A 72,089-nucleotide genomic window follows, 5' to 3' on the forward strand; every position below is an offset into this window, starting at 1 on the left:
ATCCTTCAAAACTTAAGACCTTGCCTTACTTTTATGTCCATCTTATACAATTTAAAAATCTAAATTGAAGAAAATGGTAATTTTCTTATCTGTCCATCTCTAGAATAAATTCTACCAAGGAAAAAAGATGACAGGGGAATAATAAAACGGCCCATACACCAAGCTACAAGCAAGCAGGGGCCAATTTATATATAAATTTTGGGCCACGTGAACCCATGGTCTCTCCGTAAAACTAGATATTTTATGTACTCCCTCCGTCCTAATTTATGTGTCATAGTTTAACTAGGTACGGAGTTTAAGAAAGAAAGGAAGACTTTTGAAACTAGCAATCTAAAACAATCCATAGATATTTGTGTGGCTTTAAATCATTTCACTAAAGATAAAAGGGAAGTTTTAAGTTAAATTATTTCTAGATATAGAAATGTATCATTCTTTATGGGATAGACTAAAAAGGAAAGTGTATCACATAAAATGGGACAGAGGGAGTATATATTTTCTATAATTGGTATAATACTACCTGCGATTGAATGTTTAGTTATTTACGTAGAGAAAGAGAACTAGGGATCAATTCCCACTTAATATAGTTTTTCCTTAGCCATGTTCTAGAAATCGTAGATTCGCCTATAAGCAAATTACAACCCACTCAATCATCACTTATATCCAAGTTACATAAAATCTGCTCAGTAAATAACTCTCCTTAAATGAACAATGCTGCAGTTATTTAAAAGATTTAAAATTAAAAAAAAGGTACAAATGACAATCTTCCAAATTCTCCAACAATTAAATTAACTAATAAAATCCAGAAAAATTTGACACAATCATCTAAATTATTTGACAAAACAATCATCCTCACAATAAATAAGAAAATGCACACAAATTCTCACATAATAGCACCGTTAAATACAAGGATATTTTGGTAAAAATGAAAAATGAATCCGAAGACAAGAGTAGTGAATTTAGGGCATTCAAAAACATATGAAGAGAAATAGAAGCAGATCGAAAAAGAACAAACATGATTTGGCGAGTTTAAAGCAATTGCCAGCTTTATCAAAGAGATCAGCAGCATCTTCGTATTTGGAACCAAAAAGGCCCCAACCAGTGAGTTTTTTCTCAGCCTTCTTCTCGAAATCTTCACCTCTTGCTATGTGATCCCCCATTTTTTATCTGATCGATAGCTCTTCTTTCAAGTAATATCTGAAAAATAATAAAGAAAATGAGAAGAATATGCGGTGGCGATGTCGAGAAAAGTAAAAGAGAGCCCGGTTTGAGGTATTGATGGGCTTTGATTTTTCTAGGCCTGTCACTTCATTTTTTTGCGCGGGTTGCCCTTCTTTTTTGGCGTAGCCTTTAAATTTTGCCCCTTATATTTATGGTCTTTAAATTATGTCTTTTATATTACTAGTCTTTAATTTTTACCCTTCGCATTACAACTCTGAGCATTTACACATAAATCATGAGGTTCTGAGTTCGAACTCTCGCTCAAGCATAAATTAAAAAAAAAATTGCAAGACAAGATTTGAATCGCGTGTACGCCGGATCTGGCATACTCATGCCTTATGGGCAGACTTGGCATAAGTATGCCAGATCCGGCATAACTTTGGTAATTCCTGAATAAGTTTATGCCGGAGGGAGCAAACTTTTAATGGGCAAACTTTATGCCGGACCAGCATAAACTTGTGAAGGAATTACCAAAGTTATGTCGGCCAAGATCTTACGCTAAGTCGCCCATAAGCATAAGTATGTCGGGTCCGGATAACTTTGGTAATTCCTTCACAAGTGTGCGGTGGGGGCATAAGCGAAATTTAAACTACGTTTTTGCGAATTTTTTTTTAAAATCTTGTTGTGGGGGTTCGAACCTGAACCGTGGGTTTTAGCCAAAGGGCAAAATTTAAAGATTTCAAATATGAGGGGCAAAATTCAAAGACCACCCTAAAAGAAGGGCAATTCGCAATGTACTATTCACCGTCCAGACCCACCCAGTATACTTTACGTGGCCCCACCACATTTCAGTTGGGCCTGATGCGCTGGTCCACGAAATCAGACATTCTGTGTTCGTCTCCAAGGAGAATAAAAAAAAACAATTTCGTAAGGCAAAGTTTTAAAATTATACCTATTCGGGCAAAGTTACATAGAAAACGATGCCTTGTCCGACACCGTAGAAATGTAGTTATGTCGAATACCTTAATTTCTATAGAATTATGCCGAACAAGGCATAGTTTCTATGTAACTTTATCCGAACAAGCATAGTTTCTATGAAAACTTGTTTTGCGAAATTAGGTCATAGATTCGAATTTCTTTTTTTGTTTTTTCGATGTCAGAGATATTTTCAGCCGCTTGCCGCTTTTTTATTACTTAAACTGCCGAAGGACAAAAATTAAAGACATGCGATTTGAGGGACAAAAATTAAAGACCACCCCAAGATGGGGCATTCATGTGAATTATCCATTGCTCTTCAAATGTAGAGGTCTTTAATATTTGTCCCTCAGATTTGTGGTTTTTAATTTTTTTCCCTCTTTGCTTATTTAATGAAAATATCTAGATCAACTTTGCCCAGCATAAATTCTGTAACATTTTTACCATCGGAAAATGAACTTTTGTCTGGCATGACATAAGTTTTGTAAGAATTAAGTTATGTTGCATAAGTTGTTCTAGTATTTTTTAGATTATGTTGAATGTTGAAAGTTTCGTCTTGTCAAACATAATTCGTGGGAAGTTATGATACATATATCGAGCGAAATCTAAACTTATGTTTTTTTTTTTCAAATTATGTTGAGTGTTGAAATTTTGCTATGTCCAGCTTAACTTGCGGGATGTTATGATACATAGGACAGAGCTAAATATAATCTTCGCCGTGCAAAATCTAACTTATATTGCGCCAAAAGGGCTGAAGGATAAAAATTAAAGACCACAAATTTGAGAGGCAAAATTAAAGACTACTCTGTAATAGAGGCATTTGTGCGAATGAACCCGTCACTTTTGACATATATATGGAGTATCCATTTTAATATGCAAATATTATTTTAAGTAAGGATTAAGGAATGAAGAAATTTGATTCTAAAAAGTAGTAGTCCGTATTACATAAACTAGATGGCCTATGCCCGTGCTGCGCACGGGCCCAACACTTTAGATTATAGTGTATCTATGTATATGTAATTGTGTTTGGATAGTGATAATATATACATATATATATATATATATATATATACACACACACACACACACACGAAGCATGGGTTTTGTGCTCTGTATCTAAAACTTTATTATATTCGTATTTGCTATGAAAATTTATTAATACTTTTTAAAAGAGAAGACTTGTTTAAAAGAAAACTATTTTCCTCTCTTTGAGATAAAACAATAGCAATATTTAAGCATCAATTGATACTTTCAATTTTAATTCGATTAATTTAAAGGTGTAAAATACTTATTATTTTTTATCAAATTTTGATTTGAATAATTCTAATTCAAATTATTAAATTAATTTTACATGTTTAAAACGAAACAAAGCAGAAATTGATTTTCTATTTAAACGAAGAAATGCTATTTTTTAATTTTTGGTAAATATTCTCGGTTTAGTTCATTTTACTTGTCATGTTGTCTTTTGCATGGTTTTTTTAAGGAAACGTGAATTAGAATTATAATTTGACTAATTTACCTTATTCATTATTTGATCTCCATTTGATATTAATCTCTTTTCACATTTATTAGAGTAAGAATAAAAATGAAAAAGCAATTAAATTCTATCTTATTTTAAAATATAAATATTTTAAGTATATTTATTTTAGTAATCATAACAAATAAATGACATGGCGGAATAGCAAATACAACAATTAAATATCTAGATTAGATCTCAGGCTAATATAAGAAAAGAAAGGAAATTGTATGTATTTGCCTACTAAACCTTTTGAAGAAAAACAATAATATGGGGTCCATATTTTTTGCTGTACAATAATTTCATTTGCTCCCACTAATGGGTTAATACGCATGTAACAATGAATCCACTATTATTGACTTGATGGGGATACTTTGAGAATTACATGAATATTGTTTGATTTTTAATATATGGGGTGACTTTTTTTCTTCTTTTTTTTTACATTGCTTTTTTTTTTTTTAATATGGGATCCACTTTTTTTTTCATGAGTTTGGAGAGGGTGGAGTCCACCTTTTTTTTATGAGTTTGGAGAGGTGGGGTCCACTTTTTTTCCTTTTTTTTTTTTTTTAAGAGTGACGACGACGCACGCGTAAACCGATCTTCTATATAGTAGAAAAATAGAAATATAATAAAGTATTTCTATCTACTTTTAAAAGAGTTGGTAATTTAAAGTATAAAATGTCATTTTTTTGCCCTTAAATAAAAAAGTGGGGACCAAAGGACGGACGATGGTGCTTCGTTTTTATAAACCGGCTCTTCTATGTAGTAGTAAAGTAATATATATATTGTTCAAAACTCGATTAATATAACATTGTAGTTTTGTCTCCGTATCCAAAACTTTATTATATTAGTGTTTGCTACGAATACAAAGTTGGCAAAAATTTATTAATAGACTTATTTAAAAGAAACCATTTTCTCTCTTTGAGATAAAACAACAAGAATATTTAAGCATCAGTTGATACTTTGAATTTTAATTCGATTAATTTAAAGGTGTAAAATATTCTATTGTTAATGTATGTAGATTGGGCCTAAACAATACCTATTATTGTTTATCAAATTTTGATTTGGATAATTCTAATTCAAAATATTATATAAATTTTACATGTTTAAAATGAAACAAAGTAGAAATTTGATTTTCTATTTAAATGAAGAACTACTATTTTTTAATTTTTGGTTTAACTCATTTTACTTGTCATGTTTTCATTTGCACGGTTTTTTAAGGAAACATCAATTAGAATTAGAATTTCACTAATTTACCTTATTAATTATTTGATCTCCATTTAATATTATTTTTTCTTTTATGACATTAATCTCTTTTCACATTTATTAGAGTAAGGAAAAAAATGAAAAAGTAATTAAATTCTATCTTATTTTAAAATATAAGTATTTTAAGTATGTTCTTTGTACAATAATTTCATTTGCTCCCCACTAATGGATTGATACGCATGTGGCAATGAATCCATCATTATTGATTTAATGAGATACTTTGGAAATTACATAAATATTTTTTGATTTTTTAATATGGGATACACTTTTTTTTTTTACATTGTTTGTTTTTTTAATATGGGATTTTTTTTTTATATTACTTGATTTTGTTAATATGGGGTCCACTTTTTTTTCCCGTGAGTTTGGAGATGGTGGGTGGGTTCCACTTTTTAATTTTTTTTAATTTTTTATGGGATTCATTTTTTTGTATATTGCCTGATTTTGTTAATATGGGGTCCACTTTTTTTTTCCGTGAGTTTAGAGATGGTGGGTTCCACTTTTTTTTTTTAATATTGGTTGGTGTTTAGTTGGGGCCCACACATTTTTTTTTAAATATTGGTTGATGTTTAGTTGGGGCCTATTTTTTTTTTTTTTTTTTTTTTTTTTTTTTTTTTTTAGTGGAAAACGGACGACGAAGCATGGGTGCAAACCCATGCTTCTGTATAGTTTAAATATGGTGGTTGACAATTAAAAAGGAAACCTAGAATATGTTTTTCTTCATAAATTTAACCGGTTAATGGATAGGTATTCTTTTTTATAATAATACTAGATGGCGTATGCCCGTGCTACGTTTGGGCCCAACACTTTGGATTATAGTGTATCTATGTGTATGTAGTTGTGTTTTTATAGTGATAATATATATATATTTTATATTGCTAATAAACATACATAAGTTTGCATTATTTTTATGCATATATATATACACACACACTATGTTCAAAACTCGATTAATATAATATTGTAGTTTGTGCTTCGTATCCAAAACTTTATTATATTAGTGTTTGCTACGAACACAAAGTTTGTAAAAATTTATTAATACTTTTTAAAAGAGAAGACTTGTTTAAAAGGAAACTATTTTCCTCTCTTTGAGACAAAACAATAGCAATATTTAAGCATCAGTTGATACATTGAATTTTAATTCGATTAATTTAAAGGTGTAAAATATTCTATTGTTAATGTATGTAGATTGGACCTAAACAATACTTATTATTTTTGAATAATTCTAATTCAAATTATTAAATTAATTTTACATATTTAAAATGAAATAAAGTAGGAATTTGATTTTCTATTTAAACGAAGATAGAATTTTTTAAGCAAGCAAATGATTGAACAACTCTTTTGCCGTTGTACCAAAAGTAATAGAATTACAAGTAATAAAGCTTATGAATTTAATCTTCCTAAGCAATTAAATGATTGAATTAATCTCTTTTACATTGTACCAAAATTAATAAAAATAAAAAAGAAAATTGCAAAGGTAATTTGGTCATTTTCTTAAAAATTTAATTATATTTATTTTAAAGCACGTGTCCTTGTAGCCCCCGACCTACCGCCTCTTTCTTTTCTAATAATTTTGCCATGATATGACGAAAAGAAAATTGTCAAACCCACATTTCTATTTAAACGAAGAACTACTATTTTTTAATTTTTGGTGAATATTCTTGGTTTAGCTCATTTTACTTGTCGTGTTGTCTTTTGCATGTTTTTTTTAAGGAAACGTCAATTATAATTATAATTTGACTAATTTACCTTATTTATTATTTGATCTCCATTTAATATTATTTTTTTTTTTACGACATTAGATCTCTTTTCACATTTATTAGAGTAAGAATGAAAATGAAAAAGTAATTAAATTCTATCTTATTTTAAAATATAAATATATATATATATATATATATATATATATATATATATATATATATATATATATATATATATATATATATTTTTTTTAAATATCTAGATTAGATCTCTTCTAATATAAGAAAAAAAGTAAATTTTATATTGCTTGGTGTTTTTAGAAGAAAAACAATAATATGAGGTCCTTATTTTTTATTTTTTTTATTTTTTTATTTATTTAAGGTGGTTGATACGCTTCTATATAGTAGTAAAAGTTCAATCACAATGAACATAGATGGGGACGTATTCTTTGATAAAATTATGCAGTGAAAATATTTTTATTTTTTAATAGGGGGTCCATGTTTTTTTTTTTTTTTATGTATTGCTTGTTTTTTTAATATGTAGTCCACTTTTTTTTTTTTTTTTTTGGAGGTGGTGGGGTCTACTTTTTTTTATTAATTTTTTTGGTACATGAGTTGGAGGACGGACGTGATCATATCTCCAAACTCATGTTTTAAATAGTATAAAAGTGTCCATTTATATATTTTAGGATTAGGAAACGGAAAATTTGGTGGGAAGTAATTAAATTAGGCTCCAGAATTAGATTTCTCTCCTATTCTTCTCAGTGTAATAATATAGCATAATCTATGAAAAGGGCTTCATTTTATTTGCCGAAGAGATTATGCTCGAGCTCTCTGTAAGGAAAAGGACTGCCATGCTTTTAGTGAAAACAACACAAAATACTCATAAAATCTAAATTAATTCGGAGTTCTAATTAAAACTTTACACCAATTATCGGGTTTTTAATTAATAATTTTACATATTTGATAAAACTTTTAATACAAATATATTTTTAGTCTTTATCCTTTAGCTTTTAATCTTTTGTCATTTTTCTTATTTTATCTCTGTCCCTTTTTTTGTTTTTTCTAATATTCTTTAAATGAATAAATATATATTATTTTTATACTAAGAATATATATAAATTAAATAATGTGTTAAAAAATGCAATTAAGAAAAATACTATGGTCACTGGCCTCTCCGCCGCCCCTAAAACTCTAACCATTTTATATTTTTTTGGCCACCTAGCTTTATATAACGTGATTTCATATTATTTTCTATTTGTTTATGGATTACGGGTTCCCTATAATATTGATGCTAGTGACAATATCCACAGTAGTGATGCATTGTTTATTTTGTTGGTTGAGAAGAGTTCTAATTATTCAAGGTTGACTCTCGAAGGATTTTGTGATCGATTTCCTTGTATACTCGTTTATGTGGATAGCCCAGTTGTTTTTTAGGAAGATCCACAAGGATCTCAATTTGCCCGTTTTTGCTTTGGTGGATAGTGATCCACAAGGGTTTAAGTTATTAAAGTTTTTTTCAACATATGGATGTGGTGGATTATAATAATTTAACTTGGCATCGATAGAGTTTTGGAATCGGGGATTTTTAGTTTTTGGATAAGTTGGGCTACCAAAGCTGTGTAGGTTGCCTTTGACTAAACGAGATACCAAGATTCTTCACAAGCTGCTCAAGAATGATTTTGCGAAGAAGAATCCGGAGTGGGCTAACGAGTTGACTTTGATGTTGAAGACTAAGCAAAAGGTTGAGGTTGGGGCGTTGTATCATAGAGGATTGAGTATTTCTTTACAACTTATTTGCCATTCAAGTTGCAATGAGCTATATATACGGCCATGTGGGTCATCCTAGAAGCTTATAATGGTAGATGTAATGTTCCAATTTTTTGTTTAAAAACTTATTATTTATTTTTCTGCATTATTAATACACCTCAGACCCCACTTATGGATTACACTGGGTTTGTCGTTGTGTTTGTTTGTTTTTTTTTTTTGTTTTTTTTTAAATTAAGCCCGTTTGGGCATTTTATTAATCATGAATCAAAATGCCTGAGCCCAAAAGTGACCCAGCCCAAAATCAACAATAAACGTCCAAATAAAAAACAAAGACACAATTAGGAAAGCATTGTCCAAAGTGCATCGATTTGCCCTATCTGCTTTTTGTTGTCCAATTATTCCACTGCTGCCATAGCTGCTCCTTGAGCTGCTCCTCTTCACCGACGTGGATGATGAAGGTTTCATGGGGTTTGGACCCCCATTAGCCTCTGAATCGTCTCCTCTGCCTTACACTTCAACCAGGTATTTTCCTTGTTTCTTGAATCTTGTACGCATCTGTCGAATTTAACCATTATAGCTGCTAACATTCCAATTGTTTTCATGTATATCTTTGGAATCATGAATTTGACTTCTGAGAAAGTTGATCTCCCTTTGAATCTGCAACTCGACCCTTGAAACTTTCAAACTCAGGTATGTCTCCAAGATTTCAAGCCTGCTATTTCGTTCCTCATAAGCTGTGTATTTCATTTCTATTACTTGATCTGCACTCTTAAGTATGGAACTTGGGATTTATCGCTGTTTAGAATCTTTCTTAGCTCCACTTCCATCTCATTGAAATGTTCATATACTGTTGTTCCTTTGTCTAAAGCTCTGTTAGCTAATGCATCAACTAATTGATTTCCTTCTCTTAAAATGTGAGTATATGTTACCTGCTTCCCCTCTCCCATACGTTTAATTTCGTCAACCCAATTTGCTAAACTCCAGGGTGGTTTCCAGCCCTCCTTTAGAATCCTTTGAACAAATTGTGAGTCTATTTGTATAATGATTCTATTGAACTGATTGTTGTTGCACCACCTGATAGCTTCCAAGATTGCCACTGTTTCTGCTTCATTATTAGTAACATGTCCTATCTCTGCTGCTCTGGCAAAAATTAAATTGCCCTCCTCATTCCTTACACAAAAACCAAAAGATCCTCTCCCAGGGTTACCTCTTGATGCACCATCAGTGTTGCACATAATCCAACCCCTAGGAGGGGGTTTCCAAATCACTTTCTTGTATTTCACCTGTGTTCTGTATCCTTCCAAAAACTGTAACATGTCCTTCCAACTGTGAGGAATTTGTTGTATTGAAGGATTTCTGAATCTGACCAAGTTCTGAATTGTAACATAGATCTGATATATGCATCTTCCAACTGATCTCCTCTCTCCATGTTTATATGCATTTCTTCTCTTCCATAGCTCCCACAGAACTATAGCAAGCATAGCATAAAACAATGGTTTCAACCTATTATTAACAGGTTGTTGCCACCATTTAACTATGATCTGTTGTAGTTGAAGTCCTTCAATATTAATACCTGCAAGAGAAGAAAAAAAGGACCAAGTCCTGTTAGCAGAAAAAGACCTAGCAAAAAGATGTTGAATTGTCTCCTCCTTAGGACTTGAACAACACCAACATCTAGATGCTAGGTTAATATTCATCCTTTTCAACACATCATCCAATGGAACCTTAAATTTCCAGCATCTCCACATGAAAAAGGAGATCTTAAATGGTAGTCCTTTTATCCACATGTATTTATAAATCTCATTCTCCTGTCCTCTCAATCTCAAATAGTCCCAGGCTGATTTAACTGTAAAATCCCCTTTGCTATCTAGAAGCCACCACTGTATATCCTTCTCCTCAGTCATTACAGGTGGTTTAATAGTATCCCTTATGTGTTGTACGACATCTCCTGGTAGTATTAGTTCCAATCTTGCCACATCCCAGTTCCCATCAATCACCATATCTGAAACATTTTGAATTCTGTCATCATATGTGTCCTCTGTTGTGACATAGTATAAAGCCCTAATCCAGTCCAATTATCATACCAAAACAAAGCATTGCCCATTTTGGTTTGCCACCAAATGTGTTGTTCTATCAAGTCCCTAGCTTGAAGCATCTTCTTCCAATTTTGTGACCCATACTTCCATTGTACCACAACTGCATTTTCTTTTTTACAGTATTTATTGCTGAGATAAACACTCCACAAGGATGGTGAAGTTCTAAACTTCCACCATATTTTGCAATATAAAGCCATGGATACATCATGAAGTGATCTAAACCCCAGTCCCCCTTCCTTTTCTGGTATACACAACTTATGCCATGCTGACCAATGTCTACTTTTACCTCCACTTGTGTTATTCCAGAAAAACTGTGCAAAAAGCTTGTGCATTTGTGTAATTACACAATCTGGGGGGTTCAAAGCAGATAAAAGATGAATGGGCATACCTTGTAACACATGCTTTATTAAAACAGCTCTTCCTCCAAAGGATAACATTTTCCCTTTCCAAGATTGCAACCTGTGCATTATTTTTACCAGAATAGAATTATAGTAATCCTTTTTCCTCCTACTATAGAAAATAGGGCAGCCCAGATATGTGAATGGGAAATCCTTTCTTTCAATTCCTGTTATCACCTCAACAATTGCTTTTATATCACCTGTGACACTATGATGCATGTACATAGAGCTTTTATCCCTGTTTACCTTCTGGCCTGATGTTTCTTCATATCTTTTCAAAACTTCCATGATTTTCTGTAAGGATATGATATCAGCAGAGGCAAAAATGATCATGTCATCTACATATGCCAGATGATTGATCTTAGGACACCATTTAGGAAGCCCATATCCTTTGAAATGTGGTATGTGGTGCAACTGATTTAGGTTTCTTGAAAGAACTTCTGCAGCCAAAATAAACAGAGTGGGGGATAAGGGGTCCCCTTGTTTAACCCCCCTAGATGATTGAAAGAAACCATGTTGTTGTCCATTTATTAAGATAGAATACCAGTTATTACTGACTATTCTGAAAATCATGTCCACAACCATGTGTGAGTATCCTAACTGTCTCATGACTTTTGTCAAAAATAACCAAGAGACCCTATCATATGCCTTAGCCATGTCCAATTTAAGTACCACATTTGCAGTTTTGGTCCTCAACCTTATATCTGACACAATTTCCTGTGTTAGCAACACATTTTCCACTATACTCCTCCCTTTAACAAAACCAGCCTGATTTAGAGAAATCATTCCTTGAAGCCCATCTGCCAACCTTTCATGGATTAATCTAGAAAAGATTTTGTTACTAAAGTTACTCAAACTTATAGGTCTCATATCAGAGAAAGTATTCACCAAATCCTTTTTTGGTAAGAGAACCAAGTTTGTGTGAGTCACAAATCTTGGTAATTCTGTAGCACAAAAGAAACTTTTCACCATATTAGTTACATCCTCCCCAATTATATCCCAACAGAATTGATAGAATAATCCTGTAAAACCATCTGGACCAAGAAATATATATATATATATATTATACCATTAAACACTATCTCCTTAACTCTCTCTTCTCCCGATTTGGTCTCTCTCTCTGATTCTGTCATTCTGCTCCTCTGTAACCATTCTGGGTACATGGTCTAGAATGCCAAAGTTAGAAGGATCTGGTTCCTTTGCAAACTGATCTTGGAAAAATCTAATGGCTTCATTTGCAACTTCTTCTCTTTCTTCTAACCATACCCCATTCTGCCCCTGTATTCTCCTTATCTGTAATCTTTTCCTTCTACCTTGCATATAAGTATGAAAGAACTTGGTATTCCTGTCCCCATCCTCAAACCATTGCATCCCTGCTTTCTGTTTCCAGAAAGCCTCCTCAAGGTGTAAATATCTATTTAGTTCAGCCTGTACCTTGTGTAAATTCTCCCTATTCTGAGGGGAGGGGTTCAACTCAAACTGGACTTCTTGTGTCTTTATAATATCCTCCAGAGACTCTATCTGTTGAAATATGTTCCCAAAAGTGTTTTTGCTCCAAGTCACCAAAGCAGCTTTAACCTTCTTTAACTTAAAATAGAATAGTGAAAAAGGGTTAGCCATGAAATCTGCAGCCCAGTTCTCTTTCACTATATCCAAAAAAGAATGATGCTTCACCCAAAAATTTAGAAACTTAAAAGGTTTTCTAATAGGATCAGCATTTCCAGCATAAGAAATAAGCATGGGAGCATGGTCTGACCCTGATCTAACCAGATGTTGGATATCTATATTAGGGAAAACAGTTTGTAAAAACTGATTTCCTAAACATCTATCCAATCTTTTAAAAATACAATCACTCCCACTCTGGCCATTCCACCAAGTAAATTTGCTCCCTTTAAATCCTAGATCATACATCCCACAATTATTAATACAAGAATTAAAATCTTGTATCTCCTGCAAACTGACAGAAAGTCCTCCATATTTTTCCTCCTCTGAAGTAATTACATTGAAATCCCCTCCTATCATCCAGGGACTGTTACAATTTTCTGCAATGCCTTCTAAGCTTTCCCACAAAACCCTCCTCTCCACTTGGGTACATTTTGCATAAACCACAGTGATGAGTAAAGCTTCCTGCATTCGTTGAGCTTTGATCTTTATAGTAATGTGCTGCATGTGATCATGAATTATTTCCATCTCAAACATCTCATCCACAAAGATCCAGATCTTGCCAGATATATTTGCAGCAGCAGTATGCATATTCAGTCTTCTTTTATAATCTTCCATTTTATCAGGATCTTGAAAAGGCTCCAAAATCCCTATGAAACCAAAATGATACTTAAGGTTCATTTTTGTTAGCCTTGGAAAAGCTTCCATAGTATTCACTGACCTAATGTTCCATATCATTGCATTCATCATTCAAACATTAGTCTTACTTAGTGCCCTTCTAGTTTGAATACCAGTTCCAGGTGGAACACTAGTGTCTCTTTGTTGCTTCTTTTTGCCTCTTCCTCCCCCTTTGAGACACTTTGGTGAGATATCCCTTGTGTTAATGCTAACTGATAGTGCTGCTCAAGTGATTGGCCATCCATATCATTTCTACCATCACTGCATTGTATCATATTACCCTGACTGACTACATGTTTATTTAAGTTGCTATCCCCATCCTCCGTATTTTGCTGTGACTTCTTACCACTGCTGGCTGGGCTTGTATATTGTACAGGTGCATGTATATCCTCCTTGCTCTGTCCAGTGTCCTCTATATTATCTGGTGGATCCCCAGTAAAACTATTGGTATCTCTTTTTTCTTTATTAAAATCTGTACTTTGTAGCCTGTCTTTATTGGCAACATGTGATGATTCACTCATTATTGTTGCTGCTTGCAGGTTTTCATCTTCTGGTGCTTTCTCTCTTATGATAGAGCTTTTGTTTTCCCTAATATCTACTTGCTGGTCAGGTAATGTATCTATATCTTTTGCTTCTTCTATAATCTTTTGGCTGCTACTATCATCCTCTTTATGGCTTTCATCTCCCCCCTCTTCTAGCTTCTTAAGGGATGAACTTATTGGATGCCTTTTATCAGAATGAAAAACATTCTCAATCCATTCCTTTGTGTTTGCTGGAAAACTTTCATCACTTTTGCTTTCCTCCCTTTCTTTTGTATTAGCTATGTCTTCCTGATGCTTCTCTTCTAAAACTGCAAATGTATTGCTTGTTTTCATTCCTTCTACTGCCTGTTGTTCCTTTCCCACTTCTGCAATAATAACCCCTGACTTATCCTTGATGTATTTATTGTTCCTCCTTTGCATCCATTCCTTCTTACCGTGATAATTCCACCCTTCTTTATTGTTCTCCCTTTTCTGTTGTACTGCTGTGGACTCCTCTGCTTGAGAAGCTTTCATCTCTTCTCTATGTTTCCTTTGCAATTCTGGATTCAAAATTCTACATTCAGTTTCTCCATGCCCTTGTAATTTGCAATGTTTGCAATATTTTGGCAAATAGTCATAATTTATCTTGATCCATTTTGATTTGTTTTTTCCAGTTCTTTCATCTACTTCTGCAATATTGATTCTATTAGGATGAGTTGCTACTAAATCAATTTGCACCTTCACTTTTGCACAACTAGGCCTGGTCCTATTCGCCGTAGCCAAATCCACTGTCAAAGGCTTCCCTACTGCAGTTGCCATGGAGAAAATGGCTTCTCTTGCAAAAAAATTTGGAGGTAAGTCCGGAAAGCTAATCCAAGCTACTGCCACTGATGTTTCTTCTTCTGGTTTGAACCATGGGTCCCAAATTAATGGTCTCATCTGACAATATCTCTCATGTACTTTAAGGTAATATGCTGGAGTGGATAACATCTTCACATAGTCTTCAAAGAGAAACAATCTAATCAGAATGTATCTTTCATCAATAAGGCCAATGGTGGAATTCCCTTTGATTTCACATTGTACTGGAATTACTTCTCTTAATTTCTTTATGTCTATGATATCATAAGAGAATTTACCCAAAATTGCATATTGTAACTCTTCTTTGATTATCATCTGGTGTATTTCATTAGAATTCCAGGTTATGTAGGGTTCACCATCTACAAAATTAACAGTCTTGGATGGGATATTAATCTGCTGTGTATTCTGAACTGCTGTTGGAGGCTTCAAAAGATTTGCATAATTCTGTTCTTTATCTTTTCCGCTGGGCAAATCTATAGGGACATTTAGGGGGTGTGCACTACTGGTTGCTTGGGTTGTTGATTTTGAAAGAATTGAGGCAGTCATGGTATTGTGGATAGGTTTAAGGGATGGGAAAGTGGAAAGGTACTGTGAAGGTGAAATTATGAGAGATTGGTTAGGTGGAACATGCTCCGGTGGAGGCTGTCCACCGGCCGAAGAGGCCATAGCGGCCGACGGTGGCTGTGGTAATTGGTTGAAAAATAGGGTTTTTTTTCCAGACGTGATTTGTTCAGTCTCCGCAAATTACCCTTTCTTTTGTAGTGATTTTTCCTTTTACGGGTTTGTCGTTGTGTTGTTGTTGTTATTGTTGATTAACTCTAAAGTTTAATTAAGAGAAGACATTATTTCTCCCCCTGAAATTGGCACGAAAACTCACTTTAACAACTAAACTTAACTTCTAATTATATACCCCCTAAAGACCATATGTTTCAATTATTTTTCACCCTGAAAAAATAATACCACTCTCACAATGTGAGGTGTATTACAATCGCGCCACGTCATTGCCACATCATTGCCACGTCGTTGCCACATCCTTGCCATGTAAAAAATTACCAACCCTTCATTTTTTGTTTTTCTTTTATTATTTTTCTCTTTCTTCTTCTTTCTCCCTTTTCTCTTTCTTCTTCTTTCTCCTCATCCTCACCACACTTGTAGCAACCACCACTTCCGCCGCCACCACCACCACCATAACCACCGGCTCCTTCAATCAACCCAACTAAAAAATCCCATCTTTGTCAAAGATTTTCTTTTATTAATCATATTTTCACATTAATTAATTCCTAATCAATTATTAAAATTCCTAAATCATATTTTTTCCAACATTAACTCCCACCAAACTGCCTCCACCCACCAACCTTTCTTCATTTTCAACCCCCTCCCCACACACCAATCCATTTGAAGGGCAGTTCGTGCAATTTGTTCATTGTTGTTAGATTCCATTTGAAGGGCAGTTCGTGCAATTTCTTCATTGTTTAACAATAATGAAGAAAATTTGATTTATTCAGTCCATTTAAAGGGCAGTGCGTGTTGTGTCAAACTGGAAATTATGGAAATTATTTCCAGCCGACACCATTTCATGGAAATTATGGAATAGATATGGGTTGGATTTTCTCAATGCCATGATTGAACATAGCCCAGAAAAGAAGCAACCAATCATCACAACCCCTTTACAACATCAGCAGCAGCAACAGCACAAAAAAGAAGAAATTGCACAGTTTGTCCTTCAAATGGGATGGTCTTTAATTTTGAGGACAAGCAAGAAGCGTATAGGGGTGTCAATGGCAATGGCAATGGAGTAGACCAGCAACAGCATAAAAATGAAGAAATGCACAGTTTGTCCTTCAAATGGCAATTTCTTCAAATGGTTGGGGGAAGAGGAGGGGGGGGGGGGGTGGGGGCAAGAAGAACAACATAAAACTGAAGAAAGTGCACGGTTTGTCCTTCAAATGGCAATTTCTTCAAATGGGTGTCAATAGCAATTTCTTCAAATGGGTGGGGGAAGAGGAGCGGGTGGGGTGGGGGGAGGTGCATTTTTATTTTTTAATTGTATATTATTTTTATTTTATTTTTTAATTTTATAATATATATATATATATATATATATATCAGCGGGTCCACCTTTTTGTGTTTTTTACTCTCTTAATTTTTTATTTTTTTCGCCAAGTCAGCATTTAGGGTTGTATTTAATTAAGATGAAAGTTGTTTAGGGGAGTATATAATTAGAAGTTAAGTTTAGTTACTAAAGTGAGTTTTCGTGCCAAGTTTTTTTTTTTTTTGGGGGGGGGGGGGGGGGGGGTGGATGATGTCTTTTCTCTTTAATTAAATTAGAACTTTAACTTTTAGAAGGCGTTTGGCCATAAGAATTATTCATTTTATTCCGAAATTTTTTTTCACTTTTCAGCGTTTGGCCATAAGAATTTCGAATACAACTTGAAGTTGTATTCCGGAATACCAAAAATTCAAAAAATTTGTTTTTAAAATTTTTTCACTTTTTTACAACTACATTTCACCAAAAACTACAATTTCAAAAACTATGGCCAAACACAACTCCAACTCCAACTCTAAAATTCCAAAAAAAGTGATTTTTTTTTTGTTTCTATGGACAAACGGGGTCTTATTAACCTGGAACTCGAAACTCATTTTTATCTAAAATTGGTGTTTTCGTATATTTGTTGTGTTAATTCACAATTATAGTTAGACGTATCTTGCGCTTTTTGTATTTTCTCCGTTGTCAAAGAGCAGTCAATTAGTATAATTTTTTTTTTTTGCTTGGTGCAATTCTACTCTTTTAAACATCCAACCTTTTCTCACATATTACTTTACTTATATATAAGCGGCTAACGAGAGGAGCTTAGGGTCAGGAGGATATTTTCAGAATTTATCATTAGGACTCTGTGAATTTCTACTCCTCCCAGCTCGACAATGACCGCTTCGATTCTCTTATTGCCACTCTACCACTTTGATAATATCCACTGTCTCAAAAACTCCTCTACTTCGCTCTTCTTCTTCCGTCTTCTTGGTGGATTTTCCGTCGATCATTATTTTCTGCTGGTCATTCGGACTCATCATTGTTATCGCGTCATCAGTCATAAGGTCAGTTCTGTTTTGCCTGCTTTCCCTTTTGCAATCTCTTTTAAGGAGTAAAGTGAATTCTGCTATGCTGGGCTCTTTCTCTGTACTCTGTATACACTTAATTGATTTCATTAAGTTTTTTTGCTTCTTTCATGAGCTTTTTTATAATATAATATATGTATGAAAATTAAGCAAAAAGCTTTGAAGGTTAGCCATTAATCCTCATGTTCCACATCTGCTAAAAGCGACTTCTTTGGCCATTAGGTAAACGAAACTTCAACTGGATGATCAAGGACTTAAACTGATATCAAATTGTAGACTAAGCATTATTGAAAAAATTTATATCCTTAGGCTTCAAAAGCTTGGACCTGCTTGCGTTTCATAGGCTTAGGTTTTTTACTTCTCGCTATGGCAACTACATCTTTTAACCTTCCACTTCTTTAGCTATATGTGTAATTGGTGACTGCGTTTTGATTTTGCAATTCTGCGCGCCTTTAATTTGGTTTCTTGATTTCTTTTGACTGTTGTTTTCCTGCTATTCTGCTTCATTTGGTTTGTTGCTGGCGTTTGCTTCGTTCTGTTGGGATTTTGGCCTTACTTAGGATTTTCGAAGTTGGTTGAATAAAATTTGGGACTCCTTTGGATCTTGCAAGTTGCGTGAAACGTGAACTACAGTCTAACGTATAGCACAAATTGGAAAAGCAGGAACCGAATATTCCCGACCCTCTTCTCTTTTGGAAAAGAAAATTTGCTGTCATTCTTTCGGAGAGCTAAATTGTTTCGGTTTTTTGCTGACCAGAAAAAGGAATATTTAGTCATTTATTAAAAATTTAAAGACATTTTCCCTACATAGCAAAATTGAAATTAAAGAAGAAAACAATGAATGGTTTTTCCTGGAGAGAGATGTAATATTCTGCTATGGCGATAACAAAATTAAGATGTAATATTCTGCTATGGCGATAACAAAATTATCCTCCATTTTCTCCGTACACACCAAATGACCAAATCTAACATAAAGTATTAGCATAATCTCAGTTAATACAGTAGACCATGGTGTAGTATATGACACAACTGAGCCTTGCCAATAATGCAAAATGCACCAGAGAACTGTTTCACAGGCATGTTTCGCCCCTTCTCCTACATGTTTTGAAGTAGCTAATACTATTTTCCCCTTGCAAATGTTTTCCGTAGATTTATCCTATGATAGATGTTGATTTGTCCCCTCTTTCAGTCCACTAATTACTGTTGTTGTTGTGCTAGTGTTTTGTGCATGTACTTAAGCTTATTTATGTTGGAAAATAATTTATTCTTTAGGTACCATAAACTTCTTGTCACGCTCCGAACCTGGGCGTGGACGTGAACGGCACCCGAAACCTGATTACATGTGACCGAGCGAACCAACTGGCTAACTGAATCAACATGTGGTATCATAACATACTGAATGCGAAAAATAAACTAACACATGCTGATATACTGAAAAAGTCTGAATGACATAAATCAAAATGCGAAAACACTAATATATGCTTGAAACATATCTGTAGCCAACATTGCTTAACATGAAAAGCCTATGATTCTGTCTAGCTGTTACTCTAGTCTATGAAGCTTCTAATGAAGTACTGAAAACAATGACTGTCTGTAAATACTGAAAGACTGTAAAGTAATGTTGATTACATGTGAACTTCTTGTCACGCTCCGAACCTGGGCGTGGACGTGAACGGCACCCGAAACCTGATTACATGTGACCGAGCGAACCAACTGGCTAACTGAATCAACATGTGGTATCATAACATACTGAATGCGAAAAAATAAACTAACACATGCCGATATCTTGAAAAAAAGTCTCGAACGACATAAATCAAAATGCGAAAACACTAATATATGCTTGAAACATATCTGTAGCCAACATTGCTTAACATGAAAAGCCTATGATTCTGTCTAACTGTTACTCTAGTCTATGAAGCCTCTAATGAAGTACTGAAAACAATGACTGTCTGTAAATACTGAAAGACTGTAAAGTAATGATAATACCCTGAAAGAACTAAGGCTCACCAAATAGCTGGTACGAGAATCCTAGCGCTCTAAATCGTCAACCTGTAAATCGTTACATGTATCATGAGATGCAGGCCCCGGTGAAAGGGACGTCAGTACATTTGAATTGCACTGGTATGTAAAGCAACTGAAAGAAAGAACTGTAAATATTGAAACTGAACTGAGCAAAGAAGTAAAGATATGAATACTCCCTATTCTGAATGAGAAAATACTCCCTATTCTGAATGAGAAACCACCTGTCGATCTGTGTAAATAAGCTACAGCCTCAGGCCCAATATATAAGGGGAAATTTACTTGGATAGAGAACATATAAGTGTTATTTACTTTTAGTAACTACACTTTACTTTAATTACATCTAGTAGCTAAATATTATATCTCAATTACACAAGTTAACTAATATAATAACTCCTCCCCCTTCTTCTCTCTTCACTGCTCTCTTCCCTCTTTCTCTCTTCTCTCTCTCTCGCCCATCTCTTTTCTCCCTGAACTTTCTCTCCTTTTTCCCCTCTTCTCCCTTCTTCACCATTGGAGAAGGGCAGTTGAAGTAATTACTGTTCTTCCACTCACTCATATAACCCCCAACTGGTTGCTAAGTGATACAAATAAGGCAAGTAGAATGATGATGGAAATTTCCGGCTCCATCCGCCAACCACGGCGGCACATAAGGGTTGTTGTTGTTGTTTTGAAATTTCCAGCAGATCTGGCTGGAAATCGTCTCCAGATCTGGCCGGAACTAGTGATTGTATTCACATTTTTGAGTTTTTTTGTTAAATTTTTAGATTGTATTCATTTTTTTAGTGGTGTATTTGTTAATATTTGGTGTATATTTGTTTTTATGTATTTAGTTTTACCTGTTGTATTCATTAATACAACGAGCTCGTTTATGAATACAGATACTCATTTCAGGAATACAGTGAAAAAAATCGTTGTATTCATGAATACAGCGAAAACAAAAATTGAATACAGCAAAAAAAAAATGAATACAGCAAACATAAAAATAGCTACGAGCTGTAAATAAGCAAAATGTAGCTATGCCAGATTTTTAACCCTCAAAATGTAGTCATTTATGAAATTTTCCCATATATAAGTGCACAAGCTACCGCCTCGGGCCCAAGTATACGTATACATAACTATAACCTCAGGCCCAAGATGCATAAAGCATAAACTACGGCCTCATGCCCAAATACAGGTTTTCAACATTCAGGAATTTAAAATCAGGAACTGAGAATCATACTATAATACATGATGCTAAATTACTGAATCATACTAAGTTACATGATACTGGAATACTGAATAGACCTATACTGAAACATGTATTCATGAACTGATTATGAGAACTGAAGCTTCAAGTTTTTATGACATGCTGAGTAATCTAGACTGAGACTTATGGCAAACACAATTCTATATTGATTACGCACTGACCTCACAACATTCAGAATGAAAGTCATGAACGAATTACGAAACTAGAAATTTTGGAGTTGACTCCCGGCATGTTCAATAGTGATCTTTTGGCCATTGAAAGGGCACCCAACGGTAAACCATGGTTTACTGACATCAGGGAATATATTGAAGACCAAACGTATCCCAAACATGCAACGGAAAATGATAAGAAGACAATCAGGAGGTTGGCAATGCAATTCGTTGCGCGGGGATGCGATTCGCCAATAAAAGTTCTGCAACTATTCAAGGAATTACACTTAACTATATGTCTGAGGCAATTCGTAACGTTGTAAAAGAAACATAGCGTAGGGAGAATCATTAACATTCCCAACGCAGAGAGTTAACCTCACATACCTTAATTCCGGCCTTTGAGAATAATACAACGTTCGTCAACCCTTTCAACCTTAATCTATAAATGGATTCCATATTAGCAATAATATTCATGCTTTGGTCATCTAAGCATTTTATCAAACACTTGGTGGACATAAAGCTCCACAACCTTCATTAATGATGTTTTCTTCACCAAATTCGCATTCCATTACTTCTAGGTGATTCTACAATCTCAATTAGATAGCATTAACACCATTATTCATCACTCATATGATTATAACAATCCTAAGTCACAATCCAAAGATATGATTCTCTTTATCAAACCCATTTACTTATCTCCCAAGAACTCGTTAATTCAAATCTCATGAACTTATAGTCTATAATCACCAATACAAGGTTAAAATCAATTGAAGTAGGAAAGTCTTACCTTTAGACGTTCAAGTCTCTCGAATTCGAATTCTAGGGTTCTTTTGTCCAAGACAAAGATTCAATCGATAATCTATGGAATAGATGAGGATTCTAGCGTTAGTCTTTGTTAGATTGATGTAATAATCAATGGGGTTTGAGTAGAAACTCACCTTGGATGCTTTGTGGAAGCTCTAAGGGTGTTTTCTCTCCAAAAAGGCAATTTAGAATGAACTGGAAAAAGTTTTACGCAGTTAGGCTTTTATAAAATTCAGGAAAAATCGCTTCAGGCATAAAATGGCCTGGTGCGGCGCATGGGGTGCAACGGGCTGCATCCAGCATGGTGTATTTTTCGACGGTTTCAACATTTTGAGTTTTTTCTGGAATTTTGGCCTGGAGCTTCCGGGGGCCGGCGCGGGGGGGGGGGGGGCGCTAGGCCTCCGGGCAAAGATTCGGTAAAAGGGGCATAACTCCTAGCACGGAACTCCGTTTTGGATCCATAATATATTGTTGGAAAGATATTTCAAAGGGCTACAACTTCCATATTTTAAATTTTCTCAAATTCCTACTGGATTTTCACAAAATCTGGATAGAAGGCAGACCCGCCGTAAACTTAGCCGATTCTATCGAATCTTAAGCACCTTACTGTTCGTCTTGATTCCAAAACAACTATTTGCTCCTCGATTTTATTTCACTTATTTTGACTTCCCTTCCTACGTGCAGATTTCATAGGAACAAAAATAGGAACAAAAGATTATATACAGCAAAGTCAATGATATTATAGCAGGCGTTCTATATGATACTACTGGTTTGGATGAACAATATCAAAGACTACATTCCTCTGATCTGTACATGGTTGGGTAGAATATGACATTGCCATGGCTGCTCTTTACCTTGGTGTACATATGCTCTCTATGCACGTAAAAAAGTTGTGTCTTAGTCCTTGTGGGTCATTTTCATGTGATTCTAGCTGGAATTTTCAGATTGTACAGATCTTCATTTTATTCTTTTTCTGTAAATCGTGACTTTTGGTCGTTTTACGTATTATCACTATAAATGAGTATGTAATGTATAATAAATGGATAAGGCACTGTTACCCCTTGAACTTTGGCTAAAGTTGCTCCGACACACTTTACCTTTTCAGGGGTCCTATTATCCCCCTGAACTTTTTTAAAAACGGAATAATTACTACCCTAAGCGCAGAAGTGGCAAGGAAAGTATATTTCACTTTCTTTGGGAGAGTGAGAAGCATAAAATTCTGACACGTGTCATTTTTTCATTGGGTACTTCACATTTAATTACACCTATATTTAAAGCTTAAAGTTTTTTTCTAAACTGATTTTCTTAAAAAAAAAAAAAAAGTGGAAAACTAATTATTTTTTTCTATGTATGAAAAAAATCTAGTTTTTCCAAATTTAATTTAAAAAATGAGTTTTACACATTTAAAAATAATTATTAGTTATTTTTTCACATTTTAACAAGAAAAAAAAACTTTTCCAGATTTTATTTGAAAAACAAAAGTGTCCTAAAAAAATGAAATCATGAAAATCTAGATTTTTTTAAGACATTTAAAAAAAAAAAAATCCATTTTTCCATATTTAAAAAAAAAATCCATGTTTTCAGATTTATTTATTTTTTTGTTGAAAAAAATCAACTTTTCATATTTTTTTAATATCCATTTTATTAAAGAAAATTCAGTTTTTCAATTTTTTTTTAAAATTGCCACGTAAGCGAAAAGAATTAAAAAAATAGAAAATAAATAAATATATATGTGGCAAAGAGAGTGTATGTCACTCTTCCATAAGAGAGTAGATATTCAGTTTTAGGGTGGTAATTATTCTATTTTAAAAAAGTTAAGAAGGGTAATAGGACCCCTGAAAAAGTAAGGTGTGTCGTAACACCTGCGGTCAAAGTTCAGGAGAGTAATAGTGCCTTATCCTAGTAACAAAACAATGCAACTTTATTCATGTGTAAGGTGTGTCGTAACACCTGCGGTCAAAGTTCAGGAGAGTAATAGTGCCTTATCCTAATAATAAAACAATGCAACTTTATTCATGTTGGGCCTATCCTTACTAGTAATATAATGTGACAGTGAAAAGAGATAAACGTTATTGAGTTCATCCAGTGTACTGGAAATAAGTCTCTTAAGGAAAACTTGTAAATGCTCTACATATGGTTTAGAAAATAAATAAACTAATTTGAATTATTATCAAATGCTACACTACTTTGAATGTCGCATAATCAAGAAAAAAGTAAGGCACTGTGAATACTGCTTTGACAAGTAGAAACTGTTCGGCTGCAATTTGAGATGTCTGACTTATTGTCATTTTAGACTAGGGGTGCTTATCGGTTAGTTCGGTTCGGTTTTGTGAATTACCGGTTCGGTTTATCGATTTTCGGTTTGTAAAAATGCTAAACCAAAACCAAACCAATAAGATATTCGTTATCGGTTTATCAGTTTTTAGTCTTTAACGGTTCAGTTTTCGGTTTAACCAATAAAAAAATGCTCCGCTATATTTTTATTTTTTGTTGCCTTCTCTTGGTTCATATATATCGATTCACAAATTCGACAAAAACTATTGAAAGCAATCTTTCAAAAACAAAAAATGCTCATAGACCATAAACAAAACCAATAAGATATCGCAAGTCCTTGTTGAGACTTTGAGAGAATGAGCGTGCTTGCGGTATTACGGTCATTTAATATGTGAATCCCATTTTCTTTTTCCACTTATTTCAGTTCCTCCCCGTTTCTTCTGGAACTTACTTAATTCTTCGGTTCTTTCATGTCTCTGCTCCGAGCTCTCCCTATCAAACAACGATGGTCTCTCGCTGGTGGGTTCTTCTTCATCTCTCCTTTCTTTTTATTCAATTTTTGTGTTTTAAATCTATTGATTTCTTTTTATGTTTATCTATTTATCTCTCTTTCGGGTGAGTTGTAGTCCAGTTCCTCTTTTCTTTTTGCTTAGTTTTTTTTTTTTTTTTTTTTTTTTTTTTTTTTTTTTTTGTGTTTGTTTGAACGGGAGTGTTGATCTGTATGCGCTTGGGCGTGTGAGTATAGTGTACTGCATGTGTTTTTGAGACTAATTTTTTAAGAGTTTGTCCCTTTTTTGTCTGAGTGTACAGGGCATGTGTTTTTTTTTTTGAGTCTTTACTCTGTTAGTTGTTTTGTGCAATTTTTATTTGTTATTTATAATTGTGTGTATATGTTTGCTCCGTACTCTTTTTGAATAATGTCTTGCCATAAATTTTATGCGCCTGTTAGTTATTGTCCGGATATGCAGTATGTCTTTTTGATGATTTTTCCTTTCTTACTAACAATTAATTAGAAGTGGACTATGCACCCAAGGGGCTTGATGATATGTCTGCAAAAGGTGAATCTGAACTTATATATTCTGTTAGGCTTTTAGTCACGACTCTCTACTGGTTTTGCGATGACATTATTAACCTGTGAAGTAATCCATGTTGGACAGAAGAACCCATAAAGATATGCATGTTCATTATCACTTTGAATCAAGAAATTAGAAGGTTGTCAACATAGTTACCTTAAGTCTCATGGATGAAGAAAATTATATTGCATTTGGTTTAGGTACTCGCATTCGTTAATATTCCGCGTTCATACATACCTTAAAATGATGTTACTATAGTTGGAAAGCTATTAAGGAAAATGTAAACTTTGGTTTAATACAAGAAGCTATCTACATGATAAACATACACAGTTGACGATTTGCTCTTTTCATGCCATGATATATCTATATTTTAATAGTCAAAATTTTACAAATTAAAACTGGTGGCGTATGATAGTTCGATGGCTACATGCACATCTCATGACAGGAAAGAAGATTAATATATACTATGTCGTAAATTAAATGATGAGATCCTTGTGAATGTTAAATAGTTATAGTTTTGTGTATCAACATTTGATTGAATTTAGGAATACAAGGGTGGATAACTCATTGTAGGAATTGGTGTTTTCGGTACCTAACGCTGCAATTTCTCTGTGCAGCAGAACGTCATATAGCAAAGCATCAAGTTCAATTATTCAGCCAATGATAAAGTCAGGAATAGGAGGATGGGTGGCTTGTTGAAGCTCAAATTCAAGAGCTGTGTATGTACTTTTATGGCATTAAGACTAAAAACACAGTGCAAAACTTATATCGGGCCCTGTAATTTGAAATGTTATGTGTCTCTTTTACCAATTTACGTGATTGAAAACTTTCTCTCTCAACAGCTCAGGGTATGTACTTTTATGGCATTTATAACTAAAAGCACGATGTAATATAAGTTGGTCAACTCTAGGGGCTCTTTAGTTTATTCGCTCTACTTGATAGCTCTGATGTATACTTTTTTCTTGTAGATAAATTTGAAATGGAATGTAACTGCGAGATATGTTCCTTTGTTGGATTTGACGGTGAGCCAACCTTCTGTTCATTATGTTTTTCGCTCTAGAATATAACTCTTTTTCTTACTTCGATTGGGTGTTTGGAAATATATGTACTTCTTGTGGTTGTTGAAAAAGTTACCAGCATATCACTTTATAGAATTTTTCCACATTTGATTATCGAATTCTCTGAATTATATCTGACTTTGCATGGATCTTGAGATTACCGATCTTGCAGATCACAATACAGTGGTTCGGGCTGTAGTATAGTCGTCTCAATTTGTTGACACTTCTACCCCTTCGATACTGTTCAACAAAATTCCCCAGTATAAGGAAAACATATATATGTCATAAAGAGAAATGGGCATCAAGAATCAAGTCATTTTAAAAAATATCATTCCTAGGTTGAAGAAGCTGAGTTATTGGCTCAAACACCGATCATTTCACCTGGTGGTTGTGTCTCAAAAGAATTCTGGTGGTATTATCAAGGGTGTTGCCACCGGTCTGCTTAATGAATTGGCCGTTGAGACTTCTGCTTGCATAACTTCTTATTATCTTGATGATGCATGCGTAGATCCTAATTCACTATACTATTCTTGATAATGTGTGTTTCTGAATTTATTGTCTTAGGGCACGGGCACCAGTATTCTGTTTAGAAGTTTAGTTTTCAGTCATAGTTTGTCAAATTAAATATTTAATTCGAGGACAAGATATAATAATAAGTACTGTTTTTCGGTAGGAGGATTTTTATGCATGGCACGATCCTATTACAATTTACAATACATATGCTAAGATGAATGAATTATTTTAGGTTGTGCAAGTTTATTTTAAAGGTGGAATACTTAGACGTTTTAGCTGCACATGTAAGAAATCAAGATATCTTTTGCCTGCACAGTTTTCTCGATGAAATTTAGGCTTTCTTTTGAGTCACATAAAATTTTAAAAATGACTGACGTGAGATCTAATTTCCCTGACTCTTTATATGCTGGCAATTTACCTATATAAGTCTTATTAGTCACCATGTAATGTATGCACTGATAAAGGCCTTTTCGGGAGGCACGTTCAGTTATGACGATGCAAGAAAAGCTTCATATATAGTTTAGCCATCTGTACGCCAGTCTCAGTGAAGCAGCTAGCAACGTCGTTTGCCCGAGAATATCCTCTTATATCACACTGTCTAGGAGAATCTCCTGAGGTTGACCTAATATAGTTGACCAGAGTACCTTATTGACTACTTTCTTATTGTAGTATATTCACATTTGTTTCTGCATCAGAATTTTTCAAAATGAGCAACTGGAGGAAGGCGATGTGTAATTGACACAAAGACGTGAAGGATCCTTAAATATAACATTTCGAGGAAATTACAACTGAAGGAACCATAAGCTTGCTTCTCGACTTTCAGGTTGAGCAGAAGGATGTAGATTGTGCCAATATCACCCTTCAGTTTACGGTAATAGACAAGTCATCTTGTTTACATTTACCTCATCTCAAATAGGATGATAGAATCACCAAAGCTAAGTAGGGAGAAGTAAATCACTGTTCGTACACTCCCTCGGATCAAAGTGTAACTTTGCTGGTAGATGAATAAATGCAGGGATTTTTTATTTATTTATATTTTTTTTTAACAAAAGAAGTTCTGGTAATAGATATTTGACCATCGTTGAAGCTTGGATTGATCAATGAAGTAATCAAACATTGAGATTGCAATATTTTAGTATCAAATTATGATTATCCTCGAGTACACCTGTTATTTTATTAATTGAGTGTTTGCAGGAAATCCTATAATTGTTTATAGAAGTATAGAACAAAATTGCATTCTGAGGCAATGATTGGTTATCTTATCCAACATATCTTGTATGTTCCATTTTTAGGTATACTCATTCAAGGCATCAAATGCTATTTGTCGCTAATATTTGTGAGTTCTGTAAATAATGGAGGAGTTTGAAGGCAGAAGTGGGACGCTATCAAATCACAATCAGGGGGCGAGATAAGGTTTGCTTTGCAATATATTGTACAGTGTCATTGCCTATGCATCTTTTAAGTCAATAATATAGTATATCTATGCATTTTTTCTATTTCTTTCTTGTTGTGTAGTAAAGGTAGTATTCGGCATGGCCTATGTTGACTATGACTGGCACCAAGAATTACTCAAACCATATTTTTTGTGGACCTTAATCTTAGTGGTAATCTTAATCTTAATCTTAATCTATCACTCTGACCACCTCATAAAGCAAGCTCGGGAATGTAAATGTGCAACTTTGTTCCACAGATGAATGTACGTAATATGAAACATATTATGATAATATTTTGTCAGCTTTATAGTATTGCTTCCTTCCTTTTTTTATTAGGTAATCCTATTAAACAGTTAAAACAGGTATGAAATGTTATATCCCGCATTTTTGTGTAATTGGATAATTTGAGACGATCGCGGGAGGACGACAAGGTGCCACATCTTTACTTTGTTAAGTATATGAATGGCTTATGAAGAATTTGGGAGCGAAATTATTAAGAAAGGTCAAGGGCATAAAGGGAAATTCGCGATATGCCTCGTGGAATTATGGAGGAAGACGAAGGGTAAAATGGTAATTTCACAAGTGTTCAAGAAAAATTCTTGGAAAAATTCCAAGTTGGCCGTATGGCATGTGTGGCACATGCCCACATTTTGATTAATTAAGTGGGGGCTAAATTACAAATTATGAGGAAATGGGGACCAATCTTACAAAGGAAGACATGTAGTCTTCTTTATTCATTTTAAGAAAAATCCAAGAAAATGGAAGACTTTTCTAGAGAAATAAAGAGAGGGATTATGTGGTCATACTTTGATTTTGAGGGACCTATTTATAAAAAATGAAATTTGGTGGAAGACTTGTGGATATATATATGTAGGAAGTCTTCATAATTCATAAAATTCTCTAGAAATTTCATGAAATAAGAAGAAGAGAAAAAGAAGGAGAAAATCAATAGGCCATTCGGCCATAGTAGAATTTCCAAGGAAAAATTGATAAAAATTCTTCAAAAATCATTTCCTACTAAGTAAAGGGTGCACAACAAGGTGGAGTTGTTGTTGGAACAAGAAAGGTTCAAAATCATACAAGTTGCCAAGAGTTAGGCAAGTGAGAAGTTGAAGAAGAAAGGTAAATTCTAATCTTGCTTTATGTGTTATACATGGTTTATATGTGTCGTAGTATGCTAAAATGAATGAAATTCATGAAGGGGAGAAATATGGTGCATGGCCGTGCATATATGTTCATGTGTAGGAATCATGCTTCAATTATTTTGTTTAGTGCTTGGTTGTTATTGTTGTGGATGATATGTGAAGAAAATGGAAGTTGAATGAATTTTGAGAAGTTGTAGTATGTATGTTGGTGTTGGCCGTGAGGTTATGGGAAGGATGGAAGAGAATGAGTCAATTTTATTTAGTATTTTGCTTGTTGTTATGTTGTAGATTCAATGTTGCTAATAAATGTCTAATGGCCTTAGTGAAGTTATTGTAGTAGAGACTTGTTTAGAAATTATATGAATGGAAAGCAATGTTTCTTTGCATGCATAAAAGACAATATGATTAGTATGATGTCGATGGAATATATACTATAAGGTTCCTATGGTGTTCGTCGAAGTTGGAAGGCTTTGAAGAAAGTAGTACATTGAGGTTATGCATCTTGAATGGAATAAGTAAATTATAGTGTGGTTGTTGAATTATGTTAATAGTTTGGCCGGGTTTGAATTCCCGGATTGTGATTGATGAGGATTTGGCTATGTCATATGTTGGGGATGGTATATTTACGGGAAATCTTCCGAAATTTCGGTAGCCAAGGGTTTCCTTAAGATTTTAACTCTAAGTATACTAATGAGAGTTTTGGTAAACATGACCAATTCGCAGATTTTGACGAGATTGCAACGTGAATTTGACGTAGCAAAAGGAGTGAAAAGAGGTATGTAAGGCTTTACCTTCCTTTCTTGGCATGTCCTAGACGTAGTAGGGTTGGCCACGGGCCTCGGGGGCCCTTCCTTTCCTCGAAATCCAAGATTGAAATTGGCCACTATTCATTCAGTGAAATTGAATTAGAAATTGCGCAAATGGTTGGAGGAAATTCCTAGACATCTAGAACTTGTACAAACAAGACCCGATTACTCTAGGATCCTCATAAGTGACGTTATAAATGGTAATATGCGTTAACTTGATGCGCCGCCTCAATTGGCCGAGGTGGGCCCCTTTGTTCCCGGATTTTCTTTATTGTTCTATGCGACGTATTGCGAAGTAGAGTCTAAAGGAAATCTTTAGGTGATTGTTCTAATTACAAAATAATAGTTGTTTTAACTAGTTCATCAATTTTAAGACTTGTTTTTCCTTTCTAAAAATTTGTAAATGTTTTCTAAAATATTTATTCTTCTCCAAATCAAAGTTTACAATTCCTGGAAACCTTTATGATTAAAACGACGACTACGATTCTATGATAGAAATGATATGATGTGATATGATATATGCATAAGTACATAAAATAGGTACGTGTAAATAGGATAAGTAAGTGTATACACGACGTGTATATGTGTACAAGCTATGGATATGAATACAAAAATATGCGTATGTATATAAAATGTGAAAATGTATATAAATACATATATGCAAGCTATGTGTTTGAACCTGGGTTGGGGGGAAGGGATACATGGGGGAAAGGGAAGGGAAATATGTTTCACTGCCACCTGATCAGCCGGCTTATCATCCCGGACGCGGGGTGCCCGGACGCGGGATATATGGGTGAGCCGGTGTATATCGGCGCTATGTGGGTGAGCCGACATTGTCGGCGCTATGATATGACCTACCATGTCATGACCAGACATGCTATGATAAGATACGCTACGGTAAGCAATACTATGACATGATATGCTATGATCCGCCACGACAGGACATGATATGACAAGCTATGCTATGCTATGATTCGCTATGATATGCTATGCTATGGTAAGACACGCTATGACACGCTATGACATGCTATACTATGATATGAGGTATTATGTTATAATATACTATAGCCGAACACACTATGACGCAATATACTATGACAAGGCAAGATAAGATATAATACGATATGATACGAGATGATAATACATGACAGGGTATAAGTTCTATCTTCTCCATACCTTATGGCTCCACGACATTATTAATTCCGCATTATGTTATTGCTAGTGTTATCTTCCATGCCTTACATACTCGGTACACTATTTGTACCGACGTCCCTTCTTGTGGACGCCGCGTTTCATGCCGCGCGAGTCGGCGGACGGTGGACTTGATCCTAGGAGCTCTAATCGGTATCCGGTTGTTCCGGAGCCTTACTTCCTTGGTACTATTTTGTGTATATGTATTCTCGGGCACGACAGTACTCGGCCCTGTCTATGTATATATGTACTATGTCTAGAGGCTCGTAGACGGATGTGTACAGTTAAATGTTTGTATTTTGAGGTTGTTCGTGTCGTTGTATAACGTGATGGAAAAGTTTACTATGTTATGTTTATAACACCGCTACTAATGCTAGTGTTAAAAAGGAAAAAAAAAGAGAGAGCACAGCTACTAAGGCCCGCTAGGTAACAAGAATATGATACGAGTTAAGGGGGTGCTCGGTACAAGTATCGGGTACTCGTCACGGCCCGAGTTGGGTCGTGACATGAAATATCTTTCTTATGGTTGAACATCTTTTCTATTGAACAACGATGTTAGGCGTGAGCCCGTGCTCAGCACGGCCACGGGTTTCCCTCTCTATGTAGACCTCACTATACTATTTTCCATCAATTTGATACCAAAAGCAGCGACACTCTTTTTCTTTTTCTCCTCAAGGTTCCACCCTCATAACAAAAACAAAAAAATTATCTTTCACCTTCCGCTTCCAAGACTCTTGCTAGCATTGTGAATTCTGTAAGTTTTGCTCTTTGCTTGATTTGGGAATAAATACTCATTTTATAGTACTTTTTTTTTTTTGGGGTAATAGTATATTAGCTCTTAGTTGGTTGTTTTTTTGGTAAATTGTTTTTTTGGATTTTCGCTGTTAGTTGTGCTAGGTGAATGATTGCTAATATTTGTCCTCACAAGTTTTTTCTTTGCATGTTTTGGGTTACAGTAGATTTTCTTTCAGTTGGGCTTGTTGTGAGAAGCTTTTTCTTCTTCAATTATGTTTGATTTTATTTATTTATTTATTAAGTGTACCTTTCTTGCATCGAGTGAATCTGTATGCTTAATTTCGTATTTCTAAATCTTTTTTTTTTTTTTTAAACTTTTGAGGTAGAGTATATCGGCCATTCAGCTGGGCGCATTACATATGTACATGCATGTGCTGTTAGAGACTAGATTTAAAAAGAAATTGACTTATTTTTGTAAGCATAAAACAATTATCGCAGAACTCTGTGGTATTTTGATAGTCACTCTTTCAAATGCAGATTTCAAAGTCTTCTTCGTAAAAGGCTTCTTACCTGTGCTTGTGTTTCTTAGTTGAAAAGTGAAAACACTGATTTTTGCATTAACATTGATATTGAATGAAGGAAATTAATGACCTTTTCTTTACCTTTTTGAAGTAAAACACAAACCTTCGATGCACTATATACAAGGTACTAATTCAACCCTGTTACTTGTCTGTGCTTCTTGTGTAAGGTTGAGAAGTGAATAAGCAACTGAAAGGAAGAAGATAATTCTTGGGTACATTTTGCATGACGGCTATAATATCTTTCCCCATAGTTCAAATGGTACTTTTCCCTGATTCACATATTTTGTCTAGGCTGTTGACATCGAATCGCTTTGGTGCTAACACTTACCCCTATAAACCGCAAAATGCAGTTCAAAGTGAGCTTATTGTCCTTTTTACATGCTGTAGCATTTTCTGAACGAGATTAATCTCGGTTTAATAAACAAGTCTATCATTTCGCCACTATTCCCATCCACTTAGGATAGGAGTAATTCATATCAATGAGATGCCGTTCTAAGGTTGATTTTGATTATGATACTTTTGTTCAAGTTGAGTAGAGTTCCGCTCTACAATTAAGGTATTGAATGTTCATAAATTTAGGTATTGAATGTTCATGCCTCTTTTTACTTTTTTTCTTCTTTCATGTTACCATATGCTTTAGAGTTGAGCGGTTGAGCAAAAGTCAATGCCTATCATTCTAAAGAGAACTCTTATCCTAATCTTGGATAAAATTCAACACTTCTATAGCCTGTTGATCACCTATCACATGTTTATTGATGATCAATTCATAAGATCTGACAAATCATTTGATTATTTGTCAGGAGAATCAATCCAAGATTTTGTTGTGAATGCAGACTTTAAATATAGTAATAGTAAATCATGATGGTAGAATTTAGTAAAAGATTTTAGTAGATGTTTATCGTTCTTCGTTTCTGGGAAATCATGGTGTTTCATCATCAGAGTGATGTGTTTTTTTAGTAGTTTAATGTAATTATACTATTTAGAACATGGTTTTAACTTTTTAAATCCCATAAAGCAGACTATACGAAGACGTACAGTGAGCGATCTCAAGCCTCCTGAGCATGCCTGCACTCTGCTCTAAAGAGCCGCAAAGAGCCTATGCAGAAAGTCCCAAACTTGCAATGTATGTTGCTGGAGAATTATGCAGAGCTAATTCTGATTTTGTTGTTAATACCGTTTTAACTAAATTTTGTTAATTTCAGAATTTGGAGTATAATTTAGTTTCATCAGTCTTTGTTTCTTGCTGCTTCATCTTTCTTCTCTTACAATGGTTTCTTCTTATGCATGTCCCCCCCTCCCCCTTCCATTTTTTGCAATGGATTAATATTTGCTGATATGTAAGTTCCCCTTCTCTTTTTTCTAACCCTTTGTAGTGAATTTTCTAGCAGAAGCATGATAGGGATTGGTTCAAGGATTAGATTAGAGTCAAGTGGTTGTTCTTGATAGTCCATATGGGTAAGAGGATGCTATGCATATAGCAGATAGGCATTCCTCCAGTCATTACATGGAGCTTTCTAAAGGAATTAAAATTTGAATTTTCTTGCATACACCAGCAGGAAGAGGATCATGAGATAAAAACAATAGGTACGAGCATATGTTTGCCATTTCTGTTGTCCTTGTATATATGATTTAACCATGTGCTTTTGAATTTACTTGTTCATTGCATGTTGATATTCTTCAACTTGGACTGAGGTCCTCCTCAACGTCTTTGGACCCCTGAATTGGCTTTTGTATTAGTTGGAACGCCAGAACATGAACAATCTAACTACTCTTCTGTCTTTATGGTACTACTGGAAGCATGTTCAAGACTAAATTGTACAACTTTGTTATGCAAATGAGTGTATATGCTATGAACCAAAATATTTAGTCAGTTTGATGATGCTTCCTTCTTTGGGATAATCTTATTCACAATTAAAACAACTTTGAACCTTTTGGTAAACCGATGTCTGGCACATGGGGTTTCGAGGGTTATAACGGGCGAGACACAAAACAAGGTAACATTAGATTGTGTTTTCTTTTGGGTTTCGAAGGGTCGACACAGTTTGATTTTTCAGAGAAAGTCTTATGAATTCAAGAAGTTCTTTCCTCAAAAGGTTCATTCTGCAATTTGTGGGTGTAATTGTTTAAATTTAATGTCTTTTATTTCATTTAGTCGGAATATAATGGCCGCTCAATTTTCATTGACAGATTTTGAAGAAAGTCCACCACTTTAACTGTGAAGAGGTAATTTATGTGTTCTGTTCACGCTGTTGAACCATGAATAGCTCATGCTGTGTGTTTCTCCGAATAGTCATATGCCCTACTGATAGTTTTGTACCTTTGAAAGTATCACCATTTCGTTCCTATCATTGTTGAACTCTTTTTTTGTGCTGATGTTATATGCTCCGCTATGATGCTAAATAGTTGTAATTGATATTTCATGCTATATCGTATCAGATCTGTGTGGTGTAGGAATAAAAGTTTAAACTTACAATTAAACTTTAATAAATTTTGTGAAACACTTGGAAACTGATGTCTAACAATAAAAGAAAGGTGGATATCAACACTAGAATTGGAATGCAGAGAAGCTTTTGGGGGACTTATAATACAGATTCTATTGAAATCAGCTATTTCTAGAGAGTCTATACGACTGTAAAAAACAGATTCTGAGTACCAAAACAGACCATTTTGGTACTCATGACTGTTTATTTAGTTATTGTTTATGATATCCAGGCCTCTTCACTGGACAAGTGATACCATTTTGTCCCGGTAAGCACAATGTAGTGTGTCTTTGTTCCTGGTATCATATACCTCTATAATTTTGATCTATTTGTCTGTTGTTATGTAGTATGAGGATGGTGTACAGCTTGAATGCTTGCAAAATTGCCGAGGATTCTGTTTGGGGGGCAAGAATGGTTCATGCCAAAGGAAACTCTCCTGTTAACAAGGAGTCAATCCACAAGAAATTTTAGACAAGCCAAACTCACAGCTTTAGCAACTCAATTTATTTTGTTATTCCATCTTTTACGAGGGATCCAATGCTCACTCATTGCATGCTTACTTCGAAAATGAGAGGAAACAAGGTACCAATTTTTTTGCGTTTCAATGGTCTTTGCGCAAGCAACATTATTTCATTTCTACATCTGTGGGGTGTTATAGTAGTTGCTTTGCAATCCAAATAGAGTTGAGACAGTTAGATATTGCCAATATCATGCAAATGATATGTGAAAAATGGTTAGACCTGCTATTATTTTGGCATGTATTAGCTGTTCCGTATGCGTCCTTGGTATTTGTATCTGCCTGATGAGAAAGAATGATCATTGAGGTTGTAAAGTGATCGCAGTACTGACACTTGCAAAAGTGAAGTTTCCTTGTCAGTGGATCGTCGGCAATTAAGAAAACAACCTCGCATAATGACAGGAGCTTCTTTTAAGAATGCCAAAAGTTTCTCATTTTATTTTTCTCCTGGTTTTTGCTGTGTTTTACCCTCCTTTTAGTACTTACGATGTCACCTGACCATATGCTTTTCATTCTTATCTTTCTGCCCTTGGTGCCTCACTTAATTCATTCTTTAAGAATTTTGATGGCCTGGGAGATTCATTCTGCTGATTTCTATTGTGTTTTTGCTTGAAGTCTTTTAAACCAATTTTATTTTTTTATTCTGCAGGTTGTCTATCAGTACTAGAAAAGACACGTTAAAGGCACTTGATGCGGTGGAAAATATTGTAGCAGATTTTGTTGTAAGCCTTTTTCACTTATATTCCCGTCATATGTATTCTAAGGATATCAATTGAATCAAAGAGCCTTCAAATATTGTGAAATTTTTTGTAACTAAATCATTCCCTTTATGCACTAATCCTCTTCAATATTTCTTTTCAGGTCATGAAAGAGTTTCATCCGGCAACAACTTACTTTTGTTATCAACCACAACTGCTGAATTTGTTATCAGTTACAACTACCAAAATTCAAATTCCATGCCACTGTAACCTATCTCATACATATGTTGGTCCACCTATAATTCATTTTTTTGCGCAGAGTGCCCTTCTTTTGGGGTGGTCTTTAAATTTTGCCCCTCATATTTGTGGTCTTTAAATTATGCCCCTCATATTGCTGGTCTTTAATTTTTGCCCTTCGCATTGCAACTTTGAGCTTTCGCGCCGAAATAATGAGGTTCTGAGTTCGAACCCCCGCTCAAGCATAAATTAAAAAAAAAATCGCAAGACAAGGTTTGGGTCGCGTGTATGCCGGACCCGGCATACTTTTGTTAAGGAATTACACATTTTATGCCGATACCGGCATACTCATGCCTTATGGGCGGACTTGGCATAAGTATCCAGGTTAAAACATAACTTTGATAATTCCTTCACAAAGTTATGCGGTGGGGGTATACTTTTAATGGGCAAACTTTTATGCCGGACCGGCATAACTTTGTGAAGGAATTATCAAAGTTATGCGGATCCGTATACTTATGCCAAGTCGCCCATAAGGCATAAGTATGCGGATCGGCATAAGTATGCGGATCGGCATAACTTTGGTAATTCCTTCACAAAGTTATGCGGTGGGGGCATACTTTTAATGGGCAAACTTTTATGCGGATCCGGCATAAACTTTTGAATGAATTATCAAAGTTATCTGGGACCGGCATACTTATGCCAAGTCCGCCCATAAGGCATAAGTATGCCGGGTCCGGCATAACTTTGGTAATTCCTTCACAAGTGTATGCCGTTGGGGGCATAGCGAAATTTAAACTTGCCTTGCGAATTTTTTTTAAAATTTTGACTGCGCGTGGGTTCGAACCTGGAACCTATGGGTTTTAGCCGAAGGGCAAAATTTAAAGATTCAAATATGAGGGGCAAAATTTAAAGACCACCCCAAACGAAGGGCAATTCTGCGAATTGCCCCCTATAATTCACTATTTCTGTCTTTCTAGCAAGCTCACTGTATAACTTTGTTCCCCAAACGAATATAATATACTACGAAGCATAATATATTAATATTTAGTTTAATCATGTTTTCTTATTTCCATCTCATTAGTGTAACGCAAAATGCCCGTGCCTTGCACGGGCACGGGCTATCTAGTCTACAAATAAGGAAAGCTAATAATGTACAATAAGAGGGAGATATGACTATACACCAAGTAAGGAAATAACATTAAAGAGGAGGATTTGCAGAATAGGAATATGGAATATTCCTAATACTCGGTTTGTAAAAATATTTGGTGAGATATCGCAATTAATAAGTAAAACCAAATATCAATAAAAGACCCTTGTTGCCAAAAATGAAGAGAAATTATACTTGTTGGAGCGTTTGAAACACCGTATTTGTTAGTAGTAGCTTCGACGTTAACATAGTTGTGTTTAATATTGATTTGCTGAATGTTTTACCTGCAGTGGATTGTAAGTGACTAATATTGTATAACTTGTTTATAGCAATATATAAAATTTAAACTAAAACTGAATAGATTTGTACTCTCTATTAAACTTAATTATCTTTATTCTTTAACTGATACGTTTTGTCAAGTTTTCTATAAACAATAGGTTCTTTAATTACGATTAGATATAAGAGTGGAATCTCTTTCTGAGTGGGGGTATACAGTAAATGGCATTGCATAAAGTGTCCAGAAAATCACGCATGAAAAGTAGATTATGATAACGTGACCTTGACATCAAATGGTAAACCGTAGATGAAGAGGAAAAATTGCATCACAAGCCTTTTAAATCTTCTGCTTGATTCAAGTTTCAAGAATAAAAGAATCAGAAGAAAACACAACTAAAAAAGAAAAACTGTTGAAAAATAATTTTTAATTTTACATTCCTAGCTAGAATGAAAGCAAAAATCTTAGAAGTTCCAGAAGCAGAAAACCTTGTCTATAATCAATAAACTGAGGGTGTAAGTTTATGAGCTTTAGACGTATATTACATCTAATTAACATGATGAAGAAGAGCAATAAAATGCATTAATGGTTGAATTGATGGTCTTTAAAATCACCCTAAAACTTTTCGGAAGTTAAATCTGATCATGAGTTGAATAGTTTAAATGAATTGATTCAGAAATATACATATATTCATTGCAACTTTTCAATTTCTCACATTTTTAAGCAACAAGAGGCGTTTAAAGAAAATAATTTAATCTTCTTTTGTATATATTTATCATTTATGAAAGCTAAGTTTACTTTTTGTGTACAAAATTATTAATAAGAGAAGCGTTTAAGTGAAGGGTAAAATGGTTGTTCAGTAATTAATGGACAATTTTGTAATTTAACTTACAGTTGAGTCTGTCTCATCTTATCGATGACATGATACTCAAGGACAGACCATATGTTGTACATGGTCTTGAAATTGTGCAAGGTACTAGTGAAGCTGTGAAAGTATCAAACAGGGGCAGGGAAGTCAAGAAAAAATTAACGCAAGATTATGTTCAAGTTGTGCCGAAGAAGAAGTGTAGAGCCTCAAAGAAAAAATATAGTTGTTTGTCTAAAATGTCTCGTCTTTTGTAAATATATGTCAGTTTTTTTTTTTTTTTTTTTTAAATTTTGGATGCACATTTTTCTGTTGGAAATATGGTTTGTCTAAACTAATTTTATAGCTTTCAGTGGTCAATTGATCTGGAATTTCTTTCCCATCTTGAGCTAGCACAATGAAAGTTAGTATAATGGGTTGTCAACTTTGTTAATTAAAACTTACAAATATAGGATCATTCTCGGTCAAGATGATGTCATACCCTGTTTAATTTGGTCATGATAGAATTGTTTTCAAACCAAACGCGTTAAAATGTAGGGAAAAGGGAAGAATATGAAAAGTTATTTACTTTCTTCATATGGGTTTGGCGCCGGGCCGGGTCGGGTTGAACCTTTTTAATTACTCCCTCTGTCTTAAATTATTTGACACTTTTCGCTTTTCGAGAGTCAAGCTTCTTAATTTTGATTGTGTATTTGAACATAAAATCTTTAAATTTTTCAAAATAAAATTTACATATTTGGAAATTACGAAAAAAGTACTATAAGTCACCATAATTAATAATTTAAAATATTTAAAAGACTTATGAAAAAATTACGGTCAAAGAACAACTCGTTTGATTCTCGAAAAGTGAAAAGTGTCAAACAATTTGGGACAGAGGGAGTAATTTTTATTTATTAGATTATTTAAAAAAAAAAAAAAAGAGTAAAAAATGAGTTATTCACTGTAAAGTGGTTAGTGTCACCGGAAAGTGGTATAGTTACTTTTGTGTTAGTATACTCAAAGTCAAGTGACTTTTGTGTTAGAAACGATAGGTAAGTGACTTTTATAAATTAAAAAAAAATAGTTAAGTGACCATCTGTGAAATTTACCCACTTTAGTTGAACACGCCAAGAATGATAATTTTGAACCACACATTCTAGTTTGTATACACATGGAACCAATTTTATTGGTATTATTGCAATTATTTATATAGATTTAACTTAGTTTTCACTTTTATTTACATTTAGTATGATGATGACATGAATTGAATTTATATAAAGAAAACCATCCTATTTTTAATAATGATTTCCTTTCATTTGTTGGTTAGCAAAATATCATTATCATCATTATAATAAAATGGTACGAGGCCATCCAATCCAGACAAGTTCAGATTTCTTCTGGTAAATTGTGTCCATAATTGACAATACGTTAACGTTCCTATTTGGATGTCAGGATGGAAAAACCTATGTGAACAACTGAAAGAAAAGGAAGAAAAATAAAAGTGAAGAAAGAAAAAGACAAAAGGTCTGTTTGGTATGGAAGAAAACATTTTCGAAAAAATGTTTTTCAATTTTATCACGTTCTTTGATTAAAAATTTCAAAAAATATTTTATTTAGGAAAACAAGTTCCTTTTTTAAAAATAAGAAAAATAAATTCCCTAATGAAAGTAGAGAAAATAAGTCCCCCAAGTGATATTCCATCAACCACTCACCCCATCAAAACCCCAACCACGCCCACCACCCCACCCCCATGCCCCAAACCCTCATTAAAAAAATGTTTTTTTTTTTTTTGGTTTCATACACCACTCAACCCCCGCCCCCCCTTGGCAACTATCCCTCCAAAAAAATTAATTTTTTTCAACAATAAGTGTTTGAAAGTTTTTTCTTTTTGGTTTTTTTTTATAAAATTTGTGTGGTTAAATTTGGTGTGAGGTGCGTGATACCGTCTTTTTATAAAAGTAATAGAAAATATATGAAATAGAAATTTGGGAGGGGGTGGATGGGGGAGTTGGGTGGAGCGGTGGTGTGGGGTAGGGGTGGGTGAAGATGAAGTGCATTCGAGGGTGGTGGGGGGTGGGATGTGAGGGTGGGTGGTGGCTGGGATGGGAGGTGTGGTTGGGTGTGGTGGGGGTGGTGGGGGTTTGGGTGGGGTTGGTGGGGCTTGGGTGTATTTTTACGAAAAATGTTTTCTACTAACTAACCGAACATGAAAAAATAAATAAGAGATTTACTTATTTTTCACTAACCAACCGAACATTAGAAAATAAGTGAGAAATTCACTTATTTTCCAAGAACACATTTTTCAGGAAATTATTTTTCGTGAAAAACATTTTCCTCCATACCGAACATACCCAAGAGAAGAAAGATACAAAGTAAAAATAAGAAAAAGTCGGACAAAATATAAGGTTAGAAAATCCGAGAGAAAGAATGTCGACAGACAATTCTTAAGGCAATACTGAAGAAACTAACAGCTCTTATTAAGACTCAACAATTGAAGTCCCTGTCAATATGTTTTTAGTATACTGAACGTGTACTATTATATACAGTAGCCTTAGTTTAATTTTAGTATATAATACTCTTTAGGCCACAAATTTTATTGATTCAAAAGTTGACGTCTCCGTCAATGTGTTTTTGAGTACATTGAGGCGTGTATTATATACAGTAGCCTTACTTTGACTTTTAATCAAACTCTCAGTCCACATGTTTATATAAAGTTAGAAAATCTAAAAGAAAGAATGTCGACAGGCAATTCTAGGCAATACTGAAGAAACTAACAAGAAGTCTCTGTCAATATGTTTTTTAGTACACTGAGACGTGTACTATTATATACAGTGGCCTTGATTTAATTTTAGTACGTAATATTCTTAGACCACAAATTTTATTGACTCAAAAGTTGAAGTCTCCGTCAATATGTTTTCGAGCGCATTGAGGAGCGTATTATATATTGTCGCCTTACTTTGAGTTTTAATTAAACTCTCTGGCCACACGTTTATATAAACCTGTCAATCGGGTCCGACCAGCCGGAACCAGTAACCGGTTAGAAAACCGGCTGGTTTCCGGTCAAAAACCCAAAATGGCCACCGGTCACCGGTTAACCGGGTGGAAATTTGAAAACCGTACCTCGCCGGTTAAAAATGTTAAAAATGTTTTTTTTTTTCTTAAGTATATGTATATTATAGTATTTCTTAGTATATTGTAGGTATATTTATATATGTTATATAAGTTTATAACTAAAGTTTATATATTTATTAAGTAACAACATATATATATTAAGTTATATGCTTAAGTTATATGTATCATAAATTAAGTTTATATATTTACTAAGTAAAAACTTATGAATATTATAAAATTCTAGATTTTTTTTTTTTTAAGGTTATAACTTTCTATTTTATAACTCAAGGTCAAGTATATGTATATTATTTAACATAAGTAGCTAAGCATATTGTAGGTATATTAAGTATATTTATATATATATATATTATTTATATATAAATATACTTATATATATACACTATGTTTAAGTTATTTCTAAGATACTATATAACTTAAGTTTTTTTTCTAAGTTTATAATTCTATTTTATAACTCAAGTATGTGTATATTATAAGTAGCTAAACATATAAGTTAAGTTTTTTTCTAAGTTTATAACTTTCTATTTATAACTTAAGTATATTTATACTAGATATACCTAAAATATACTAAGAATATACTTATAATATAAATATACTTAAGTTATAAAATAGAAATTTATAAACTTAGAAAAAACTTAACTTATATGCTTAGCTACTATATATATATATATATATATATATATATATATATATATATATATATATATATATATATATATATATATGTGTGTGTGTGTGTGTGTTTAAGTTATATGTATTATAACTTAAGTTATTTTTCCAAGTATATAACTTTCTATTTTTTAATTTAAGTAGATGTATATTATAAGTATATTCTTAGTATATTTTAGGTATATTCCTAACTTAATATAAGTAAGAATATGAACACAAGTAAATAGACGAAAGTTCAATGAGCCATATATTTTATTCATTAATGGATAACATTTATTTGCAAGTTGTAGTTTATTTTAACTTACAAATAATACATGAGTTGCAAAAAAATAGTACAAGAATTAAATCAAAAAGTTTGAATCATTTCGCTAATCTCCGCAATATTAAATTCGGTCATTGAGATATCTTTAAAGTCTTCCATTTGGTCTCCTCCACTTGCTATCAAATCTTCAATCTCTTCCTCTTCGCCTTCCACCGCTCCTAAGTTTTGGTTGCGTCGCTCCGATCTAATCCAATCACGAATGCAAACTAGTACTTGCAAGCTAAATCCGGATAATGAGTGTCTATGGTCTCCAATTTGTTGTCTTCCTTGGCTAAATGCACTTTCCAAAGCCACGGTTGATAGTTGAACCATAAGGATATCTCGAGCCATTCTTGAAAGTATCGGATGACTCGCTTTGTATTTCTTCCACCATGCTAAGACGTCCAAATCATCTAGTTGGGAGATATCCACATTTGGTTGCATCAAATAAAGGTGATATTCATCAAAGTTTGCATTATGAGAAGGAGTTGGATGTGAATGTAAAACTTTTAAATTCGACAAACCTGACAAGTCCTTTTGGCTACTTTGAGAAGTACTAGGGCATAGAGCAACGGGTGTAGCACTTTCTTCCAAAGTAGAATAATGAGTAAAAGCTTTTCTAAATTCGGCATCAACCGCGAGCTCGGCGTCAATTAAAGATGGTTTAACTCCCTCGGAAATTTCTAAAAATTTATAAGTTTGTCTAACCAATCCTATAGTATAAGACATTTTAAAACAAAGATTTAAAAGATAACTCAATATAAATAAAGTTGGGATGGGAAAAAAGTACTTCTTAAATTTTGTTGTCATAGAAAAAATAGCCGCTTGATAACCGGATTTATCTTTATGCTCATATAAAACTCTAGCTATTTCCGTTAAGTAGGCTAAAATTCCGGTTACCGTCGGATAGAATTGTCTAGAAAAAGCAAGAGTTATATTATAAAATTTTTGTAAAAGTTTAATACATTCCTTAGCATCTACCCAATCGTTATTATTTATCCACTCATCACTTTCCGTATTGTGAAAGTTGTGAACTTGTTGTATGGGAATTTTATAATCATATGCTTGTAGTAACATAATGTAAGTGTAGTTCCACGTAGTGTCAACTTCTACTTGAATTTTCCTAGGTCTAAAGTTATTTTGCAAACAAGAATTCTTAAAATCTCTCATTTTTTCCTTATTAGCATTACAAAAAAGAAAAGCAACCGCATTTCTAACCCTTTGAATAGAATCTTCAAAATAGTCAAGACCATCTTCAACAATCAAGTTTAAAATGTGACAACTACATCTCACATGAAAAATATTTTCTAGCGGAGGGTTTAATTCCCTTTTTCAAAGACCAACCGCCCTTGTATTATTAGAAGCATTATCTAAAGCATATAAAGTGTTTTTCTATAAATGTTAAAAAAAATTCATAATAGTTGACATTGAATCCGCTAAAAATTTTCCGTCATGACGACCTTTCCCTTCATCATATAAATAAGCTATAATTCTTTTTTGCATCACCCAATTATCATCAACCCAATGACATGAAATAGCAAAAAATTATAACTTGTTAACACTAAGACCAATACCGGCTAGAAACACTACAATTTAAAGAATTAAATACATGACACAAATAAAATCTATATTTTTTTTTATATAAGTCAATAATATCCGATCTACAAGTACTTCTAGGAATACCCTCAAACAACGGATTATAACAACGTTGAATATAAGTAACAAAACCCAAACCCGAAGGAAAGGAAAATGGTAGAGCATCAAAAGCAACCATTTTAGCTATTTCTATACGATCTTTTTTCTTGTCATAGCTAAAACTTTTACCGGTTCGTGGGTCTATTGTTTGTTGAATACCCCTCACATTTGAACCCGTTCGCTCTCCCCAAACATCCTTATGTCTAGTTCTCATATGATTCGTTAGTGAACCCGTTCCACCATCCTTACTAGTTTGTTGCTTGAAAGTAAATTCTTTTCCACATATATTACATATAGCTAATTGTCTTTCCTTATCTTTAGTCATAAATTTCCAAATTCTAGAGGTTGGCTTACGAGATTTTGGCAATTTGTCTTGTGTATGTGATTGTAAAGGATGTGTATCTCCTATGGGATTTTCGCGGGCTTGTGTTTCATCATCATCATCAATTTCATTAAAAGTGCCGGCATGGTGTTCCATTACATCATGATCTAAAAGTGGATTATTTCCACCAATATTAATACCTAAATTAGGTGTTTCGTTTACAAATGTTTCCTCCATAAACCCATCCCTACCACTACTACCGCAACCACGTCTCACTCTCTTCGACATTATTCAATAGCAATGATTTAAATCACACGCAAATAAATCACAAGAAAATAAATTGCAACAAATTAAATTGCGTAAATTAAATAGCGAAAAATAAAGATAAAGTTGGAACAAAGGTACCAAATTGCCGGACTAAGTTCCACCAAAGTGAAGGCGGCTAAAATTGCAAATCCACCAAAGCTTTGGAGCGACTTCAGATTGTTGCAAAATCACCAACTTCACCAATTTTTTTTTTTATAATTGCAAAATATAAAATTGAAACTAGAATAAAACTTTATAGTATTTAATTGAGAGAAATTTAAAGTGGCTAATTGTTGCAAAGTAGCTATAATTGAGAGAAAGAGAAGAGTGAATTGGTGTGGATGAAAATAAAATGGAGAGGGGTTAATATAGGGGTGGGGGATGGGTTAAAGTGTATAAAAAAAAAGTTTTTGGGGGGGGGGGGGGGGGGTTGGGGAACAAAGGTAGGCCAAAATGGCCATTTTTAGCCGTTGCCAACGGTCCAGAGAAGGCCTGTTTTATTATTATTATTATTATTATTATTATTATTATTATTATTATTATTATTATTATTATTATTATTATTATTATTATATACCGGCCGGGGTCCAGATTAACGGGTTAAACGGGTTAAACGGTGCAATATTCTGAAAATCGGCCCGTAAAGAACACCGGTAGACCAGCGACCGGTAAACCGGTCCGGTTACCGATTTTAACCGGTTCAACAAACCGGTAACCGGACCGGTTGACAGGTTTACGTTTATATAAGGTTAGCAAAAATGTAAGAAAGAATGTCGACAGGAAATTCTTAAGGCAATACTGAAGAAACTAACAACTCTTAGAAGAAATTAGAGGCAGAACGTTTTATTAAGACTCAACAATTGAAGTCTATCAATATGATTTTTAGTACACTGAGACGTGTACTATTATATACAATAGCCTTAATCTAATTTTAATACGTAATACTCGTCGTTTGGTTTGAACACGAGTTATGATGAGATTAATTATGTTGGGATAAGCTATACTGAGATTATTTATGTTGGGATTAGTTATCCTGATATTATTTCTTATTGATTGTTTGATTTGTTGTATTAAAAGTAACATGTATTGCATAATTTTTAAGAAAAAATTGTTTGTTTACAAAAATACCCTCCACCTTATGTAGTAGAAAAAGAGTTTTGAAAACCTCAGGGCTATTTTAGTCAATTTCACTGTTTTATCCTGGGATAAGTTATTTGTGATTACTATTCCACCCTCTGATGGGTATAAGTTATCCCAACACTATTTTTAATCCTGGGATAACTTATCCCACGATTAGTAACCAAACAAAGAATAAGATGGTACTAAATTTTTATCTCATCACTATTTTTGCTTATCCATCACTTAGACTCAAATTTTATTGACTCAAAAGTTGAAGTCTCCGTCAATTATTTACACCTTTACATATTCTCTTAATAGCTATTATAGCCTCTTTGGATAGTTATATGAAGTACTAAATGTTCAAAGCAAACAAAATAAGAAAATAACGACTATACTCACAGTTGCGTCTATCTCATAGCTAGTTTTCTCTATTAATATCCATGACAAGGATCTGAAGAAATTATAAGCTAGTACATATTTATACATTAGATAGCTGCCTAAATGCCTTTTAAGTTCTCCAATTACCATCCACAATAATTTTCTTCATAAGTATGGTGAATTAAATTGTGATAAATGTGGAAGAACGTTTGGAAAAATATGTTTATATTGAATAGTTGCAATTAAGCCGTAGTTGAAACGACTGGTTTAGAAGAATTCTAAAACTGAGCTTTTAGTCTTATTTAAGTACATTTAATATCATTAAGAGAGTTGAATGGGTGATATTTTAGTTTTTTATAACACATACATGATTAAAAAAATAAGAAAAATGCCAAAAAATAAGAAAAAAGATAAATAAGAACGAAGGTCATAGAGAGGTGACGTCATCTTGTCTATGCCTGGCTTTATAATATATATTGATTGATATTGATTGATTTTACTTTAAATTTGTTTGATACTGTTTTCCTAATTTCGTTTTCCCTTTTTTTCCCCCTTTACAGAAGCATTACGCCAAAGAGAGCCAAAGTGTCTAGCTCAAACCTCATGTAGAAACGTCAACTACTCAAAAAATAAAATGTTGCAAGTGATTTTACAATTTTGGAGCAACCCATATTATTCTACAAATAGGCAAAATAACTTCCATAGTGTTTACGGATGCAAATTCAATTCCTGTAGTGCATTGCAAGTTATCCTTTTCACTGATTGGTTTATTGATTATTTTTCAAGATATATTATTGAAAGTTTCTCAATAAACTGACCATTTTAAGGTAAGACAAATTGAATTTATGAAAAATACATGTCCGTATAAATGCTTATTTTAACAATACATCTCTCTAAATTATTTTAGCATTTCATTTTAATCTATCAAAACAGTGGTACGCCAAAAGAGAGCACTACAAATGCGTAAATAGATATTTTGGTCTCTCTCTTCCATAATAGAACGATGGGGTGGACTTGAGTTAGCTAAATATGATAATCATTTATCGTCTTCAAGAATTTATACTTTTATCGTTAATTTTGATTTTGTAGCTCAAAGCACATTTTTTTAATAAAAACCATTTTATAGTAATTGATATGGGGTACACGCGCAACGTGCGTGTCCAGATACTAGTATCATATTAAAAGTGGGAAGATTCTAAGAGCAAAGATGAATTACCAAAATGCCAATCAAAAGTTGATAAGAGCAAAGCTGAATTACCAAAACGCCCATCAAAAAGTGCTATACACTTTGTCATCACAAAATAACCTCTTAATAAATATTAAATTATTACTAAATAAACATGATTAATTGGTTTCCTATTAAATGAATGATAAGTTATACCTACAATGAATATGACGTATCAGAACAAATGTTGTTTAATCTTTTCAGTAATATCTTTACGTTTTCCTCTCAAATTTATGAGTTAAATGTTGACATTCAATCTTCATTTATTCCATATAAAGCTTATCATTTCCAGCTATTTAATTAACATCTTTACATATACAATGTATATGAACCTAAAAGGCACAAATAAATGTAGAATTACTTGGGCCATTGATTTGAAGGGTATAACTACTAATTTAATGCAATTATTTCTGAAAATCGTATGATAAGTCATTTTAAAGCTCCATATAATGAGGAAACAAAAAACTAACAAGCAGATTGCAACAAATCAACATCTCCTCTCCTTCTCTATTACTCCCTTCGGATAAAAAAGAGTATACACTTAATGATTTGCACACCCCTTAAGAAAATACTAACTCCTAGAAAAAATTAGGCAATTTGACTAAACTGCTCCTAATTAAATAGGTATTGGGATTTGATCACATAACACTTAATAGGAGCAAATCTGAAAAAATAAAATTAGGCAATTTGACTAAACTGCCCCTAATTAAATAGGTATTGGGATTTGATCACATAACACTTAATAGGAGCAAATCTGAAAAAATAAGGTTAATTCTTTCTTGATTTGATAAGTGGACACTCTTTTTGACCCAAGAAAAAAAGGTTAAGTGGACAATCTTTTTGATCCGGAGGGAGTATAAAACTACTTTCAATGATTATTTCTTCTTATGAGTTATCATCTGAACGTTCTAAGACTAGCCCAGAAAATTCAAATGGATTGAAGAAAAATAACAGGTTGTCTCTTATATTCCAAAAGATTTCATGTTGCATTTCAAAAATCTCTAGAACTAGAGGTCCAACAGATCTTTAATGTGATGGTGTAGCGCTATTGTTAGTGCCTACTATAGTACATTCATGCAGGCTGGAATCATTGATCAAGAAAACATCATGAAGTTGTCCTAGAAGTGACTATCTATGGTCCAATGAATAGAGATGATGGTATTTAGGAGTTCTCATTCATCCAATAATGCTCTACAAATTCAACAACAATATCTTATCTGTATTTGATTTTCCAAGTCTTCCGAGAATATTGAGGTAATGCCACATCAATGTTGGTGAGACTATTTTGGCGTTAGTCAATTGTTTTCAGAGAAAATCAAATTTTGATGTTGCAGATGTAGCCATTAAAATTAAACTATCCTCATAACTATATATTTCTACTTAGAATGGTTCACTGGCAATGAGAGAACACGTATATTGCTTTTGTGTTAATTTTTCGATAGTTGTTTGATCCGCTCAAATTACACCTTTAATATTAGGAGTAAGGGGTCGTCGTCAAATATAGAACCCAACAAGGTTGGGGCTTGTTGGGTTCGAATCCCACAAAGAATACAATGAAGAAATATACTTGCTAAGTGTAACGCTCGACTATTAGTCTATATTTCAAGGGAAAGGGGAATATAATAATGGTTGGTTTTGAGTTTGATCATTAATTCTAAGATTTGTTGCTATGAAATGTAACTATTGGTAAAGGGACTAAGGTAGTGGTTCCGATGGAAAGTAATGCGCTTGGGTATCAAATCAACTTATTTAAATGCGTAGATTTAATAGACCATGGGTTACTAAATTCTTACTAAAAGTCTTCCAACCAAATTAGCAAATTTCATCACTAAGCTTGTCCAAGCCTTAGAATGTTGCACATGAGAACACTCATTTAGTCTCAAATAGCTTTCCTATTCCGCTCAAGCTATTAGATGGGTGTAAAACCACAAATTATTGCTATTAACTCTTTTGCTAACTTACACTCTCTTTTCCAAGCAAAGTGTAAGTAAATAGGCACAAATAATATTTGCAACCATTAAAAGATATTAAAGCTTGAAGAGTTAATAGAAAACATCTTTAAGAAAATAAAATAGAGTATGAATATGAAACTCAATCACATAACTAGCACATTTGGTCTCACAACCTTAGCTAAATGGTTTAGCTACTCATCTTCTTTAAATACAAAGCAAAGATAAAGAAGGTATTCATAATGCTTACAATGGTTTAATGTAGAAGATGACAAAAGAGTGTGAGAATCTTCACTACCAAACAAGGTTTGCCTTTAATGCTAATGGAAGACAAAAAGTAAAAGTGGAGAACGTTCAATGTCCTACACAAAGCACTAGGTAATAGTATTTATAGGGAAAGTCAAAAAGTAGCCAAATCGACTTAAATGAACAATAACGGAAAAGAGAATGCGGTCGCATATCGAGTATGCAACCGCATTTGCCTCGCATCTTCTGCATTCTGATGTACTTACTCGCTTGAGAATGCAGCCGCATCCTGAATATGCGATGCCGCATTCGCTCCGCAAGTTTCCCTCTTCTTTCGAGTTCACTGGTTGCCAGAAGGTGAGAATATGCGACCGCATAATGAGAATGTGGCGCTGCATGATGATCACATCTTAATGGTTTTGGCACCTTCAATAATCTGAGTTTGTGGTGGACTTTGCGACTGCATATCGCAAATGCGGTGTCGCATTCTCTGCCCATTTGATGCTCTTTTTCTGCCATTTTGTTCACCGTAGGCTCTCAGACCTATAAAACCCGAAAACGCACGAAAACACTATGAAAACACGAACAAATACTTTAAAAGACTACTTAAAAGTATAAGTAGTGGATGTAAAAAGTTCTGAAATCCACGACTTATCAACACCCCCAACTTAACCTTTTGCTTGTCCTCAAGCAAACAACACAGGACTTACGACTCACACACTACTCACTGACCTACATAGGATGCATATGACTATCGGTTGGTATCAATAATTAAAGTACACACATGCTCATTCAAACATATCAATCCCCTTTTGTCATTTCACAAATATAATCAAGATGACTCTGTGACAACCACAAGCTTCAAATTGTGTCTAGAGATTACTCTTTTCATGTTCACATTCTATTGACTTACTTGAGAGGTTTTATTCCCATCTAATATTACAACACATGTGCCCTCACGAGAAAGAAAGTCCATCACACACACATTTCAATCAATATCTAGGGACAACAGGAGAACACTGACACCCACAAAGAATCTCAAGTGTCACAAGTATCAACCCATAAGCTTTCCCTTACAAAACATTAAAACAAAACAATTTCATAATATCCAACTAACATAAAAAATACCAAAGGTATCAAAATACATCAAACTCGGATTTCCAACCCACAAAAGACTAGGGCTACCCACCCCATGCCAAAAACATTACATTGTCCCCAATGCAACACACATAATCATAAAAAGGTAGGAACTCGCTGTGATGCATCAAGCATCGTCACGAGCCACATCAGAAGGAGCTAAACCAGGCTCGGTGGGTGGAGCAACAGTGCTGGCAGGAGTGGGCTCAGGAATCTGTGACTGAGATGAGCTAGATCCATCCGCTGGTCGGGGAGAAGCATCAGTACTCCTCTTGCGCTGAGCTATAAAATCCATCATGGAATGCTTACTGAAAGCATTATTCGTTCGCTACGCAAGCTCCTCCTCGCCGCGAGTAATCGGGATTCCGTGCGGCGGGCGGGAAGCCGCTAGTAAGCGACCGGAAAATCGGGCCATTTGCAGCCTCAGGGAGATTCTCGAAATTTTGCAAGTCATTATAATCTGACACCCTATCACCCTGTGGCTCAACCTCTATATCCTCTCTATCCCCAACAGTAGAGTGATCGGACGACCTCTGTGTGGCCTCAGCAGGTACTCTGTGTCCTGTCCCATCGCGGCTCCAGTAGCCATGGCCTCAAACAATGGAGTCCGGGATGTAATAACATTTGCCCTCAGCTGTGCAAGATCACCCTTGACTCCTGTTAAGAGGTCAGTCTCCCGCACTCAATCTTCACCACTTTTTTTTTCCAGCGCTTCAACTCTGACTATCAAATCCTTATTAGGCTTGGCCATTGTAGCCTTGATCATGTCTGGGATGGTTTGGATGAATTTGGAGACTTTGGAATCGACCACTCCCACAGTCTTGGCCATAGACCAAAAATAAACAACTGAGGGAGGATGGACTTTCCGCCTGGTCGGGGGTAGAACCATTGCTCGTGGACCCCTGCCAGAAGCATCGGGTAGAGGCCGACCCGAAACCAAGACTGATGGCATAGGCAAGGTAGATGAGGCATCTTTAGCCAATGCCTCAAACCCTGCTGTCAAATTAATATACTGTCCCTTGGCCTTTTTCTACTTCCTCTCGAGATTTTCTTCATCAATCAACTTCAGAATATCTACAGTACCGCTCGGGCTGAATTCCCTGTCGATCCGATGAAAGATGGGAACTTTTTTCTTTTTGCATAGAGCCGTGATTAGACATGGAAATCTAAGGGCCCTCGTAGTCTGGAATGCTCTGTCAAAAATGTGGTAGTACATGAGCTTACCCGCATTCAAGTGTATCCTATCCATGATGTATGCCAAGAGAACGATTTTGGGAAGCCCCACTGAAGTCTCATTCTGGGATGGCCAGAAGCAACCACTCACAAAGGACAGCCAAAATTTTGCTTCAATATTCAGGCTAGCCTTTAGAATCAGAGTGTGGGGCTGAATCCATGGGGGAGTGGTCCCAGGAGCTGCTATCTTCTCAGCCACCCAAGCTCGTTGGCCCCAATGCTCTCCTTTCAGATATTTTCTTCATACTCACAATGTGGAGTGCCATTGTTGTTGAAGTAAATTCGATTGATATCTTCCGAATATAATGGTACTATCTCCCCACGAACTTTCACACCACCCACGTAGCTCTTTTTATTCCCCATGGTGGTCCCGAAGCAAGCATAAAACTCCCGAACCAAAGTAGGGACGTAGATACCCGGTTCCTTAGTGAAGATCATCCAGTTGCGCTGTTGCAACTGCTTAAGGATGCAGGGAAAGGAGTCTTGAAGCCCTCGCATGCTAATTTGCTTCTCATAGTTGAAGGGCCGCTTTTTGGCATAACACTCCTTTACCCTATCATCCTAAAACCGGAGGCCATCCTCATATTTAATTTGTGCTGTCAACTGATCCTGTAGCATTTGAGTGTAACACCACTAGTTCTCGGGGTCTGAGTAGTCTGTTGTGGCCCTGTGGGAGTAGTGGCGAGCCCTGCTGATTGCAGGGCTTCCTTTGGCACTGGCGTTGGCCGCTTACGTTTTCCTGACCTCTTTCCAGCATTGGATGTGTCTCTGTCCGCAAGGGATTTCCTTTTTTGTGTCATGCTTGAAATGAGAGGTGTGTGCGAGTGAATTGATATGCCAAAATTACACTTTTAATAGTACGAGTAAGCAGTCGTTGTCAAATATAGAACCCAACGAGGTTAGGGTCAAATCCCACAGAGAATACAATGAAGAAATATACTTGTTGAGTGTAACGCTTGACTTTTAATCTATATTTCGAGGGAAGGGGAATATAATAATATTTGATTTTGGTCTTTGACCATTACGTCTACGCTTTGTTGATATGAGATTTAACTATTTGGAAGTTGAACTAAGGTTGTGGTTCCAATGGAAAGTAATGCACTTGGGTTTCACTTCAACTCATTTTATACATAAGTGTAGTAGACCAAGGGTCAGTTGACTCTTGCCAAACGTTTTCCAACCAAATTAGCAAAATTCATTCTAAGCTTTTCCAAGCCTTAGAATGTTTTATATGAGAACACCCATTTAGTCTCAACTAGCTTTCCTATTCATAGCTCAAGCTATTAGATGAGGGTTATGCCTTAAATTGTTGCTATTAACTCTTTTCCTAACCTCTACTTTCTTTTCCAAGCAAAGTAATGGTAATAAGGCACCAGTAATATTGTACACCATCACAAGACATTGAAGCATGAAAAGTTAATAGAAAACACATTTGACATATAAATGAAGTGTGAATATGAAACCCAATCACATAAATAACACATTTGGTCCCACAACCTTAGCTAAATAAGTTTAGCCACTAATATTCATTACACATAAAGTAAAAGCATAAAGAGTATTCATAAAGCTTACAAAAGTCTTAAATAGAGAAGATGACAAAAGTGGAGAATCTCTTAAAAAGTTTCAACTACCAATAATAAATGAGTTCCACAAAAGACAACTTTAAAAAGTGTAGAATAATGAATCCAAAATCCTAGAATTCTACTTACAGAAGTACCAAAACGGGAACAAAATCTGGACAAAAATACCCCTGCACGTCAGATGCTAATCGCATCTAGTGTCGCACTGGCAGGTTGCACCAAAGTATCGCAGTGGCCGGCATGCAGATTTTAGCCGCTTGTGGGAAAAGACATGCTGCATCAAGTGCCATACATGCACCACATGCGACTCGCACGTGGTGCAGCGCAAGTGCCGCGCCACTATCTTCACTTCTTCAACACCCTCGTCATCAATGTTGCGCACTCGCGACTCGCAGGTGGTGCTTTGGTGCACTTTGGCTTGTATTTGCTTCAGTTTTCTTCCAACACTTGTTAGTCTACAAATCAACACAAAAGCACGAAAAGTGACATCAAAAGTACTTGAGGATTCACAAAAGATTAAGCAATTGGCATCAAATGTGCCGTAATTTCATGGCACATCAACACCCCCAAACTTACACTTTTGCTTACACTTTTGCTTGTCCTCACGCAACTAAAACAAAACTACAACACATGTCAATTGCTAAAGTACTACAGTGATGATTGTGATCAGTTAAAAGCATACATTTACAAGATGATTACCCCTCCCTCTTGTTGCAAAACATGGTGTATTTCCTCAAAGGTCGAGCATTAACCAACCGCTTCACTTGGTGACACAATGTTATTCTAGCTTTTAAGGGAACGACTTCAAATGACAAGCCAAGAAGCAATTCTTTCATTAAGCTTTGTAATCCACATGCCCTCACAAAAAGACCAAAGAAAGTCCTAAAACACATATATTCACAAATAACAAATGGGACAAAAGACGAACAAGAAGAGAACAACTCTCACTCAGAAAAAAGATGTACAAGTACACAAATGTGATGCCATAAGTTTGCCCTTTAAGTATTTCTCCACTAATGTAAACACACTTTGTTCAAAATAAACTAGGACTTGCAGGTTATAATGAAGGTTCGAGGTTAAGGTAGGTTGTATTTTGGATAAGAGTGACTTGACCTCTCCCTAAGCATTATCGAACACGTTCCCTTCACATAATTCGTCCCTTTTTCATCATTTAAGTATCTACCGCCCATTAGTAGCTCCTTTAGCCAACACCATTGTTACCTCCCTAGCTTCCCCATTTATTTCCTTAAGTCATAATCATTATTTACACACTCGTATTTACAACTCCACATACAATCTATATGTACATATACACACCTTTCTATACATATATATACATATACACACCTTTCTATACATATATATACACTTTTTTTTTTTAGTGTGCCCTTTAACTTTCCATCACATACTACACCATTTCTTGCCAACCACCACCCCCAAACTTAGGCGTTTTTGCCTATTTTAGTGTATTCAAATCACTTAGGGAGGTAGGGTGCCAAAAGGTGGGTAAATAAGGGCAAAAGGGAAAGGGCTTGTAACAAGGTTGTCATAAAAGAAAAGAAAAAAAAGTTAAGGCTCGAAAAGGGGTTGACTAGGATAGATATGCAATGGGTAGACATTTAAGGTTTAGTGACGATCCAAAGAAAGCCTAATATCCTTTTTAAACAAGTGTAGTTTAGGATTTCGCCTTGAGACACTTTTTGGGCAAGTTCTAGATCACAATTATGCACAAGACTAGAACAATAACATCTCACAACACATGGCATATGGATTACTTGACTATTTTCTAATTACTTCTCAACCCATCATTCTATGTTTGCAAAACAACTATGTCACCAAACGAGTCATGTTAGTTATGCTCCTTCCCTTTAAGTACGTATGCACATAAACAAATTTGGGAGGGGTATTATTAAAACGAGATGGAAACAAAACAAGATGAAAACATTTATGCTATAAACTGATCAACCATCACTATCATACTAAGAGTACACAAAACATAAAACATGAACTATCCTACATAAGAAAAAAAAACATGAAACATGAGCTATCCCACCCCCAACAAAAAGAATATGCAGTGTCCCCAATGCATCAAATGTAGTAGAACAGATGAGTAGCTCACAAAGGGCGCATCAAGCGTCTGATGGTGTCTGATCAGCAGGAAGAACCTCCAATGGAGGCACTATCAATGGAGCCGTCTCAGTAGCACCCCCCACTGTCGCTGCTGGCTCGGGTGTCACTATCTCAGAGCCTGCGGATGATAAAAATGGTATATCAGCTGGGAGGGGGGGGGGGAGCAGCGGATGAACTGGCCTCACCTGCCCTCGGGGGCTAGGGTGCCCCCCCTGACTCCCTGCTTGCCTCAAAGGACTGCTGCATGGCCACAAATGTGTCAATCTCGTCCTCAGGAATACCAGCAGCCCATGCTGAAGTACGTGCCTCCTCGAGGCACTCTCTCTCTCTCGGGCCTCCTGCTCTGTCTCACTAACTCGAGACGGCTGCACCCTCTCAACAGTTGGGTCACTCTCAAGCTCATCTTCAGACTCCTCCTCACTCTCTTCTTCTTCTTCTTCTTCTTCCTCAATGTCACGACCTAACCCCGTAGGCTGTGACTGGTGCCCTAATTGGGCACCCATACACACCTATCAGACGCTACCTCAAATTATATCAAACGCATCCAAGAATATCACAAAAGCCGACAAGGCGGTGTTTCAAAGTTAGATAATTTCCGTAAAAATTTCGGCAGTTTCCTTTGTTTTACCGACTATCCAAAATAACCCCCGCGCACGTAAAATACCAACAAGGCCACACAGACCAACAAAACATCATATATACATACGCGGACCGGCCGCCGCGGCGTAACGGGATCGCCCAAACACAACGTATACAAACACAACCGAGCAAAGCAGGTAGGCACGACCCACAAAACATGTCCACGTACCTCTAAACGTACAAACAATCATATGGCGGAACAGGGCCCCGCCGTACCCATGAACAATATATACAAAAGCAACAGACGATATATATATATACCAAAAATATAAGCTCCGGAATGAGGGGAGCACTCCAAGTAGCAGAAGGGGGTGTCCTAAACAGGTGGATCACCAAACTGTGCGTCTGTACTGCGGCATGAAACGTTAAAATTTCCTCGAAGAAAGGGGGTCGCATTTAAATATGTACTGAGTATGCAAAGCAGAAAATGTAATGTACAATCTGAGATCAAATCGAAATAGAGGTACAGTAAAGTAAATGCATTTCCAAAATATCAAATGTTACTTCAAAATATAAGTCATGCATAGGGCATGTGAAATATGGTCGCCCGCCCGTCGATGGCGCCATAACACAAGATAACACCGAAGGTTTCAAATCTCCGAATCTCCGTCACATATCACACACAAAGATATCGCCATACACAAGATAACGCCAAACATAAGTGGAACCCGGCCCTCGAGCGAGGAGCTCGGTGAACCATAATCACAAGATAACACCGAATGTATCATAATGCGCACGACAACGTAACCGGCCCGGAACCGCGAACGATATCATAGTAGGCACGAGCGGAGTAGTGAGTAATCATATGCATAAAATCGTTATCATAAATCCAAAAGATAAGTAAAATAGTCATATTCGAAATCGGAATAATAATTATCACTTTTGTTTCAAAGGTTATCGAATTCACATAAAAGGGCGTCGCGGGACCCACGGACGAGTATAGACCCGAACTGAGCCCGCCTATGAAAAACATACTCATTATATATCATACAAACTCCTACGAAAGTTTCAAAGCATTCCGAGCTTTTCTGAGAAAGTTATGAGCGTTTGTAGTTTTTGAATCGCTAATGAATAAGTTCTTCAAAAAAAAAAATCAGCTTTTAAGTAGCCTTTGCAAATTATTAATTCCAAGGGTATAAGGATCAACGTTATGGCATATTAGCACAAGGATACCAAGGAAACAAGTGCAAATCATATACAAGCTCGGATTGCGAGAATAGAGTTTCCTCGAGGCTTGAATCATAGCCTAATTTAACTAAGACATGCCAAAAAGGAAGGTTACTTTACATACCTCAAACGCTCTCCAAAATGATCCAAACTCAAGCTAATCCAATCTATGATTCGGGCTGCCCACGATCTATAAACAAGCCATAAAATGCCAAATATTAGCTAAAGACTTTTTGGGCATTAGATTCCAAATTTGCCCTTAATTCTACAAAAAATTGGGCAAAGCATTTCCCCTGTAAATAGGCTACCCCGAGAATCTAACTCGGCCATATCAATCAACAACAACAACAACGACCAACCTAACAACATCAACAACCAATCCGAAAGACAAAACAACAATAATAGCTTTCTTTTCCATTATTCAACAACTTACATAAATTCAATTCGACGACTTACCTTCAAGCCAAAATCGACGCTTATACATTCACATACTAACCCAAACCCCTACCAACAATATTTAAGGACATTCTAAGCAATTCATACAACATTTCCAACAACCCAAATTTTTCTCCATCTTGGCCGAAAAAGCCCCAACCGAGAGCAGCCCTTTAGCTTTTTTTTTTTTCTTCATTTTTAAATCATGATTTGAATCCACAATTCACATTCTAACAATGGTATTCTCATCAATATACAATTTACATTAAATGTACAACAACCTCCAAATCAGTCCGCAACATTTACGACATCAATTTGAGTCAATAAACTTTCATTTCCAACATAGAATTCATAGCGACGACGACTAAAACAATAAGCGATATTCATTTGTTCGTTGTCATGTAATGTGACCCATAATCATCTATCACTACACATAGACATGTATTAATGATTCTTAGCCATCCCACACACTACAACAATTAACATGCTACAAGAAGTTTACTCAACAACCCAATCACAATACCCATTTACACGGCTAGCACACCCATCACACAACCCACTTCCAATCATACTATATTTCATGATTTCCAACCATTATAAGATACTACAACATGAATATAACCTTCATAACACAAAAACATAATGAATGCTTACCTTTCTTCTTCAACTTTCCAATAGCCTAGGGTTTCCAAAAGATGAAAATAATGGGTTGATCGCTCCAACGATGCTTCCACGCTACTTAGGGACCTCAATATAGTGGGTTTACATCAATGGAATAATTTTAGAAGAGCTAAAAAGAGGGGATGATTCTTTTATTTTTTTGGCCTTCTTGTTATAAATTATGAACTAATGAACTGATTGGAACACTAACACTTACTAAAAAGAGTTTCCCTTGGTCTGGATGGATGAGCTTCACTTTTTTTTTTTTTTTTTTTTGTTCAAGTGGAGAATGAAGTAAATGAATTGTGGTCATCTTTTTATCACTTAATGAATTGCACAATTGTCCCTTGGCCCACATTAAAGAGTTGTTCCACTCAAAAGATGACACAATTGTGTGGGCACCACAATCCACTATGCACGGCCCACATGGAATTTGTGGATGATTTTCCACTTTCAATTTTATCACTTTTGGTCCCAAATTTTCCTAATTGTTCCATACCAATAAATTCATGCACAACTTATATCTTAAAATAAAATCGAAAGTCAAGAATCCCGACTTTGTATCCCGAAATAGTTTTTGTCCTTAACTTATCATAATTAATCCAGATTATTCCAATGTACAAAATACGGGTTCTAACATCCTCCCCCCCTTAAGAACATTCGTCCTCGAATGTTAGATTTACCTTACGGGTCATACAAACAACTTGGGGGAGTTTCCTTTTCAACTATCACAACAATACACTCATAGATCAAACAACATAGTCAAATGGAGAATTGGATTACCTGTAGGCTCTGAAAATAAATGAGGATACTTCTTCTTCATCTGCTCCTCAGCTTCCCAGGTCACTTCCTCTCGATTATTATTCCGCCACAGCACTTTAACAGAAGCCATATCTTTGTTCCGCAACCTTTTTACCTGACGATCCAATATGGCTATAGGCGCTCCTCATAAGATAGCTCCTCGGATATCATCTACGGTGAAAGACTCGAAAGTACTCGCGTTTTGTACATTTGAATATCCCGAGTTAATGGGGGAAGTTAAGGACAAGGTTATAAATTTTTTTTTAGAATGTATAAGTTGCGTATTCGTCCCTTATGGAATGGAGCATCTAAATTCGGGATAGGAGGAATTGGAGGCTAAAAGTGGGAAAAGAATTTTCATGAAATGGCCAAAATAAGATAGCCCACCCCATGTTTGGCCAATACATGCCATGAAATGACACATGTGTATACATTTGGGAGTTTAAAATATATATGGACAAAGATGACCATGCAAGCCTAAGAAATCATCTTTCATGACTTGAAGAAAAATCTAGAAAAGTGAAGAATATATTGTACATGGCAAGACTTAATTAAGTCATCTTTTATTTAAGGAAAATTCAAGAAAAGAAAAGAAAATAGAGAAACAGGGGGAATTATGTGGATATCCATATTTTGAGGGACTTACTTATAAATATGGAAAAGTGGAGGAAGACATGTATATATACATATGGAGTCATCATTCTAATTGATGAAACAAGAAAGAAGCAAGATAGAGAGAGGGTCGGCCAAGCATGGCCATGGGAAGGTGACCTAGAAAAATTATTTTCTTCTAGCTTTTCTATTAATTTGAAGGTCCTAATTAACATGGAGTGGTTGTTGGGACAAGTAGAGCTCTCATGGTGAAAGATGGAGCCCTAACCGAATAGGAGAAGCCAAAGGATGAAGGTATGTATTTAATCTTCTTTTGTGTATGGATGGTTGTGAATTTGTAGCATGTAGAAAATGATGTAACTTATGGAAATAGGTGTGGTGTGGAGGTGTGATGAATTGATTTTATTTTTGTAGTTTGATTGTTGTGTTGTGAAATCCATAATGTAAAAGGAATGAAAAACCATGAATATAATATGTTGGAATGGTAGCCGTTTGGAGTAGTGTGGGTACTTGAATTGTATAGAAGTGATGAATCAATTCTTATGTAGTATTTTAGTTGTTGTTGTTATGTATTATATGATGAAATGAATGAAAAGCATGAAATATAGAAGTTGTGGATGTTGTGGAATGTAGAAATGAATAAAGTTCATGAAAATATAGTGCTATGTTGGTGCATGGCCGAATGGTAAGGGTATGATGAATTGAAAGTTGATTGTGGATTTCATGTTAAAAGCTTATGTTGGTGGAATATAATGTTCTTGCATATATGGAATACAATGATGTTAGTATGGTGTTGTTGGAATATAAATCACATTGGTAGTTGTTGTTTTTATCAAGATGAAAAGTCTTGAAGGAAGTAGAATGTTGATTGAACTTGTTAGTATAATTGTTGGTAATGTTGTTAGTTTGGCCGGGTTGTATTCCGGGATTGTTGTTGATTGAAATCGGCCAAGTTATCGCATGAAATTTTAGCCAAGTTTCATCTAAGAATCCAATTATGCACCGATTAACATTTGGTAAACATGACAAATTGTGGAACAATTTGCAACTTGGATTTGGAGTAGCAGGAGGAATGAGGTATGTAAGACTTCACCCTTCTTTCTATGGCATGTCTTATCGGATACGAGCCTCTCGGGGACAACCCTATTCTCCGGAATCCGCACCTAAAGTTTCCTTTTTCATTCAAAGGGAATTGAACTAGAACATGTGCAAAATGTGAAAAAACCTTCCCAAGCCTCTAGAACCGACCCGAATCACTTTAAACATAAGTAACGTCATGACACGTAACATCCGTAAATTAGGACGCTTACTCATTCGGCCCGAGGTGGGCCCATTGTTCCCGGATTTTCCTATCGCTTCGTTTGACGTAGAATAAGGAAACTTTTGATCCTCGTCCCACTATAGGCACAACCGTCCTAATGTAAAAATGTCTATGATGACCGTGATAACGATAATGCTAAGAAAGAACATACGTCCATGATAAGTACGACAAAGATGATTCCTTGACTAAGGTGAAGAATATGATCTTATAATGATAAACGGAGTCGAAAATGAGAAAAATGCCTACGATAGATATGTTGACGATACTATAAAAATGAAAATATGGAAATGTTAAACGATTTCTTGATATCTCAACTCTATTATGGGAATGACTGCCATAAAGGTTCTAAGAAGATGAAACTATACCTTATGACCCTATTCGGTGTTTTTCTCATAATGACACTTTTCATTGGTAACCTCGCCTTATGATACACGTATATGTGCATGGAAAGGTATATGTATATGTATATGTGAATGTATATGTATATGGGGAATGGGGAAGGGCAACCGTGACCGACTCTTGGCTTATCATCCCGACGCGGGATGCCCGGACGCGGGATATGGGAGATCCGGATCACTGTATATGTGATATGTATACTATGTTGGGACACTTTTGGGGAGGGGGGTGGGAGAGCCGATGTATTCGGCGTCTGTGAACGTAAGTAAAGAACACCGTCTTTCGGAATGTTCCTTTCTCGTATATGTGATAGATAATATGTTGGGACACCGTCGGGGGAAGGGGGTGGGAGAGCCGATGTATTCGGCGTCGTGGAACGTAAGTAAAAGACACCGTTTTTCGAAAGTCGCGTGTAAATCTCCGGAGAGAAACTAAGCGCATATAAAGGCACTCACATACATCTACCCCGGCTCCGTATGTTTGTCCGTTATTATTCGCCGCATATGCCTTTATCATATTACTATTCATATCTTACATACTGAGGCGACCCCCTCTTCTTTTCGCGTCAACCAAGATCAACGATAACCCATGAGCCACGATATTTTGTTTGGTGTTAGAGATCATCGAGGGTATAGAGGAGTGCGGGTAATATGTTATTGTGTTTCATGTCACGGGTCCCACATGACGATAGACTTTACTTATAGAAAAAAATTTTGAGTTCACTATGTATCCTATTTTTAATCGATACAGGAATTTATCTAGGTAATAAGAGTCACATCGGTACGTGTGGTCGGGTCCATCACACCCCATCAAGATCGGGGTGTGACAGAAGGGTCACCAATATATTTACGGCATAGAAACATGAAATACCGGTGAACCGCTCGATCTAACTCATAGGCAACCTTGCCTATTGTGCGAAAATCGGTACGGTCCAACCGACCGAGCTTCCCTTTCTTGCCGAATCTCATAACCCCTTTCATAGGTGACATCAGAAAACCCAATCGCCAATCGAAACTCCAAGGGTCGACGGCGATTAACGCAACTCGTCGAGTCGCTATGTCTTTTTTCATACCATCCCACCAATCTCGGGCCAAAACCGCCCCCCGACATCAAACCAACCGATCATGACCTACATTTCGCCATACAATGCTTCATAAGGTGCCATCTCGAATACCGGAATGGTAGTCGTTATTATAAGCAAATTCAACCAAGTGGCAAATGATCCTCCCGGCGAAATCAATGTGCTCGCAACATATCTTCCTCCCATAAGCGCGCTCGCCGTCCGTCGGACCGGGGATGGAATGCCGCACCGAGACTCACCCGCGTCCCCAATCCCCCGCTCGAAAGGATCTCCGTAAATTAGTACAGTAAACTCGGGCACCTCTCGTCGGAGATAATAGATAAAGGAACTCCATGAAGTCACACAATCTCCCCGATATCTCTCGGCATAATCCTCGACCGAGTAGGTAGTCCGACCGAAGAAAATGAGCCGATTTTGTCAGCCGATCAACAATAACCCAAATAGAATCATACCTCCGTGGAGTGCGAGGTAAACCCGTAATGAAATCCATATTAATGATCTCCCACTTCCACGTCGGTATCTCCATCTCCCCAATAGCCCACCGAGCTTCTAGTGCTCAATCTTAACCTGCTGGCAATTCGGACACTGAGCGACGAACTCTGCTATGTCTTTTTTCATACCATCCCACCAATATAAACATCTGAGATCATGGTACATCTTCGTCGACCCTGGGTGAACAGAATATCGGGCATAATGTGCCTCGCCCATAACCTGTCGCCGCAGCCCTGCAACGTCAGGTACACACAATGCTCTCGTGAAATAACACTCCATCGTGTGAAATCTCAAACGGAGTCGAAATAACACTCCATCGTGTGAAATCTCCGAGGCCGCATCGCATCTCTGTACTGTGCCAGAATAGGATCCTCATACTGATGTCGCTTAATATCGTCTATAATAGAAGACTCAGCAACACCTCGAACAGAAACCCCAACATCTCCAGAATCAGCCAAACGAACTCCAAGACTAGCCAACTGATGAATATCGCGAACCATTGCTTTACTCTCTGATGGCACATCTGCTAGGCTGCCCATAGACTTGCGACTAAGCGCATCCGCCACAACATTAGCTTTCCCGGATGGTAGAGAATATCAACATCATAATCTTTTAACAACTCTAACCACCTCCTCTGTCGCAAGTTCAGCTCCTTCTGCTTAAAGATGTACTGGAGGCTCTTATGATCTGTATAAATATCAACGTGAACTCCATATAAGTAATGTCTCCACATCTTCAAAGCATGAATAACCGCGGCCAACTCCAAATCGTGAGTAGGATAATTCTTTTCATGTTTTCTGAGCTGCCGAGAAGCATAAGCTATCACCCTGCCGTGCTGCATCAACACACACCCCAAACCAATACCAGAAGCATCACAATAAATCACATACCCATCTGGGCCCTCGGGAAGTGTCAGAACTGGAGCTGTAGTCAATTTCTCTTTCAGCAACTGGAAGCTACGCTCACAAGCATCTGACCACTGAAATTTCGCTCCCTTCTGAGTCAGCCTTGTCAAAGGCGCTGAAATGGAAGCAAATTTCTCTACAAATCTCCGATAATAACCAGCCAATCCCAGAAAACTACGCACCTCCGTCGGCGTCGTAGGCCTAGGCCAATTCTTAACGGCCTCAATCTTCTGAGTATCCACCCGGACGCCATCAGCCCCAATAATATGTCCCAGAAATGCCACTGAAGATAACCGTAATTCACATTTGGAAAATTTAGCATACAACCTCTGTTGCCGAAGTGTGCCAAGTACCGTCCTCAAATGGTCTGCATGATCTGCTTCTGACCGAGAATAAACCAGAATATCATCGATAAATACGATCACAAACATATCCAAGAACGGTCTGAATACCCGATTCATCAGGTCCATAAATACTGCTGGGGCATTTGTCAGCCCAAAAGACATAACTCTGAATTCATAGTGCCCATACCGGTCCCGAATGCCGTCTTGGGAATATCGGCCTCTCGTACCCGTACTCGATGATAGCTCGACCGCAGTCTATCTTCGAGAAACACCGGCACCCCGCGTACTTGATCAAACAAATCGTCAATCCTGGGGAGGGGATATTTATTCTTTATCGTTACCTTATTCAACTGCCGGTAATCAATGCACATCCGTAGCGAGCCGTCTTTCTTTCTCACAAATAATACCGGCGCTCCCCAGGGCGATGTACTCGGCCGAATGAAACCCTTCTCCAATAGATCTCTCAGCTGCTCTTTCAATTCTTTCAATTCTGCTGGTGCCATTCTGTACGGAGGAATAGAAATAGGCTGAGTGTCCGGCAACAAGTCGATAGCAAACTCTATCTCCCGCTCGGGAGGAAGACCTGGAAGCTCATCTGGGAATACATCTACAAATTCATTAACCACTGGGACTGACTGAAGAGTCGGTGCCTCTGCCTCTAAATCATGAACACGGACCAGATGATAAATATAACCCTTTTCGATCATCTTCCTTGCCTTCGAGGTATGAAATAAACTTACCCCTCGGCGATGCCGTATTACCGCCCACTCTATGACCGACTCCCCCCGGAAACCGGAAACGGACTATCTTCTTTTGACAGTCAACAGTAGCATAACAAGAAGCTAGCCAATCCATACCCATAATCACATCAAACTCAGTCATATCTAACTCTACCAAATCGGCCTTAGTACAACGGCCACAGATAAATACCGAACAGTCTCTATAAATCGATCGGCTATAACGTAATCCCCACCGGTGTAGCTACCTCAAAAGGCTCTATCGACTCCGATTCTATCCCAATTTTATTAGCAACAAGTGGAGAAATATACGATAATGTAGAACCAGGATCAATCAATGCATACACATCTCGAGAGAAAACCAGTAATATACCTGTGACGACATTAGGCGACGCTCCCCGGTCCTCGTCGGCCGGCTAATGCATATATGCGGTTCGAAGGACCGCTAGAACCAGAACTCCACCACGACCCCTCGCCTCGACCGCCGGCGCCGGTGTACCTCGCCCCGCAGGCGCATAGCTACCGAGGATGAAGATGAACCCCCGGCCGACCCGGTAGACGGAGCCGAACCGCTCGTACCACCCCTAACCCGGGGACGCCCTCTCTCATCCGGTGGCCCCGACGGCCGCAAGTAAAGCACGCGCCGTGGCACGAAAACACTCTCCCGGTGCCGTCTCCCGCGTAGGAACACGGAGGTCCGGGTGGTCTCGTCGACCGCCGGGAGCCTCCGTCCAACCGTGAGCTCGAAAACCCGGAGCTCGGCCGCTCCCCGAATATCCGCACCCTCTCGATCTCCGCCGAGAACCGGGGGTGTACCTCGTGACGACCGAGAAGGATATCTTCTCGTCGCCGACGAGGGCTGTCTGCCTCGGAAATCCCCAGAGTACCCAGATGATCTAGCCCTCTTGGGCTGGCCCCTGTCATCAACTCTATCAGGCTGGCGCCCTCTGCGTCTGTCCTCCATGCCCTGGGCGTGAGCCTGTATACGGGCAATATCCATGCCGGTCTGGGCTGCTAACACCAAGCAGCTATCAACGAAGTACGGATCCAGCCCCACTATATACCTATGCATCCGGTCAGTCATGGTAGCTACATATGTGGGCGCATATCGGGCCAGTGAATCAAACTCTAAGCTGTACTCCCGAATCGGCCTGCCCCGCTGCTTCAACAGCAGGAATCGGTCTACCCTGGCGCGCCTCACCTCCGGAGGCAGAAAATGGGCCAGAAAAGCCTCAGTGAACTCGCCCCATACGGCTGGAGGGGCACCCTCACCTCTGGACAGCATCCACGACTCATACCAGTTAGCTGCTACATCGTGCAACCGGTATGACGCCATCTCTACCGACTCTGTATCCGAAGCACTAATCAGGCCGCAGGTCCGCCGCATCCGTTTGATAAACTCATAAGGGTCCTCTCGCGGGCTTGGACCCGAAAACTCGTGGGCCACAAAGTCGAAAATCACGGCCTCGAACCGCCGCGCCCGTCCGCGCGACCATCTCCTCGCTCCCCTCGTCCGGGGACCCGCCCCGCTACTAACCGAGTCAACAACCGAACCGCCTCTCGCAGGTACCATCGTCCGCCCCCGGGCCGGGGAACCGGAGGCTGTGTACCGGTGCTCCGTACCCTCTCGATGAAGAAGACGTAGTAGAGTCTGTTGGCCGGGACGCAATATCACGCATCATCTGAGCAAGGGTCCGAGTACCCTTTCGAGCCCGACTCGTCTCTCCGGCCGCTACTGACTTGCCCTTCTGGGCAGCTGTCGCCTTTTTCGGAGGCATCACTGAAAGAAAAACACAACAACTGATCAGAACAGAGTCATCCTAATAGCACAGCTCTATCGCACGATCTAAGATCAGAAGAAAAGACAACATCCTAAATGTCCTGTAGCCTCCTGTTTATAGATGTGGTGCACAACACACCGATAAACAAGACTCTACTAGACACGATCTGTGGACACTCCGAGGACAAACCGCTCTGATACCACTTCTGTCACGACCCAACCCCGTAGGCCGTGACTGGTGCCCTAATTGGGCACCCATACACACCTATCAGACGCTACCTCGAATTATATCAAACGCATCCAAGAATATCACAAAAGCCGACAAGGCGGTGTTTCAAAGTTAGATAATTTCCAGAAAAATTTCGGCAGAGTTTCCTTTGTTTTACTGACTATCCAAAATAACCCTGCGTACAGAAAATACCAACAGAGGCCACACAGGACCAACAGAACATCATATATACATATGCGGACCGGCCGCCGCGGCGAATGGGATCGCCCAAACACAACGTATACAAACACAACTGAGCAGAGGTAGGCACGACCCACAAAACATGTCCACAGACCTCTAAACAGACAAACAGAATCATATGGCGGAACAGGGCCCCGCCGTACCCATGAACAATATATACAAAAGCAACAGACGAGCATATATATATACCAAAAGTATAAGCTCCGGAATGAGGGGAGCACTCCAAGTAGCAGAAGGGGTGTCCTAAACGGGTGGATCACCAACCGTGCGTCCGTACCGCGGCATGAAACGCGCCCCCCGAAGAAAGGGGGTCGCACGAAATATGTACCGAGTATGCAAAGCGAAAAATGTAATGTACAATCCGAGATCAAATCGAAATAGAGGTACGAGAAAGTAAATGCATTTCCAAAATATCAAATGTTACTTCAAAATATAAGTCATGCATAGGGCACAGAAATATGGTCGCTCACCGTCGATGGCGCCATAACACAAGATAACACCGAAGGTTTCAAATCTCCGAATCTCCGTCACATATCACACACAAGATATCGCCATACACAAGATAACGCCAAACATAAGTGGAACCCGGCCCTCGAGCGAGGAGCTCGGTGAACCATAATCACAGCATAACACCGGAATGTATCATAATGCGCACGACAACAGAACCGGCGAACGATATCATAGTAGGCACGAGCGGAGTAGTGAGTAATCATATGCATAAAATCGTTATCATAAATCCAAAAGATAAGTAAAATAGTCATATTCGAAATCGGAATAATAATTATCACTTTTGTTTCAAAGGTTATCGAATTCACATAAAAGGGCGTCGCGGGACCCACGGACGAGTATAGACCCGAACTGAGCCCGCCTATGAAAAACATACTCATTATATATCATACAAACTCCTACGAAAGTTTCAAAGCATTCCGAGCTTTTCTGAGAAAGTTATGAGCGTTTGTAGTTTTTGAATCGCTAATGAATAAGTTCTTCAAAAAAAAAATCAGCTTTTAAGTAGCCTTTGCAAATTATTAATTCCAAGGGTATAAGGATCAACGTTATGGCATATTAGCACAAGGATACCAAGGAAACAAGTGCAAATCATATACAAGCTCGGATTGCGAGAATAGAGTTTCCTCGAGGCTTGAATCATAGCCTAATTTAACTAAGACATGCCAAAAAGGAAGGTTACTTTACATACCTCAAACGCTCTCCAAAATGATCCAAACTCAAGCTAATCCAATCTATGATTCGGGCTGCCCACGATCTATAAACAAGCCATAAAATGCCAAATATTAGCTAAAGACTTTTTGGGCATTAGATTCCAAATTTGCCCTTAATTCTACAGAAATTCGGGCAGCATTTCCCCTGTAAATAGGCTACCCCGAGAATCTAACTCGGCCATATCAATCAACAACAACAACAACGACCAACCTAACAACATCAACAACCAATCCGAAAGACAAAACAACAATAATAGCTTTCTTTTCCATTATTCAACAACTTACATAAATTCAATTCGACGACTTACCTTCAAGCCAAAATCGACGCTTATACATTCACATACTAACCCAAACCCCTACCAACGATATTTAAGGACATTCTAAGCAATTCATACAACATTTCCAACAACCCAAATTTTTCTCCATCTTGGCCGAAAACAGCCCCAACCGAGAGCAGCCCTTTAGCTTTTTTTTTTCTTCATTTTTAAATCATGATTTGAATCCACAATTCACATTCTAACAATGGTATTCTCATCAATATACAATTTACATTAAATGTACAACAACCTCCAAATCAGTCCGCAACATTTACGACATCAATTTGAGTCAATAAACTTTCATTTCCAACATAGAATTCATAGCGACGACGACTAAAACAATAAGCGATATTCATTTGTTCGTTGTCATGTAATGTGACCCATAATCATATATCACTACACATAGACATGTATTAATGATTCTTAGCCATCCCACACACTACAACAATTAACATGCTACAAGAAGTTTACTCAACAACCCAATCACAATACCCATTTACACGGCTAGCACACCCATCACACAACCCACTTCCAATCATACTATATTTCATGATTTCCAACCATTATAAGATACTACAACATGAATATAACCTTCATAACACAAAAACATAATGAATGCTTACCTTTCTTCTTCAACTTTCCAATAGCCTAGGGTTTCCAAAAGATGAAAATAATGGGTTGATCGCTCCAACGATGCTTCCACGCTACTTAGGGACCTCAATATAGTGGGTTTACATCAATGGAATAATTTTAGAAGAGCTAAAAAGAGGGGATGATTTTTGGCCTTCTTGGCCGTGAGCTTCAATGGAGGGAGCTTCACTTTTTTTTTTTTTTTGTTCAAGTGGAGAATGAAGTAAATGAATTGTGGTCATCTTTTTATCACTTAATGAATTGCACAATTGTCCCTTGGCCCACATTAAAGAGTTGTTCCACTCAAAAGATGACACAAATTGTGTGGGCACCACAATCCACTATGCACGGCCCACATGGAATTTGTGGATGATTTTCCACTTCCAATTTTATCACTTTTGGTCCCAAATTTTCCTAATTGTTCCATACCAATAAATTCATGCACAACTTATATCTTAAAATAAAATCGAAAGTCAAGAATCCCGACCGAAATAGTTTTTGTCCTTAACTTATCCCGAAATACGGGTTCTAAGTTTTTGGTGGAATAGGAGAAGAAGGACCTGTAGTGGAGGACGGAGCACTCGGAGGGTCAGGCCTCGGAGCGGGAGGCACAGAACTAGGAGTAGTAGCATCCTCATCAAGGGCTAAGTCCTCGGGCTCAAGAATGTGAGCATCAAGTGTCACGACCCAGCCCCGTGGGCCGCGACTGGCGCCCTATTTGGACACCCAAGCAGACTTTCATATCAGATCATCACAATTTAGCTTAGTTCAAATATCATACTCATCATTTTTAGCAAAATGAAAATAAATACTGTCTTAAGCGGTCGCGCATACAAAAGTGTCACATCAAAGTCAGAGAGGCGGCGGAATATACATCGCCGAACATATATACACATATACAAATACAAGGGCCATTATGGCCACCATAACAGACGGGACCGCGCTAAGATGTAAATCATGAACAAATCGAACATACATAGGACCCACGACCCACACATATGACTACAGGCCTCTACAAATCAAAACAGATCATATGACGGGACAGGGCCCCGCCGTACCCCAAGTAATCAAATGTACAAAAGCATAACCAACACAGAAGATAGGTACCAACATATGGGCTCCGGACCAAAAGGAGCGCTCTGTAATAGCAGAATGTGTGGCCTATGTTGACAGATCACGAACCTCTGTACCGGATCAAAGTATCAAAATCTGTACTGAAGACACATGTACATAATGCAAATAGAAAATCATGCATAAAGCTCAGGAACGTGGTCACCACTCCGACGCTGGTGCCACAACACAGCATACTCCAGAAGGTTTCAAATCTCCGTACAAACCCCGAACATATCATATCACACACATCATATCGTGACATATCATGTCATCGGAACAAATCGTATCATCAGCCATATCACAGCATAACTCCATATACGGTAACCGGCCCTATGGCGAGGTCTCGGAAACCGCAACACAGCATACTACCGAATCCATCATAGTGCGCACGATCACAAACCGGCCCGGGAACCGGCGAACGAAATCATAGTATAGGCACGAGCGGTGGTGCAGAAGCCATATGCAAATACATAATTAAATTCCAAGGATCGACAAACAAAATACATATACATATTCATATTAAGATCAGAAGGCTTAAAGTAAGCATTGGGTCTGTCGGAACTAATATACAAAAGTTGAGAGCCTTAGATTTATAAAAACCTTCGAAAAATACTT

General features: G+C 36.5%; 1 protein-coding gene and 5 long non-coding RNA genes across 7 annotated transcripts in view; 5 read left to right on the forward strand and 1 right to left on the reverse strand.

The window, feature by feature from the left end:
* The window catches only part of LOC132044403 (alpha-soluble NSF attachment protein), a 16,654-nt gene extending 15,389 nt beyond the window's left edge, over positions 1-1,265 (reverse strand). Inside the window, exon 1 of the mRNA XM_059434889.1 lies at positions 1,013-1,265. Coding sequence (XP_059290872.1) covers positions 1,013-1,157 — 145 coding nt within the window. The 5' untranslated portion in view covers positions 1,158-1,265. The remainder of the gene's footprint in view (positions 1-1,012) is intronic.
* A 7,645-nt stretch (positions 1,266-8,910) lies between these two features.
* LOC132044400 (uncharacterized) lies at positions 8,911-15,047 on the forward strand. The gene is made up of 5 exons (XR_009412171.1): positions 8,911-9,072; positions 13,593-13,663; positions 13,756-13,826; positions 14,496-14,591; positions 14,704-15,047. It is a non-coding gene; the product is annotated as an uncharacterized LOC132044400 (long non-coding RNA).
* Positions 15,048-24,719: 9,672 nt separating this feature from the next.
* On the forward strand, positions 24,720-27,888 carry LOC132044399 (uncharacterized). 2 transcript variants are annotated; one of them, XR_009412169.1, is made up of 2 exons: positions 24,720-25,477; positions 25,898-27,888. It is a non-coding gene; the product is annotated as an uncharacterized LOC132044399 (long non-coding RNA). The 2 variants fall into 2 exon arrangements; XR_009412170.1 differs by having other exon boundaries at positions 24,720-25,262.
* A 4,130-nt stretch (positions 27,889-32,018) lies between these two features.
* LOC132044406 (uncharacterized) lies at positions 32,019-33,173 on the forward strand. Its single transcript, XR_009412174.1, has 3 exons — positions 32,019-32,177; positions 32,907-32,951; positions 33,031-33,173. It is a non-coding gene; the product is annotated as an uncharacterized LOC132044406 (long non-coding RNA).
* A 1,253-nt stretch (positions 33,174-34,426) lies between these two features.
* LOC132044402 (uncharacterized) lies at positions 34,427-35,674 on the forward strand. Its single transcript, XR_009412173.1, has 2 exons — positions 34,427-34,733; positions 35,567-35,674. It is a non-coding gene; the product is annotated as an uncharacterized LOC132044402 (long non-coding RNA).
* A 184-nt stretch (positions 35,675-35,858) lies between these two features.
* LOC132044401 (uncharacterized) lies at positions 35,859-36,736 on the forward strand. Its single transcript, XR_009412172.1, has 2 exons — positions 35,859-36,458; positions 36,598-36,736. It is a non-coding gene; the product is annotated as an uncharacterized LOC132044401 (long non-coding RNA).
* The last annotated feature ends 35,353 nt before the right edge of the window (positions 36,737-72,089 follow it).

The sequence above is a fragment of the Lycium ferocissimum genome, unplaced genomic scaffold (assembly GCF_029784015.1).
Source record: "Lycium ferocissimum isolate CSIRO_LF1 unplaced genomic scaffold, AGI_CSIRO_Lferr_CH_V1 ctg4429, whole genome shotgun sequence".
Lineage (NCBI taxonomy): Eukaryota > Viridiplantae > Streptophyta > Magnoliopsida > Solanales > Solanaceae > Lycium > Lycium ferocissimum.